The sequence below is a fragment of the Papilio machaon genome, chromosome 25 (assembly GCF_912999745.1).
Source record: "Papilio machaon chromosome 25, ilPapMach1.1, whole genome shotgun sequence".
Classification (NCBI taxonomy): Eukaryota; Metazoa; Arthropoda; class Insecta; order Lepidoptera; family Papilionidae; genus Papilio; species Papilio machaon.
In genome coordinates this window covers 5,425,734-5,486,681 of record NC_060010.1, presented here as the reverse complement: position 1 = coordinate 5,486,681, position 60,948 = coordinate 5,425,734, and the positions used below count along the sequence as shown (strand labels likewise).

Genomic DNA, 60,948 nt, shown 5'->3' with positions numbered 1-60,948 from the left:
AGTAGCCTATGTTTTCTTCCAGATTATGTTTAACATCAACAAACAAACATCCAACTATATAAAATTTCGCGTTTGTTATTAAGGTTATAAAAAGGAAAAATTTGATTGTTTGTGTGCATTGAATAGGCTCCGTAACTACTGAACCGATATGAAAATTTCACTGTTGAGATGTTCAAAGTTGATGTAGACGAGAAGTGCTATATTAAAAAAATAATCTCTAAATATATATTTTGTTCGAATTTCGAACAAATTGTTAGATCACTAGTTTAGATAAATAGTTTGTCCGAAAGACAATATTAATATCTAATTACATTACGAAAGAACAATCGTGACACAAAATTGTCGCGGAAGATGATAAAAAAAAGAAAAAATAACATTGTATTTTTGTTACGTAGATTTATTAACAGTACGTAGATGTATTTGTTAGTCGTAATACAATTCTTGACAACAATGAAAGTGGTCGTCGTTTTTGTAATTATTCTATTTTTTGGTGAGTTTATTGTAAAATTTTTTCCATATTTATTTATTGACTAAGGACACATCATTATTTTCTGCAACACTTAGTCCCTCAGATGAACAGTGATGAATGGTATAAATCAGTGTTTCCCAAAGTGGGCGATAACGCCCCCTTGGGGGGCTTTTGAAACCTAGGAGGAGGCGATAAATGGGGGGCATTGAAATTAATTAAAGTAATGAAATTGTGGTTTTTAAGTTTTAGGGCTGAATAAAAATTAGGGGGCTTTGAAATATAATTGATTTTCAAAGAGGGCGGTGAAAGGAATAAGTTTACAATCACTGGTATAAATAGTAATAAACATATTATTTCGATGTGTTCCGTAGAAACTCGAGATTACAATGATTTTTTTTTATATCATAAGGTGGCATTAGTCTGCCTAAATAACGAAGCAACCGCTGCCCATTTACATCCGCAATTGTTGCCTACCTTTAATCGACAGGAGGAAACGTTCAGAAAGAGATTATATCGACTTCCTATGCGTCGCCTTCTCCGTTAAATCCACTTACCGTTCTCATCCTTTCCAAGAAATGGGTGGGAAGGGAACGTGGACTAAAATTAGGCCTCCGACAAAGAGGATAACACTGAGAATTGGACAAGATTTTTATTCATTTTGAAGTTATCAATTATATTTAAATGTATTTTTTTAATATTTATATTTGATTATTTTATGCGGCCATACTGTAGAGGCATAAACTAACTCTTTTATGTGAGTAGTAGTGATAGTCCTAGATTGACATATATCATACAAATTGGTTAGATAGCTAAGAACAAAAACCGAAAAAGAAACCGATGCTCAACACTAGATGTAAGAATGTGGATGATGCTAAAGAGATGCTGGTAATGTGCCAGATAGAACGTAATTAAAAGTTTTTATATATATTCATAGATAACATTGTAGGTAACAATGGAAGTGCAAACGAAGAGGTTAAAACTACGACAGATTATGAGTCCTACATAGATATATTGAGGAAAGACTTATTAGCGTCCAGTTGGATAGAGGAGGAAAAGCCCTGTCTGAATGAAATATTGAAAATAATAGATAATGTTAAAAATACAACGATATGGGCAACTTGGAGTGAGTATTAAAGAATGTATAAATAGGAACAATACTAATTGATTTTGGTAAAGCTTTTGATATGGTTAATCAAAACATTTACAGAATACTATTTAACTATGAAACATATATAAGTTGTAATCGCTACTTGGATTTTTTATTAAATTTGATATTTTCTTTTAAGTTGAGATTTGAGAGGGATTATTAATTTATGATACATTATATCATGGTGTACCCAAAGGTATGCTTCTTGGTCCAATGTGCTATACTTGTTTAGAAATTAAAAATTTTAAAATCTATTTTGATGAAAATCATTGCTTAATGTTATGATAGAATCCTTTATTATTTTTTAATTTTTCTTAGTATGGGATAGTATACAATTACCAGTTGGACAACTGTATGGTTCCATAGAACATTTCGGTAACTACGATCAATGTTTGAGCGAGACAGTTGGTGATTCTTTATTGCCGTTCCGAACACAATACTGTAGGGCAAATATTACTTGGAGATCTCCTAAGGACAACGAAATATATGCTAATAAAATCGATCCTTACTCTTCAGTGGACGAATATATAAAAGTAAGTTAAATGATGATGTAATATTGATCATCTTCATCATCATCTCCCTACACTATCTAAGAGGGGTCGGCACAGTATGTACCTCGCTTCAACGCATCAGTTATTAGCAGCACTGACGGATAGTTGATAATGGATAGTTCATCATCATCAGCTTACTATACGTCCCCACTGAGGGTCTCAGAGCCTACCCCAAGTTAGGGGTGACGATAGTGACGGGGTAATGGATAGTTCATAGCTTGCAAATAACAGATTTTACTCTGTTCCGATTTAAATTCGTCTGTGATATACCTGATAGATAATTCTATCTCTATTATTAGTTTAATTCAATCAGCTCCAAAATGGCTAAAATCAAACAAGCACAAAATACCACCATAAAGCCTGTCCATATATAGAGAAGATCTAAATTCACTACCTTTGGATTGGTATCAATATACGAGTAGTATGCGAATTAACACCAATAAAATTTACGCCTTCAAGATTATGCCTTAAGAAGATCCTTAAATATTTCAATAACTTCTTTCATAGCTCTGATATTTACGTTTTGCTTTTAAGACAAGAACGTATCTGAATTTACGATTCAACGAGTTAAGCTGGGGTATTTGTGCACCAGAAATCTGTCAAAGAAAATCATTGAAGACTTTTGTATCTGCTCTATTCAAACAAAGTCATCTTTCAAAGTTGCAAACTGCAATGGAGGTGACAATATATAACTGTGAACCTGCAGGGGAAGTGAACAAGCACGTGAATGGACATTATTACTTGATGTAAGAATTACTTTATTTAAACAGATAATATAAGCAATAACATACATAAATTCGAGGACATTTTTTTGCTCACCCATTTTAGTGCAATGTTTTTGACCTTCAAAATGCAATTAGCATTTCTTACGACGACAGTTTGCTATACGACATTTGACTCTAAGTAAGAAGCAATTATTATTATTTCACTGTACATGCAATGATCTCTTCGTCATGATATTATCGTAATCTTTTATTATCTATGTTTTTTGTTTTTAGAATTTCTGCACTAATTATAGTAGGTGTCGTTTTAACTAGTACAATGTATTTATCCCAACAAAACGCAGAAGATTCTTCATATAGTAAGTAACAAATGTTTTAAATTAAACATTTAAAAATACTACGTACATAAAATTCAAATTATTGGATTTCATTTGATGTAGAATTAAGGAGTACTAATATAAGTAATTAAATTTACAGTAACGAAAATATTAAAATGCTTTTGCATCAAAAGGAATATTAAAGACTTCTTGAAAGAAAATAAAAACGACATAAAATGCTTGCACGGCATCAGATTTATATCTTGCTCTTTAATTGTACTCACGCATGTCTTCACTACTGTATTTGCTTTATCAGCAGCTTATGGATTGGATCATGAGGAGGTAGGTAATTTCAAAATACGTCCATCAAAATTTGAATTACATCACATTTAATGTGAGACTACAATTTATAATACTAAAACAAATAAAGTTACTAATAAAATATTTAACATAAATATTAGAGAACAATTACAACAGTTTATAAACCCTCGGACAATTTTCTAATTTTCTTCTTTTTATCTATTCAAAGGGGGAACGCTGCCAGTATCTTCGGAACCTTGCCTAAAGGGACTACTTTTAATGACATTTTTTAGTTTTTATATTATATACTAGCTGCCGCCCGCGACTCCATCCGCGCGCAGTTAAAAAAAACTGAATGGGGGGGGGAGTTATGAAAAATAGATGTTGGCCGATTCTCAGACCTACTGAATATGCTCACAAAATTTCATGAGAATCGGTCAAGCCGTTTCGGAGGAGTACGGTGACGAAAACTGTGACACGAGAATTTTATATATAAGATTTTAAGGTTTTTAGTTTTAACTATGAGCTTCTGTAATATTATATTTTCTTATAATAAGAATCATACGAGTATGACACCTAAGGTCATTCAAAGTATTTATAGCCAATTATTATGCTATATGAACTATATAATATTATTTTCTAACAATAAACCACAAACATTTTTTTTTTGGTAAAGATCCCATAGATTCCGTAAAGGCAGTTGATATGACGGGGCTTGGTGTTAGTAAATTAAATTTGAATATTTTCCTATTTCAGCTTTTCAATAGTTATGGATCTTATGTATCGGAATTCATAATTGTTGTGGACACGTTTTTTGTACTGTCAGGTTTGCTTTTGATAAGGAACAATACCCGAAAACGTTCCATACGAGACGTTGCAGAATTCATAATCAAGCGATATTTTAGGTAAGTTATAAGGAATTTAGGGTCTTTAATTTAGAATAGTACTATCTGTCATCCGCGACTCAGTCCGTGCGGGATTAAAAACTTAATAAGTAACCTATGTATTCTTCCAGATTATGTTCTATGCGAAATTTCATCAAGATCCGTTGAGCCATTCCGGAGATACCATTTAACAAACATCCATACATCCATCCATCGCATTCGTATTAATAGTATTAGTAATTAATCAAGTTTTATCCTTAATATTGGGGCCAATAAAATTATAAACATATTTTAAGCAAGCAATTTTGTTGTCCCGTTTTGGCTTTTTATTTCTCTGCTTTATATTTATCATAATTAAAAACAAGTTATCAAAGATTTCAGAATAACCTTCTTTATTTTTCTTTTTTTTTTAGACTCATATGGTGGTACACAGCAATAATGTTGATCATTGTCTTCGTCTTGCCTCGCTTCGGTTGTGGTCCAATGTGTGACAAATATATCCAGCGCGAGGGAGGGGCTTGCATCAAGACTTGGTGGTTGGGTTTGCTCATGATTGGCAATTATGTCGAATTAGCACAAATAGTAAGTATTTTTTACAATAACAATCAATTTTAAACACTGATAGAAAAATTTAATTATCCAATAACAGTTGAAAAGATTGGTCGTTCTTAGATTTTGTACGAATTTACAGAATACATAAGAAGTAAACTTTTTATACGTCCCCACTGAGCAGCTTGGAGCCTACCCTAAGTTAGGGGTCACCCACATATATCCTTGAATTTCTTCTCAGATTGTAGAAGAACGGGTCGTATAGTGAGCTGATGAAAATGATCAAAGTTTTTATACTTTTAGGTTAAATTTCAATGTACTTCAATAATGAGTTGCCTTATTGTCTTTCGTGTCTTTCATCCAGTCTTAATTTATATTCAATTACTTTGTCACTTTCCTTTAAATTGTTACAATATTTAACTCTTTCAATTGTTCCTTTATATCTTTGGCTTCTTTACCTTCTCCTACTATTATGTTTTAGTGTTATCCCATCACTTGGTACGTGTACTGCGACTTTCATATGTCTGTGATTGGTATTATTTTGCTCTGGATTTATCAAAGAAGCCGGCGCATAGCTATCACTTGCTTTATCATCCTCACCGTCCTGAGCGCGTTACTTCCTGCTATAGCTATTTACGATATGCCTGAACTTATGAAATTCAAGATCGATTTTGAGTAAGTCATCTTTTAAGCTAGCTCCACACGCTTGGTGTTTGCTACAAACAGCCACAATTACCGAACATGTGTCAAACACGTATCACAAACATTCAACACAAACAGGCGTGCTCACGCTTGGAGAACTTGCTAGTTTATACCGGATTGTTGAAATCATTATTTGTGTATAAATATTTCATTTGTATAAAAATTTATTACAGGACTTTTAATACCATAAGAAATTCCGATAATCTCTCAGTAATAGCGATGTACTCGCAGACACATAATAGAGCCATTCCTTATGTGATGGGAATAATGTTGGGATACATAATGTCTAATTATAAAGAAATACCTTTCGGAAGGATTATCACAAAGGTAATTTAGAATACAACTAGAAATAGTCTGCATTGAATAGGCTTTGAAACTACTGAACCGATTTCAATAATTCTTCTTCTTCTTTCACTGTTGGGAAGTTATACTGTCGTTGGGTGATATAGGCAATGTTTATTACTAGATTTTTTAATTCTACGCCGACGAAGTCTCAGGCAACGTTATAAATAAGTTGAATTATTCTGTAAGTTAATACCAAAAACTTTTATTAGTTTTTTTGATCTGATGTTTATTTAACTTAACCTAGGAAAGATACCAAAGATAAAAAAGAAAGAAGAATTTAATTAAGTCTTTAATACATTTTAACTATTTCTTAAGGTTTTATGTCATTTTTTTATAGAATTCATACGTTTTCTTGGCTGTAATTGTGACAGGAATACTTTCATATCCATTTATTTCTTTGAGTGATAATTTAAAAGCCGCTCTTGTGTTACTCATTGTGAGATTTGGATGGGCTCTTTTGATATGCGCATTAATAGCTTTATGTGAATATGGAAAATTGCGTAAGTATTCTGTTGTATTTTTGGTTTATTGAATACAGTCGAACCTGGATAAAGGAATGTCCAAGAGACTGTGATATTTTTGAGACTGCGAGGTTTCTTTCTAACCTGAGTTTCTCGGTTATGGAGGTTGTCCGTCTGGACTGGACAATAACTCTCGCTTTAAGAGGTTTCTAGCTTATCCTGGTTCGACTGTATTCATTTTTAAAGCTATCCTTATAATTATTACAATATATCTTGACGTTTTTATTTATTAACACGATTTTTGAAAACTTGAAGTTGAATTTTGAAGAGATCAGTTTTGAAATTTACATGTAGAACTAACAACAAACAAAAATAAAAAATAAAAATGTGTCCAGTGAAATTTTTAGTTTTTTGTGTTATTATAATTTGTTTTAGCTTCCATCAAAGGATTTCTGTCTTGGTCAATGTTTGCGCCTCTCAGTAAATTAACGTACGGAATTTATTTTATTCACTTTCTGATTCTAACCACGAATATGGTCTCAGTTAGAGGTCGTCTTCACTACAATGCTTATATTTTGGTAAGTACAAATTAATTACTAATTGAACGATATCCTTTATGTAAATCAAAGAACCTTTAACCCTATATGTGTCACCTTAGATTAAATGTACAGCAAATTGTTGTTATTATTATATACATTCGACGCATATGCAATGTGATAAAATACTACGGGCCATCGTATCCTTACAGATAACATTTTATTAAAATATGTGCAGTTCTTCTAACGGGCGTACCCTACACTACCTTAAAAAATCTTATTTATATTATAAATGCGAAAGTTGAGATGCATGAATGTTTATTAGAAGGTATTTACAGAACGGTTCAACGTTCTCGCTAAAATTTGGCACAGATTTAGAACATAGAAGAACACATAGGCTACTAATTATTATTTTTTAATTCTGAGCGGACGGAGTCGCAGGCGAAAGCTAGTTTTGACATAATGGATGATGAAGATACGAAGGCGATTGTCACAGATATTTGTAATTTGGCAACTGGTTCGATAAAATGGGGTGGAAAGTACGAAAATGTTTGCGGCTAACTACTAGCGCTATCTTTATATATTTTTTGCAATCGACTTATAAATGAGCGTCGGTGGCTCAGGGTTTAAGCACTTGACTTACAATCTGCAGGTCCTGGGTTCGAATCCCGCCATGTACGAATGTGTTTTTCGATTCTCAATTTATATATGTTCATTTATCAGACGTTCTTACGGTGAAGGAAAATATCGTGATGATGCACATCTTTGAGAAGAAATTCAAAGACATGTGTGAAGTCAACCCGCACTTAGTTATGGTTGACTATGACCTAGTCACCCCTAACTTAGGGTAGGCTCCGACTCCCTCAGTGGGGACGTATAGTGAGCTGATAATGATGGCTAATAAATATATTTATTAGGATAACTTTTCGATTTTTAATTTTATTGAAACAGTATCTCTAATTATTTGTTACGCTTTATTTTTCTTCTGGTAATTTAACAATAAATTTATATTATCTATGATACGTTACAGGCGGAGAGATTCTTTGGACAACTAACGATGTCTGCTTTTATAAGCTTATTCTTCTTGCTGTTTATTGAAGCGCCTCTGAACAATTTAGTTCAACTTTTTTTGAAGTCTGTGTGAGTATGTTATGTTAAAAACTAGAATAACCTATTCATGTAATGATAAAAAATTTAAGCCCTTTTTTAATGTACTTAATGTCGTATTAAATCATAACAAACCTGTCTAGATAATTTTACTTTTATATGGCTATAATCACAGACTTATTAAAAATCAGACATGTCTGTATCATTAATTGACAAATGAATCGTTTCAAAATAAATCCATAGACTTTAAAGACATTAGTAAACGTAATGTGTAAATATAATTTCTTATTTCCATTAATTTCGACTACATATATTTATGTTTTCAGTGGGAAAACACAAACAAAATTAAATGTACAATCAAATGAAGACAATAATGAAAATAAATCCAACGAATTAACGACAGAAGCGTCACAAACCGAGGAAAAAGAGAAATTACAATGAATTAATCAACACATTAGTTAACAAATTAATTATTAATTAATATTTAGACATATGTTAACAAATATTAAATAATAATTATAAAATTAAAATTTTAATTTTACAATAATTATGAAATTAAAAATTTAAATCAACTAATGTAAATTATATTTTTAACACATTAATAAATTCTTTAATTTGGTGGTGTATGTATTTTTTTTATTTTTACTTAGACTTTCCTGTAATAGGAAGGGTTTATATAATTTAGTACGTACGGCTTACGATAAAAACTGAGTGACAATTATTACAGCATTCATAGCATCGCTTTCAGTGTGTCGTGTTGCTATTTATTCTTCTACATGCAATTTAGTTGTATATCATGGTGATAGCATCGCTTACAGTGCGCACAAGCTTTATTTACAGAACAAGTTGCAAACTCGCACCATTTGGCGCATTAATGATACGCAATGAGTCCGCAGCGCCCCCTGCCGCATTGCAAATGTATTTCATATAATTTACGGCAAGCATAATGCTTACATAGCAAAATATATGAGTATTTGCCTATCAGATAGTTTTGTTCAGTGCTTTGACTTTTAAAAGACAGGACCCGGCAAACACACTTATTTCCCACTATCTCATTATTATTGTTTGTGTGCTCGTGTTGAGTATGTAAATGTTTGAGTTAGTATACACTCATAAAGAAGAAATTGTTAGAATGATGCGAAATGAAGCCGTATTTATGCGGCTTTTTGCCAAGTCCATTTTTTATAGTCAAAGGTTAGCTAGTTTCACACAAAGGTAGAGCAGTAGAACTGTGCAGTACTATTGGGTTAGTGAAAAATAAGTGTAATTGGAAGCAATTACATTGAATGTAGACTCAGAGTTGACTTAGATGTTACCTAAGTATGAATTTCTGTTATTAAATCTACACTGAAAGCCTCTCGTAGTATCAAATTAAGGGATTTGAGTGAGGATGTTTTAGGTATATATCTATAGGTTTTGAACGTTTACTATGAACTTTAACATAAAAAGGTAACCATGGCAACCTTAAACTTTCATTAGCAACATGACTCAGGGCTTTGCTACCGTTGGCTATAAGATGAGAACAGGGATGTATTCGAAAAATTTTTGTAAGAATAATTGCCAAATGAGCAATTTTACTGTATGTTATATGACTTCCTAGAACCAAAACATACAAGTTAATTTATTCATCCAATAGAAAATAGCATTGGTTAGAAAGCACAAAAGGAATAGGGTCTTCGAATTACCATACAAAAAAAGAATTACTTTTTAAATTATCTTTTTCTAAATGAAATTAAGTCTTGTTGATTAGCGTGTTTTTTTTTTAATATGCCACATTACTCTAGTGTATACCAGTGTTTCCCAAAGTGGGCGATTACGTCCCCTTGGAGGCGTTTGAAACCTAAGAGGGGGCGATAAGAGGCCCAAAAAATGGGGGCATTGAAATTAATTAAAGTAATGAAATTGTGGTTTTTAAGTTTTAAGGCGGAATAAAAATTAGTGGGGCTCTAAAATATAATTGATTTTCAAAGGGGGCGGTGAAAGAAATAAGTTTGACAATCACTGCTCTAGACTCCCCAGACTAGTAAGTAAAATATACAATGACTATATGATTTATTATTTTAATTTCATGGATGTTCCGTTATGTCGAGTTCTAAGTAAATTCTCTCACATACAATATTTTAAATAGATCTCAAATGATTCCGACCCTGTGAGAAGTGGGAACTTGAACCTTTCATTAATCATAGCGTTTTGACGTCAATTATAAAGGCTCTGCGACTGAAAGTACCTCACATAATGTACTGATACGATGATGGATACGGTATTGTGGAAAGTCGTAAGGTTTCGCGACTTTTTACCCCTCTGGATGGAGGATTTTTCGCTGGTTTAAATGTCTTTGTATGTATTATAATTTAACGAGTGAGGTGTTCCGGTTCTAATTCTTTCCAGGATTGTCTTAGGGGTACAATATAAAACTAGTTTTATTTATTATTTAATACATCAACGTTGCAATCAGAGTAAGGTTGGCGACAAGCAGGCGGCCGGCCTTTTAAACTTAAGCCACAATTTTAAAGGTTTATAAAACCTTGTATGCCAACCCTACGTGAGTAGGAAAAGGCCGGGAATATGATGATCAATGCTACAATGATAAACATGATACTTCGCTAAATTAATGCGGGTTTATTGACGGAATTTTAAATTAATAAACTTAACTGTATCTTGTACAATATATAGCCGTACACTTTGTACAATGTACTAATCCAAACCACAGATAAAATACAATTTACGACAAAAAAAACACCTTTCTCAAATAAATATAGTCGAATCTGAATAAGCGGGAACTAGGTAAGCAAGAAACCTTTATGTTAGTGAAAGTAATTGACTCTGGCTTTCGACCTACGGTCTTCATAAGCGAGGAACTTAATTGCGTTAAACTTGGTAGGGTTAAAGAGAAACATATCGCGGACTCCTGGACTATCGTTTATACTGTTTTGACTGTATAAAATATTAGGTATTATTATTATAAAATATATACTTTATCCTACAATTTTTATAAGATAACACAAGATATAAGATTAACGTATTGTCAAAAGATTCCGACAAGATAATACGTTACGAAATTAGCTGCCAGTCCCTGAGGGAATGCGACAGTGACGTATTCTCAGCTTACAGGTAAACGAGTGTACGGACTCGAAGACAATTGCCTTATATTTCAAATCTTCTTTATTCCACGATACAAATTGTATTTGTTTTTATCGAATCACAGGTGTATAATTTAACTATGTTGTTAATGTTGTACTGTACACTTGTAATATCTTTATCATCCGCAGCAGAACCAAAGTAACCGACATTGCCCGAAGAATTGTAAACCTTAAGTAGCGATGGGCCGGCCATATTGCCCGCAGAACGGACGGCCGATGTGGCCGAAAGTACTAGAATGGCGGCCACGTACAGGTCGACGCAGCGTGGGCAGGCCTCCCGCAAGATGGACCGATGATCTGGTCAAGGTTGCGGGAGTATCCTGGATGCGGGTTGCACAGGACCGATCATCATGGCGATCTTTGGGGGAGGCGTATGCCCAGCAGTGGGCGTAACGAGGCTGAATGGATGGAACATCTTTATCATTCTTCTTCTAAAACAGAGATAAAGTTCAAATAAAGTACTAGTTATAGAGCGGATATTACGAGTACTTAAAGAAAGAAAACGTTTTATTGTCTTGTGCCTTTTAATAAAAAGTAATGAAAGTCTCCGATTCAGAAGAATATTTAAAACTAGCTATTACCCGCGACTCCGTCCGCGCGGAATAAAAAAAATGCACACAAGAGAAAAAAAGGTCCTATGTCCGTCTCCTAGTTCTAAGCTACCTCCCCATCAATTTTCAGTTAAATCAGTTCGACCGATCTTGAGTTATAAATAGTGTAACTAACACGACTTTCTTTAATATACATAGTTATATAAGATTTATCTAACAATTTTCAAACCGTATTACCTAAATTAATTCTGAAGTATAATGAAATCTTTTTTTTTTTTTACGGTTTTTTTTCTAAGTACTGAACCATTTTCATCGTTTTGAATTCAGTTACCGGTCTCTGAGTTTTTAATTGGCTGGTACGATAGCATTTTTTTTGCGATAAAACTCAAGCGCAGTTTCGGCGAAAGATATCTTTTTTTTCGCAAATAGAAAAGAAAAAATACCGATACCAATTTGAAAATAGAATTTATTTCATGAGAAAATCTTTATCAAACGGTTTAAAATCATATTATGGACTGAAAATTAATATTAACTTTTCAAACGAAACCTTGATGATGCTAAATCTTAGGATTATTTTTCACTAGTGCGACTAGCTGCATAGTTTTATAGCATTTGATTTTATTTCTTACGCTGGCGCAGCCTTAATTAGTCTAGAAACAGCAATAGTGCAATTTTTTATTATTTTATATTATAAGGTGTTTCCACCACCAAGAGCAAGCTGCCACCTGAATTCGCCGAAACAATGAATCGACCGATGCCCATTGACATCTGCAATTGCATATGTGTTGCCTATCTTTAATCGCCAGAGAAAGTGACGAACGGAAACAGGAAATATCCCCTTCCTATGCGTCCCTTCCAGTGCCAAATACAATGTCCATCATTTCCTTATAAGAAAAGGATGAGAAGGGAACGTGGACTAAACTGTGTCGTCCGGCACGCACACTCATCATACGAAATGCGGAATTACTGTGTCTTCTGTGCGGTCGTGGTATTTCACCGGTCGATCCGGCTTATTCGTATCCGACAAATATTGTTGCGGGTTTATCCACAATCTAAAATGTCGCGCAGCTAACTGGTAGTGGAAAAGGAGTTTAATTTAGTAATAAACTTGATTGTACATATGATGTCATAAATTTTTCTTATTTTCTCTTTTCACTCGATTTGTGTACTCGTATTTATAATTGTAGTATAATATTATAATACAATAGTAGAATTAAGTCATATGTTTACACCAAACTAACAATAGATTTTGTTTTTTTAATGAACATCGTAATCCATTATATTAGTCAAGTTTAATAATATTGCTCTTGAATTTAAATTTTCAATAAAAACTTTTTAGAGTCGAGTCGAAGCAAACCGAAGTTTAGAATCGTCTTAACAATATTTGGCGCCTGGGTGCAAGCCAGTCTGGCGCTCCTAAACGAAATACACTCATTGGCCGGCGCATCTCAGGCCCGGGCGCCCTTAAGCAGGATGACGGATGACCCGCACCCCTTCCATTCCTTTATGAATTTACTAACTGTATAACTCAAAGCTGAATAAATTATCAAAGGAAAGAATTAACAGCAGTAGATGCCAGCAACAACATCTGTTGCACAAATTAACCGGCACGATCGGTACAATACCACAATTACACAGAAGCTAGGCGTGAAGTGGAAGTGATTGCGCATTTCGACTGATGAGTTTATGTGTAGGAGTCCTCGTTTTAGTCCTCTTTCTGTTCAATCCCTTTTCTGATAAGAATAGTATGGGAAAGGGAAGTGGATTTGATGGAGAAGGGGGTTGTCATAGTTTCCAAGTTAAAAAAATATTAAGGTTCACTTAACACTGTACAAGAATTGCCAAAATATATACATGCTTAAAGTATCACCGGAGATCTAAATTAATACACGATCTGAATTGTGTCGGTATTTTTCGACCTTCGATCGACTTATCAGGTCCATGTATACGCTACGTGACTCACGGCACGCTGTAATACGTTTCCTTTGATAACTTTATATTCAATCCTCGTAGCCGCCGGGCGTCAGCAGAGCATCTTCGGACCGAGTGCCGACTCACGGGATCTGCATACAAATTGTTGACGTTTGTGTGGTCACGTTATTCAGATAAACGAGCGGTTGAAACGCTAGTACTTTAACCGCCCGCTTTTAAATGATAATATATGATGTGATAAAAACTTTTTATTAATAAATGCAGTGTTTTCTACATCAGAAAAGTAATAATTTACTTAAGAAATATGCATCAAAGATTGAACAATGCAAAAAACCTTATTATTATTGGTTTAACGCATAAAGACCTAGTAATCAGAGCGTTTCTTTCTGATTTTCTACATTTTGACTACATTTTTACATACAATTATTTCAATATCATAAGCATTAGACACTTCGTTACAATTAAAAATTAATAACCATTTATTTAATGATAATTAGATCGCGTTTATACCCGTGCGTTTATTTATATTTATTTAAACGCTCGTTTGTAAATAACAATATAATATAATACACAATAACAATCAATACGAAAGTAAATAATTTTGATTTGTTTCTGTTTTTGATCATCAGTGTACAATTATCATTGGACAGTATAGGTCGCCTATAGCGATCCCTAGTTCCATATTTAAAATGTTACCTACAAAATGTGGTGGCGGTTTTTAGCATTTTGCGTTCTCGTATCTTTAGTATTATTTATACTTATAAGTTGTATATACGGTCGACCTGTGGTACATTTATCTTTAAATCGATGTTGTGATAATGATCAAATAGCGTTCGAAAACTTTGGTGATAATGTATTAAGTGAAAGGTATTTTAAATCTGATTCTTTGGCTGTGGAAAATTCGACGATTTCTTTGGAGAATATAGAGAAGATGATTGATAATATAAGACAAATGGTTAATGTACATAATCCAAGTACGAGAGATTTGTATGACGAATTAGTTGAGGAGTTAGTATCAAGCAATGGTGAAGACGGATTCTTAGATTCATCGACCGAAGTGACTTTACTGTGATTGTAGACTTTTATGACTTATTTAAAAATTGATTTATTAAAATGTAACATTTTGTAACTTGTTTTTTTTTTTTATTTTACTGAAAATAAAAGCAGTGTTAATATACAATATTATGAATGTGTAATTGTCAATTTTAAAAATATATTTTACAAGTTATAATACTCAATACTGTGTGTTTCCACTGCTGAAATATCTATACAAATACATATAATAATTAAGACTTTTTGTGTAAATGTGGGACATGTTTTTGTTTTCAACAGTGGAAATAGGGTTAATCCCAGTCCTGTTATTTTCTCCCATGAATTTTTCCTCCCGTTAATTATAATTCTTTGCTCTTTTTCTCTGATAATTCTTCTGTACTTTCTTGTGTATGTATGTGGGTCTTTCTATTCTTTAATTCTTGACTTTCTTTGGTATTGCCACTGTAAAAAATAAACAATGATGCGACCAAAAAAAAGGATAGACATAATAATCAAATTTGTATTCAGAAACTCCTCCTTTTTAATATTGGTTAAAAACAACATTTAATTTTGTATTTTTATTAAGAGCTGTTGTATCTAATGCTTGAAGATGTTCGTGTACAGCAGCCTTAATTGTTAATTTTTAATCCTAGCAAACTTTAGTAATACTTACATTGATTCCAGAAATAATTTGACTAGATTATTGAGAGGTGCTTCGATGAACAGCAAGAAAAACAAACTTATGAAGCAAGACAGTGTTAGAGTTCCCAAGAATTTTTCAGTCTGTAACGAATAAACTCAATTATAAACAAGCCTTTTGTCGTACAAACTACAGTCGAACCTGGATAAGCGAGAGTTCAAGGAACCGGGTAAAGGTTTCTCTTTTATTTACTTCTCGCTTATCTAGGTTGGACTGCATATTTGATAGGTATGAATTCGTAGAACATGTCCTTCGACTTTGCCCTAGTATAAGAGCCTAAGGGAAATCCTTGCATATACTAAGGGGGACTTGAAGTCTGCGTGCGATATTAAAAATTACCAGTAGATAACCGTTGAAGTGTAGAGGACTTCGTATTGAAATGGTATTATACATGACGATAATACAATGGACCATGTACATTCCGTATGTTAGTTTGCTTAGCGGCACGAAGATAGACCAGGAGAGAAATTCTTTGATATACGCTGAAAGAAATCAAAAGAAACAACTTTTTAGTGCATAAAATTGTGTAATTGTCCGTAAAATAATGTATTGTAGGTTGTTTTAAATGTTAAATGCAACAATCTGTTATCGCGTAATGTTTATAGTAAATTAAATTTACTTATAAGGGTTAATGAGATAGAACATAAAAACTATGACATTTTGCTAAAAAAATATGAAATCGTTTTTAAAGGCATAGGCCGTTTGCCAGGACTACATAAAATAACAATTGACAAATCAGTACCTCCCGTTGTTAACTGTTCTAGAAAAATTCCAATTAAATTAAGACAAAAATTGCAGGAGAAACTGAATTGTCTCGTAGCTATAAATATAATCGAAAGGGTGGACGAACCTACCGACTGGGTGTGGAATATTGTTTTAGTTGAAAAACCAGACGGAAAAATTAGATTATGCATTGATCCGAGACATTTAAATAAAGCAATTAAACGTAGTCATTTTCAATTACCAACAATGGAGGAAATTACGTCGAATTTAACAGATGTAAAATTTTATTCGCATTTAGACGCGAGCAAGGCATTTTTCATGATAGCTTTATACAAGGATAGTTCGAATCTTTGTTCATTCGCGACACCTTTTAGACGTTATAGATTTTTAAGATTGTCATTTGGCGTTTGCTTCGTTTGCCACCGAAGTATTTCACAATGCAATGTGCAATTCACGATAGAGGGTGTCGAAATATTCGTAGATGACCTGTTAGTGTATGGAAGTAGTAGGGAGGAGCACGACCGGCGGCTGGAGGCGGTTCTGCGGCGCGCGTATTGTAATACCGGAGAGTTTAAGAAAAGAAATGTTAGATCGCAGACATGAGGGACATCTGGGCATAGAAAAGTGTAAAATGCGAGCTAGAGTTATAATGTGGTGGCCGGGCATGTCAACGCAGATCGAACGTGCGGTCGTGGGTTGCGAGACGTGTTCGGAGCGCGCACCCGCACAGCCCCGAGTGCCCTCGTTCCGCACAAGGTGCCCGAAACACTGTGGCAGGTGGTCGCCACTGATATATTTCACATGGGTAATAAAAACTACTTATTAGTAACACTACTATTCAAAATTCGTCGAGGTCGTAACACTCCATGATTTAAGTAGTAACACGGTGATATGTCAATTAAAAAGCATTTTCGCTCGGCACGGCATACCAAAGAAGTTTATCTCTGACAACGCAAGACAATTTACCTCTAATGAATTCGTAAATTGTCAAACTGAATGGGAATTTCAACATATGACTAGCTCACCGTATTATGCACGCTCGAACGGCCTTGCGGAACGCAATGTTCAAACTGTCCAAATGTACACGTGTTTCAACTGTGGAAAGCCACTATTATTGTATCAACCGACAATTCTTACATCTAGATAAGTTATAAATAATACTTACGCAAACTTCCATATTCGGACATCAAAATAATTGCACAGATTATAAAGGCCCAGATAATTCTTTGCAAAACATTTAATAACATTACTTGCATGTTGTAATTCCACGTAGATAAATAAACAACTATAGCGAAAAATGCCAGAAAATAAATAAATAATTGTTTCTGAAACAAATATAATACAAAACCAATATAAAGGTGAATATACACTAGAGCATTTTCTCAAGCATTTCTATGTAATGTAACGTTTTAACGAATGATATGGTACAGGTAAAAGCATAGTTTCCAAAGCAAGTCTGGTTCGTGTAAGGGTGATACACAACAACATATAATAAAGCGGCTCGTTGTTTTGTTACAAGTAAATGTTCTAGTCTATACCCACCTTTACATATTTTTTTTAAAGTATAAGTTGGTAACTGAGGAAGCTGCTATCTGAATGTGTAAACATAACAAAATGGCAGCCTTCTAGACACCTCTAACCAGTTAAAAAGTTGCCTACGTTTTCGGCAGAAGAGAGCACGAATAGGAAGAAGATATTTCCCCATCCAATGCGTTTCACAATGCTAAATTCCCTTCCCGTATTCGTTAGAAGAAAAGGGTGGGAAGAGAAAGATGATTAAAATTATGATTCCGGTACGCACACCCATCAGACTATACGAGGAATTACTTCCTTTTGACGCCTATGTTATGTGTGGTCGTGGCACCGGACGCACTGGATATTCTTGCAGCAGCTTATAAAGCTACGTACTCTACAGTTGTTAAATTTAGATTAATTAATAAAATATAAAAATGTTAAAATACCTTTGTAAATGTATTTCTAAAAGCCTTGGCTCCGTACGTGTTCATAATATAGCCTACCATCAAACCCACGAAGTAAGGGCTCGCTCTGTGGTGTGTTTTTAAGTATGATACGAAAAATTTTGAATCTTTAACATGCCTCATTACTTTGTATAATCTGTTAATAATAAACATAAGGAAAGTAAATCTATATATATAAAAGAAAGTCGTGTTAGTTATACTATTTATAACTCAAGGTCGGTCGAACTGATTTAGCTGAAAATTGATGGGCAGGTAGCTTAGAACTAGGAGACGGACATAGGAACTTTTTTATCTTGTGTGCATTTTTTATATTCCGCGCGGACGGAGTCGTGGGTAAAAGCTAGTCTATATATATAAAAGAAAGTCGTGGTAGTTATACTATTTATAACTCAAGATCAGTTGAACTGATTTAGCTGAAAATTGATGGGGAGGTAGCTTAAAACTAGGAGACGGACATAGGAACTTTTTATCTTGTGTGCATTTTTTTATTCCGTGCGGACGGAGTCGCGGGTAAAAGCTAGTGTTTTATATTTATCGGACTTGTGATTTGAGATTAGTAATTTTGCAAATTTTTACGAGCGTTTTCTTACAACACAACTCATGCCCGTAACCAGACATCAAGGATATTTTGAGGTGTCTTTCACTACTACATTCACATATCTTCGTATGTTGGTTTCGCTGTTGTTCTAAAGCTCTTCTTGAGTGTTTCATAAGCGTGATACTCGAGTTAGAGACAAACCTCGATAAGCGATAAATATATCTTGATCCCGTGGACTCTCGCTTATTAAGGTTGTATTGTTTAGGTAATTTTTAAATGAATTTTAGTTTAACTTACTGGAAGTGGAATGGATTATCTCCCAATTCTGGCGTATTGTACGCTAATATACCTGGCAGTAGAATACTGAGAAATGCTAGAATACCGAAACAGATCTTCCCAAGGCGCGGTTGTTTTTGATGTATCCAAAATATTACTATTGCCAAAAAAGTTAGATGGAAATCGCTGAATATGTACCAGGATGGAGCGTGGCACTGGAAATAGAAAAAAGAAAAAAAAACAGGGCTGTGGTTATAAGATGTAAAGAGTAAAAATAAGTATAATAATTTAGGTTTTTTGTTATATAGTATTTTTCAAACATCTTGTCGGCTCGGAACATCAAACGAGTTGCGAAGAAGCATATATTGTTAGCTGCAGCGAGCGCTGCACAGCTCCGGTCAACTGCCAAGATATTTCAAAAGACTAAGGGTGTGACAGCAGTGGAAATTTATAGTTATACTTACAATATTGGTTCTATCGACATAATTAGCCATCATCAGTAGACCTAGCCACCAGGTCTTGATACAAGCTCCTTGTTCATAATCCATGAACCTCGCACAAAGCGGACCGCAGCCGAAGCGAGGCAGTATGAAGATTATGGTCACTTGGGCGGCTATATACCACCAGATAAGTCTGAGAAAAAGAAACATTAAGCATGGTCACCACTGATTTAAGTTTATTCTGATGTTTTTCAGCATAAAATCGACTTTCAGTTTCCAAATTGTAATTGTAAATTGTATTAGCCAAGTTGATTGTCAATAGATGTACCAAATGTTTAAAAATGTTTATTCTTCCAAGGTTATATAACTTCAAACTTTCGTGGTTTTTACTAAAATACTGTTCGTAAGAAACGGGATTCTTACCACGATTAGGCTGTTTGTCAACCCGTGAACATGGCGCATGCAACTGTGCCGAAATATCGGGAGCTCAAACAGCCTAATCGTGGTAAGAATCCCGTTTCTTACGAACAGTATCTTCCAAGATTAATTTAAAAACCATAAAAGAGACACTTACCTAAAATATCTTTTTATCAGCATTTTCACAAGATCCCACAGATTACTATTGGTTTTGATGTTCCTGACGAATAAAATACCTGACATTATGAAGAAGGTGTCCACAACGATGACCAGGTTTAATAAAAACATACCGTAGCTGTTGAGGTACTGTGAAACAATTTAAAGGTCATTTAGTTCAAGTCAAGGTCAATGAAAGGTCAATTACTTTATGCCAAGGTTAATCTAATGTTAATTACTATATGCCAAGGTTAATTTAATGTCAATTTTTATTTAAGACTTTTTAATGTACTATTTTTATTGTATCCATCCCTTTCTGAATGGTAAGGGCCTTATCATACTAGCGGTTTGCGAACGGCTTCGGGGCAGAGCGGCCACACAGCGAATACGTCGCGGATGCGCAGCGTCGCACATGCGCAGCGGATTCGATGCGCGTTGTTGGAACGAGATCGCCGCGAATAGCAGCGTGGGCGCCATTTTGTACACTCTCGTACAAACGCCAGCCCGTCCGTTTTTCTTTTTTTCTTCAGGTGACACTGATAATCTCAAATGTGTGTCTTCATGTCTTAAGTCTGTTTGTATTTTATTGTATTTTGTCTTAAATATTTTTTTTAGGATTATTTTTTATTCGTTTGCAAAACAACACAAAGTAGTCGCTCTCATCCAGTCGATTAATTGATAATGAATCCTCCCAAAATCGTCGATGGTTTCGTTTGCGTCTCCTGCGTTTTCGAAGTAACATAACCAACAGCAGTGTTTCGTCGTCGGAATTCATTTTGTTACAGACTGTACTATACGTCGTCGTAAACCCGCTGCGAACACGCGAGGAAAACGTTGCGCGTCCGTGACGTTATTGCTGCGCGGCCGCTCCGCCCCGAAGCCGTTCGCAAACCGCTAGTATGATAAGGCCCTAAGGATCTCTTAAGAGATGTAACTCTTTTCATCGCATATATCGATACATCTATAATACTATAGCCGTAATAATAATAATATTCAGAAAATTAGTCAATAGAATATATAGAAATTATTACCATTTCAAAATTCAACGCATTTCCAGCACTAACCAGCATACATACCATAATACAGTGAACGAGTATTATAGTACAAGATGATGTGAACCTTAAACCGTTCAATACTTTGATATCATTCTTTGGACTTGCCAACAAATCATTTGTGTTTCTTTTTAAACAGAAACATCTGATTATCTCGTAAGCTAAAAATGTAAAGGAAAGTAATCAATGATTTCAGAATTAAATAACAGGCTGTGAACGACTGTCGAAGTATTTGTTAAAAATATAATATTGTCCTACATTTTTTCAAGGTTATAATAATAAAAAAAAAATTGAGAGGTGTCAAGGGACACCCGGATGGAACGAAGTTCCTTTCAATTAATTAGTGAAGGAACCAATGTTTATCCTATGAATAAAAAACTTAAATCTTCACAAGAAGTACATTTTATTTCTATGAATTTTCGTTATATATTGTCACGTCGTTGCCATGGTGAAGTAGCGCTCATTCGTCTATAGCAAAAAGTGTCGTGACAACTTTTCGTAAGAATTTTTTCCGTCTAGCCCCCTTTCACAACGCGCGATAAGGAACTTCGTTCCAAAACTTCGTACTTACTTAGTCCAGACTTTATTCTCTGTTGTTTCGATATGTATTTTGTGCATAAAATAACAACTCCTATCAATATAAATGCCGCAAACCTGAAATTTGAAAAATGTAATAATATTTTTCTTTCAATTTCGTCAGTAAGAGTCGGACCGCATACGCAATCGCAGTCCCCTTGACACTTTATGACTGGGCTCAAAACTAGTCCGTGCCGACACCGAATAACTACGATAATGTTAGCCGCTTTTAAAGGCTTCAAAAAGAAGGAGGTTTTTGGATTTAGTTTACTAAATGTTGCTAAAGTTAAAAAACAAACATTGCTAATATATTACTGTAGGTGAAAGAATTAAATAATTAATATAACATGACTTTTTTTTTCGAATCGAATATTATTGGGCGATGATCGCTTTAAAATCACTCATGTGCCGTTCGCCTAGCGTTTAAAATGCTGCATTGCGCAGTAAAACGATGCGTTTTAAACGCGATGCTCTAATTCCAAACACTAAAACCGTTCAAATAAAACAAATGCATTTCCATGTTTCTGTTCATAGCGTTGCATCTGAGCTCTGGACGAAGGAAACAACATTTTAAGGCGTTCATTACTCAAGAGCCGCCAACGCCGAGTTTTAGCGCGGCGTTAAAATAGAGCCCGTGCGATGTGCTGTAACGTAGTAATTATGTGTAACTATTCTTTGATTTTATTCGTAATCGTTATCGTATTAGTCCGTTAATCGTTACATTCAGAGCTGGGCGTTAACTCGTTAATCCGCTAATCGTTAATTAACGAAGTTAACATTTTGCTTAACGGATTAACTTTTAAGTTAACTTCAAAAAGTGTTAACGCTTTTGTTAAATTCCGTTAAACTCCACTTCCGTTAATAAAAGTCCGTTAATCGTTAAATTAGAAACTTGGAGACGTGCTGTCATTTTGTTTAAATTACGCGGCACGCCACGCTCGTAAGTTCAGCTATGTTGAGCGACTGTCGGCGACTCGAATGGTGAACGAACGAGTTGATAATAGATATATGTGAAGTTATCGCGTGCAAGTGTGATGCATCAGAGCCTCCAGGAAAGACGTGACTCATAGGACAAAATCAAAAGAAGGTTCGAAAACACTTTACTGCATTCATACTTTTACACTTTGTCTAATACTCGAAATATAAATACCACTAACATACTCCAGGTTAAATTGCAATCATTGTAATCAAGTGTGAAAAGATCGAATTAATGTGTTAGAGAATGTATAGTGAAATTAATATAGTGAAACAAGTGTCGCCGCAATAAGTGTACAATTGTATATTTAATTCACAAAAGTGTGTGCAATTCGTGCATAGTGTCAAAAGTCATCAAAAGATCTTCCTTTCACTTGTTTCACCTATTTCCTATTCCTATATTTCCTTTCACTTGTTTCACCTATTTTAATTTTGGTATGGTTAACTTAAACTTGCGTAAAATTTTCGAGAATTTAACGCTTTAACGTTTAACAAAGTTAATTTTTTAATTAACGTATCAACGATTAACGAAGTTAACTTTTCGATTAACTGTGCCCACCTGTGAATTGATTCTTATTGAATTATTGATTAGCTCTCTCTCTCTCGCTCTCTATTGTGATAAATTATGAGATAAAATGACATGTTTTAACACAGTTTGTACTATTCGCTCTCTTCTTACACGTTAAATAAAAAAAATTACAACTTACATTATAATATAAAATCCATCAATATGCTTCTTCGCTTCGCCTGCAATTTCACAGTTCTCTATATTTATTTCTGGTTGTAATTTCAATTTACCTAAATAACTCTGTCCCATTAGAGTCTGTAAGATTTTTTTCACTGAATTTTTTCGACACTTTTGTGGCACGCAGACACCCCATATTATCACATTAAAACGTTGATTCCATTCTGTTTTCATCTGTTTTCATATAGTTATTTGGTTATTAAAAACTAAAAATTTTACTGATCATCCAAAAAATATGAAATGAATATCATGTCTATTTTAAAATTCTCTCAGTCGTTTAGTTTACAGTTCACAATTGGACCCCCCAGTTTAGCGTTCAGACCCCCTAAATGTATTTACGGCAGAACCGGTGTTAAGGTACGGTTAGGCGACAGTCCAGGGTGCTATACAAAAAGGTCGGAGAATTACACAGCCTTACATAACACCCCCAAAGGAATGGTAAAAATGAAGCCTTTGAAACCCAGGGCGTTATTTTAACTAAATATGGAAATACTTACGTTTATATGTTCTTCCGTATGTCCATAAGGGTCAATTTCCTGTGCCTTGAATTTCAGTTCCTTATTAGAATGCAGTACTATATCCGCTAAACAATATTTGGTACGGAACGGTGGAGAGGAGTTCCCAATTAAGTCACTTATGCATTGATCGTAGTTACCAAGATGGTGCTTCGAACCCATTAGTTGACCGACTGGTAATTGATTACTGTCCCAAACTGTTGAAGAAAATTTAATATTTCGTAGTGTTGTAAATAATAATTAGATAGGTTAAGATAATTTAGTATTGAACGGCAGGACCTGAAGCTAAAATTTCGAGAAAGTTGACATTAGAAAATAACTAGATGGCGTTGTTATTAAAATAAGCTTTAAGAATGTTTTATTATATACTAGCTTTTACCCGCGACTCCGTCCGCGCGGAATAAAAATAGAAAACGGGGTAAAAATTATCCTATGTCCGTTTCCTGGTTCTAAGCTACCTGCCCACCAATTTTCAGTCAAATCGATTCAGCCGTTCTTGAGTTATAAATGGTGTAACTAACACAACTTTCTTTTATATATATATAATATATATATATATATATATATATATATATATATATATATATATATATATATATATATAGATTCTTGGTTTCATGATGTATTTGAAATGTCATGTTTTACTTTTATTTCACACTTTAATTTAATTTAATATAAAAAATCTTGTACATTTGTGTATAATTCTTAGAAGATACTTACTCCATGTTGCCCAAAGTGTAGAATTTTTAATATTAATAATTGTTTTAATTATTTCATCCAAACAAGGTTTCTCATCTTCAGACCAATGATGGGACATTAAATCTTCTTTCAATATGTCAATACATTCTGTATGTTTTTTTGTGTTCTCAAGTTCTTTGTTAAAAGTTTGTTTAGACGCACCATGATCTGTTTAATTGTAAAATTACATTTAGTAACATATTTAAACTTTAAATATTAAATGAAGCTTAAATTAGTGAAAGCGTCTAAATCAATTAAGCCATTTCTGATATTAGCGCATATAAACAGTCAGATCGAGAAATTACGAAAAATTTAATAAAAATTTCTCTCACGTACAAATACTTACATTTAACGATACAAATATTTAATACAGATATTAATATAATTTCATAACTTCATATAAAAAAACTTACCTATGAATAACGTCGTTATTAACACAACAAAAAATAAATTCATAACTTTAAACACAGAACCAGTCTCAGCACAGAAAACGGCACAACGCAACTGGTACAGATGTCCTTTGTATTATACTTTTATTTACCTATTATATATATATATATATATATATATATATATATATATATGTGTAAATATGTAAATAACTATGTATTACATTGTAACTAATCACGCAGATATTGCTTTAAAATATGATCACTTTTAACGGTTATGCTTCTCCGGGTAACTATTTTATATCTATAGTAGCCTTTACCCGCGACTCCGTCCGCGCGAAATAAAAAAAAAAATAAAAAAATAGAAAACGGGGTAAAAAGTATCCTATGTCCTATTCCTGGTTCTAAGCTACCTGCCCAACAATTTTCAGTCAAATCGATTCAGCCGTTTTTGAGTTATAAATGGTGTAACTAACACAACTTTCTTTTATATATATACTAGCTTTTACCCGCGACTCCGTCCGCGCGGAATAAAAAAAAATAGAAAACGGGGTACTAATTATCCTATGTCCTATTCCTGGTTCTAAGCTATCTGCCCACCAATTTTCAGTCAAATCGATTCAGCCGTTCTTGAGTTATAAATGGTGTAACTAACACAACTTTCTTTTATATATATAGAAGATGTAAATCACTATGTATTACATTGTAACTAATCACGCAGATATTGCTTTAAAATATGATCACTTTTATAAGGGTTATGCTTCTCCGGGTAACTATTTTATATATACTTATATAGTTAAAATACTCCTCCGAAACGGATTGACTGTTTTTTATGGAATTTTAAGAAGAATCATACCCTTATTATTATTTTTTAACTCCGAGACGATTGAGTCGCGGGTAATAGCTAGTGTTTTTATAAGTGTCCTGTGTCATTCGATTTGTATTTTTACCTGGAGTGTCATGGAATCAGTCGGGTTTATTGATTTTATTTATTTACATGGTTTTATTTATTTATAGTTATATTCGTTTGAGCATACCTCTTAAAGTTTAAAGGGTTTTAAAGGTTTTAAAGGCAGACGGCTTTCGATTAGAATTTGTTGCTAGGAGTGTAATAAAGGCTTATTGGTTTGTAAAATAAATTATCGCCCCTTTACATATAGATTTATGGACAATTAATTAATTAAGGTAATAAACATCTAACTACCGCAATGTTAATGTTAACTATGGGTGACAATTATTGTGTTGATTTAATATGAGAAATCTTCAAAAGAGTTTATTTTTCAATTAGCAATTTTAACAGTGGTAGACCCCAGTAACAATATCTGTTACATGAAAGAGCCTCACCCGTTGCAATAGCACGACCACACAGAAGACAGGCTCGAAGTAGAAGTAATTCTGCGTTTGGTCTGATGAGTGTGGTGACGAAGACCTAATTCTAGTCCTCTTCCCCTTCTCAATCTTTTCTTATTAGGAAAGGATGAGAAGGGAAGTGGATTTAGCGGTAGAGGGGATGCATAGGAAGAGGAAATTTCCTCTCTCTGGACGTCCCCTTCTCCGTTGATTAAAGGTAGGCAACGAATCTGCATTTGCGGATGTCCATGGACAACGGTCGCGTCGCTATTTCGGCGAATTGTCACCTGTTTGCTCGTTTGCCAGCTTTTCATATAAAAAACCCTTTTCTTTTAAGGAAAAGATGGGAAGGGAAGTGGATTTGTTGGGGGACGCATAGGAAGGGAAAATGTTCTCTTTCTGTGCGTCTCCTCCTCTTTCTATTAAAGTTAGGCAACTCATCTACGATTGCTAAAAAAAAGCATGACTTAATTTACGAATGCAAACATCTAATTTTAAAGTAATGTCAGCATTTTTGTGTAAGTTCCGCTTATAATACCGGTTTATTAAAATCGTAACCTTTAAAAGACGCTTATATTAATATTAAAAATTATTATGATAAGTCCGCGGTTTTTGTGTATTTCGGGAGTAAAATGCATAAACGGTACGAATCATAAACACAGTATGAATATAGTTTTTTTTATAGGAGAAGGGAGCAAACGAGCAACGGACCGAAAGTTAAATGGATTTTTCATAATTAATAATTACGTTCAATACAAATGTAATAGGAATTTAAAAAGTACCACATTGCACAAAGAGTGTTGGCGACTTGCAATGGGCTGGCAAATACGTGAAGGTTTATAAAACCTTGTGTGCTAACCCCATTTAAATAGGATAACATCAGGGTGATGATGACTGCACGAAGAGTTGCATTTTATTCTTAAACAAATGAAAAACTTATAAATAAAACGTAAAATCTATTTCATTTATGTTCAACTTATAATGAAAACATTTCAACGAATTCAATGAAATACTCTGCTCCAATATTTTCGTTTCGGTTTTCAAAGAAAACGTGTAAAGGACGATTAGAGATATATGTTTCTAGTTTTTTTCCATAGAAATTTCATCTATACTAATACTAGCTTTTACCCGCGACTCCGTCCGCGCGGAATAAAAAATAGAAAACGGGGTAAAAATTATCCTATGTCCGTTTCCTGGTTCTAAGCTACCCGCCCACCAATTTTCAGTCAAATCGATTCAGCCGTTCTTGAGTTGTAAATAGTATAACTAACACGACTTTCTTTTATATATATAGATAGATTATAAATTTGAACTATTTGTTTATTTGTTTGTTTGAATTCCTATTCAATTTTTCGAAACTAATGAACTGATTTGAGAAATTCTTTCACTGTTGGGAAGCTACACTATCTCCGGGCGATATAGGCTATATTTATTACTAGATTTTTTCTACTTCGAACGAAGTCGCGGGCAACTGCTAGTCTATATTCAAACAGGTTACACTTTCGACGTTTTAGGTTATGAGCATAAAAGATGGTTTGTTCTACAACATTACATGATTTCCAGGCTTTAAAGTTTATTTTATTACTTGTGGTGCAGTTTTCGCACCGTGTGATGGTTCTGCGGTGAGCCACAGAAAAGCCCTTAAATTAAAAATCATTAAAAAGTATCTAAAGGGATCTCGAGAAGCGCTAGTAGGCTAATGGTTATTTACATTTGGACAGGTGGTCGTGGGATTTGAATCCTATCATTCGATTCGTAAACTATTTCTAGTAAAAACCTTGAGTTTAGTTGGAATACATTACAAGAAATATTAATAAATAAAAAAACTTTTTTCTGAAAAAAAAAATGGATCGAAATTTTTTATTTTTAAATAAAAAGAATAAATTACGAAGCAATTACAATAAAAAATAAAAATTACAAAATTAATTTTAAATTATTTGATAGTAATTATCTAATTTCCTCAACAAGAAAATAGCTACTACTAATGTATTTTTCTGATCATCTTGTCCTTGTCTCTAACTATGGCCTTTCATGGCCGAACACATGTACAAAAATATATTTTCAAAAAAGAACAGGGCTTTCTTTTAGGAACAAAAACAGAGATGTTAAGGCAACCTACTAACAGTGTCTGTTTACTGTCATTTTTGATTTTTAATATTGACATTGTCCATTTTTTATTTCTTTTCAAATTACATTTTTCTCATGTTCAGTTTCTTTTCTTGTATAAATTAAAAATAATCCGGATCCGGTACGAAAGACCATGTATTTGTACTGTGGTGAAGACTTCAATAGCTTTTAAAGATGAACTAAAGATGTTCTGAATTATATGTAAAATATATTTCAAGTGAAAAACAAAAAAAGTACAAAAATATAATGTCAAAAAGAAAAATCAAAATGACTGTAAATTGACAAGGGGCTGGACATTCCGCAGCCACGGTTACCCTTACAAGTGGCAGCGTGTTTTGTCAAAGGAAACCTACTAGAGGAGACTACTAGATAGAGGAAACAAAATTAATAGGAGAGAGGCAAACGAGTCCATGACTGAAATCCTACTTGTTAGTTCTAGAGTTATTATTGATTAAATTTGTACTCTGTTCATGTATTGTTTTTTAAATGTCCTAATTTATGTAATTTATATTCATTTAACTGTAACACAGATCTCTATACATAGGAAGGCTACAAGCTGCAATAATTTTGTGCATATTTATTTGTCACTATTTTGGCGCTGATGGTTACTATTGGTAGCGATGGTAGGGATTCTAATTAACAATAGAGATAGAATTAACTGTCAGGAACATTGACAGACGTGTTTAAGTCGGAGCATATCTTTCCATCTATAGAGATCAGTGAACTGTAATAATTTAAAACGGTAGCTAATTTAAATTTTGTCATTTTTATTATTTATAAATCTTGTCTCCATACATCTTTTTTCTTATTTTCTTCATTAGCTTCTTTTGTATAAGAATTATTATCAATGCCATTTGCTTTTACATTTCTATTATCTTTTGGAGATTCATCATTTATTGCGACAACTGCAGCATTGTCTTTGAACGAATCACCTTTAACAATTTTAGTATCACATTTTTCTACATTTTTCGAAGTAGTCGGTCTGAAATTAAAATAAATTTGTTACTTAGGTGAAAGTTAAAAGATATTCTGTGGGTTAATGATTTTGTTACAAGTAGGTTCTAAGTTTTCTATGAGGAAACTTGTATTTTTTTGGGATATGAGGTTCAAAGTTCACCTCCTTCGTCGTTTAAATTCATCATCTGACTGTCCTCATTCGACTTTACTTCGTATATCAGATATTCATCTTCCATATTGATCTATCTTCCGTCATTTCAGTAACCTTTCTGTACATCCTATATGTCTATACTCGTATATTATTGGAACATTTTACTTACTTGGTCTTTATTACAAGTCCGACCAAATTGTTTAGAGGTGATTCTATAAATAAGGTCATGTACAAACTGGCTATACTAGAAACTACCACGATACCACATGAATCTTGAAACTGAAATAAAATATCAAAAAGAATTGAATCAAAGTTGAACAACTACTCTAATGATAATAGTTATAATGTAATCACACAAGGTAGACTATACTAGAATACATATTGTAAAGATGTTTTTACTGAAACTTTAGGTGAGAAGTTAGTAGCAGCAATTGTACTGCTATTAAGTTAGCAGGAGAATGTAATTATAAATATCAGAAAAAAGATTTACATGATACTAGAAAGACAAAGGTTACTAGAAAGATATAGACAAAATAAAGACTTACAATTTTATAGAAGTCGTGCCAGGCTTGAGAACGCAGTGCGAGAGTTAATCTCATGACGAAAATGAAGTGGCACATGTAGATTCCGAAGGAAAGTTTACTTAAGGGCGTGAATACGCTGCAGCCTAGAAAGTCGGGGATGAGAGCTGAAAAAAACAAGCGATTGAGAACCTCCTTATTGAAAACGATCAGAAATAAAGGTTCAGTAAAAGTCTAGTATTACTCGTAGTATCGTCAATATGGTTTATTTTAGATTAATTAGCGAATCCAATACTCGATCACATTATATTAATTGTAGTGACGTTTTGTAGCGTAATGGACTGGACCCATTTTGACGTTTATGGTATCGTATAATTTGTCTTCTTCCCCTCATGTCATAAGGGTTACAATCTCGTGTATTGGTTTTTTAATTATACAAATAATATGATGTACTAACGCAATGTTCCATATTCACAAAGTAATATAAAAGCAGCATTAAGAGCTGCCCAGACGGATCTGTTAGTGGCTGCGAACACAGCTGACTCTAACGCGTTATATTCTCTAAATTTGTATGCTGGACCCATCACTAGCACTCCTAGACATAGCGCCATTATTGTTATGAAGCTGATTATTGAATATTTCTGAAAAAGAATTTGTTATATGGTAAATAATTTTATAGTGGGTCTGTTTGACGATTTTATACATATATGAAATTGAATAGATGGGCATAATAAATAAGAGATAAGAGTGGAGAGCCACAATGGAAGAACGAAGGGAGTATGGATGGATTGTGTGAATGAGAATATTGCGTAAGAAGGGAGTGAATAAAATGACGGCTAATAGAGATGTTTGGAAGAGTATATACTGTGCTGATTCTCCGCAAACGCTAAATTTTGTTCATATTTGAAATGTTTGATTAATAACTTTATAAAACAAATACATATATGTTAAACATGTTTGATCATTAAAAAAGAACTTTTAAGACGTGGCAGGTTATGTTAATGACTTTTAAACAAGGATGCAAAAGTAAAATTTTTAGGATTGCTATTTTATAACTTATGCAGAGTTATCTTCCCGACTTACTATTGATATAACGTTCCTGTAATTAGACGGTTTGTAAACTGACAGAATATATCCAGCAATCAGTCCCACAAAGTACGGTGCTGCACGGAAGTGACTTAAGCCGTATATTGGAAAACCGCTTATGTCTTTACGACTGTTTGTAATAGTCCTAAAAAAAACCGTGAATTAGTAGATGTCAACTTTGACCATACATACATAAATCAGAATTTCAAGTATACATTGTTCTATAGAATTTTATTTATGCTTTTGTGATATTACCATATAATACCTTCAAAGACATAAAAAAAAGTTTGGCGCGACCTTAGTCGCACGGTTAACCTTATCTAAAAGGTGAGTTAAGTCTAAAAAACTCTTAGAACATATTTCTACTTTTCGCCAATTCGAGCGATTCAGGCCGTACGCGGATTTCTTTTGTGCAGAATGCATAGGTCTGTTGCTACTGATGCAGGAAGCAACACAAACTGCAGCAAGAGTCGTTTCGTTAAAAAGTTTCTTCAACTATTAACAAATCAAGAATAAATAAAGGTTGTTACTTACTCAACATCAAATATAGTAATAGCATTCAGTTTATGGTAGTAAGTGTACACTCCGGGTAACAACAGGGAGGCGATGGTGACCAGGCCGAACAGACAGAGACCGCTGCGTTTGTTCTTCTGGTATAACCAGTACATCAACGTGCAGGCTACTGCCATGTGGTAGTCCGCTGGTATGTACCATGTTATTTGCATGCACTACAAATTAAGTTTAAAATTAACAGGAGGTAGAACAGACAAGGCAGCAGGGCAGTACTGCGTTTAGAGAAAGTACTGTTCTATGTCGTCATGTATCTGTTCTACTGCGTAGTGCACTGCACAGTATTGTATTAGTTTTTCGGCAAATCACTGCTTGGTGGCTCAGAGCTTAAGTACATGAATTGTAATCTGCAGGTCTTAGATTCGAATGCCCCCATGTGCTAATGTGTTTTTAGATGTTCGATTTACATATGTACATTTATCCGACGTTCTTACGGTGAAGGAATCTTGATGCCACCTGCATATATGTGCGAAGAAATTCAAAGATATGTGTGAAGTTAACCAACCAGCATTGGGTAAGCCTAGTTAATCAATTCTGACTTAAGGTAGGTAGGCTCCGAGACCCTCAGTGTGGTCGTATAGTGAGCTGATGATGAGCAGGACGTGATATTAAGCTTTCGTATTAGTGTTTTCTCAGTACAAATTCATAATGAGAATAATTTATTGCGTGACACATAGAACACACTAAAGTCTTTAGAATAGATATCAAAATTCGTTTTACCTAGTACGAAAGTACGTGTTTCAAGATTTGTACGTATACATTCAAATTGTAGTCTAGTGGACACTTACAATATGTTCCGGGTCGATGTAATTTCCCACCATGAGAAGACCTAACCACCAGTTCTTCTCGCACGCCTCCTGTTCGACTTGAGCATATTTAGACCAAAGCGGACCTCCATACAGGTAGGGTGTTGCAGTTACAACAACAAGGATCATTACTATAAATACCCAAATTAACCTGAAACAAAATATATACTTTTGGAACGAAGTTCCTTATCGCGCGTTGTGAAAGGGGGCTAGACGGAAAAAATTCTTACGAAAAGTTGTCACGACACTTTTTGCTATAGTAAGTATGTTAACGACGAATGAGTGCTACTTCACCATGGCAACGACGTGACAATATATAACGAAAATTCATAGAAATAAAATGTACTTCTTGTGAAGACTTAAGTTTTTTTATTCATAGAATAAACATTGGTTCCTTCACTAATTAATCGAAAGGAACTTCGTTCCATCCGGGTGTCCCTTGACACCTCTCAAGTTTTTTTTCATTACAGAAAGTCACAAGTTATTTTTTTATTAAGTAAAAAAGTAGTTAGTATTAAGTAAATAAATAAAGTTTATTAAGTAAGTTATTTGCTTATTTAATTCTTTTGCCGCCAATAGTTAACAACGTAGTTACACATGTTTAGTTTTGTTTTAAGGTAGTGTGAACAAATGACAGTCATTATAGGTTAGTTTAAAGTAAAATGCAATTTCCACTGAGCGGATGGCCGCTGATCTTATAGTGGATATGTGCTTTAATGATAGAATTTCGCAAGTAAAATTGACAAGAAAATTTAATACTACAACATTGATTTTGCAAAATAAGTATTTATAAAAGAACAAATTGAAGGTAAAAAAGGTTAAAATACTGATTGATTATTTAAGCAAATCCACGTTTACTTTGTAGTCGAAACGCTTGCAATCGGGTCAGTATTTATTGCCACAATAAACTGTGGAAGATTATTACTGATCTTTTAAGAGTTTTGACCTTATTTACATGTATACAATTTGTTTACTGATTTAACCTTGATATTTAATAGGTAAAATACGAGCAAGAGGCCACTTGAATTCGCTAAAAATAACGAAGATCTCCACGTTGACCATCACAGAGGAGGTGATGCACGGAAAGAAGATTGTAAGATCCCCTTCCTATGCGTCCTCTCCATCGCAAATTCCACTTATCTTCTTGAAATTGAACCACTATAGCAGTGTCAGGAAAGTCAGACTTATTAAAAAAAAAGGAATAAACATATACAAACTCCTTGTTTGCCATACCTGAAGTAACGTTTTATTATAAGTTTGATAGGACTGATCAATCTGCCAGTCTCAGGCTTGAAGCTCTTCATCAGCAGCAGGCCTGACATCATGAAGTACGTGTCTACCACAACACTCGCGTGTGACAAGAACCCAGCATACCGCTTGAAGTCCTGGAAGATTGGATTAGAAAACTAGTACTAAAGAATTAATTATAAAAAGCAGTAGTTGATCTTAATAGTAGACTATTTGAGTGCTATCTATTCAACCTCGGCATATAAGCGTCTACAGAAATTACTGCCACCCTCAAACTATCGTAAAGGTACTTTAAGACAAAAAAGATATATAAGTACTGAACATAGTATCAATGGTCTTAAAAAGACCGTAAAATTTTTTTAGAAGTACTTCTAATTGACATGTAGATGTGCGAATACTTAATACGTCCTGGTTTCTTATACTATGAATATACATAAATGTCATCGTAAAATTTCATTTAAATTCAATTCATGATGTGATGTTGGACATGGCTAACCAAAAGGATAACTTCAATATCAAATAGATGTAGTAAAACCATTGCTTTGTTTTTATACTCACGTCCATCATATCCAATCCATTGCCAGCTGTAGCCATGATGTTTATAAACATGACGTGAAGGGTCACCACCATAAACGCAGTGAGGAATCTGACGCCGTGCATCACTTTGATCTCATCTTTGCTCACTGACATAAGATCGCTTGCGTTTTTTCTAAGGTCGAAAGCGCTAACTATCTTCATAACTGTTAGATAGATTAATAAGAGTTGATTAGCAAACAATAAAGCGTCGGTGAGTCAGGGGTTTAGGTCTTGATTTGTTCCGCCATGTACCAATGAGTTTTCGTGATGCAACCTGCACATATCTGAGAAGAAATTCAATGATATGTGTGAAGTCAACCCGCACTTGGCTATGGTTGACTATGGGCTAGTCACCCCTAATTTACGGTAGGCTCCCAGCCCCTCAGTGGGGATGTATAGTGATCTGATGATGATGATGACTATGAAGGTTTTATTTGTTTTAAAGTATGCATTTTATTTGGATTGCTTACCGATGCGATTTGTTTTAGAGTCTTTATTCTTCATTGTTATAAACGTACAGGTCGACGCGATTACGATCAAAAGCACCGCAGACAATCTGAAAGCGTAGAATTTTATTTACATCTATGTATATTTTGTGTACGTATATTTTCTCCTTTTTGTCTGTCTACGTTTATTCCGGGTAATCTCCGGAACGGGTGAGTCTATTTTGAGGGGACTGACACTAGAAAGTAGCTGATGTATGCGGGCATATTATAGGCTACATTTTTTAAATTGTGTGCTGACGTACCAGGGTGAATCAAAAAGTTCTTAGAAGTGCATATATATGAAACCTTTTTGGATCAAGTTCGATATTCAAATTAAAGAGTGTCTATCACACTATATTTATGCAGACTGTCACTTGTTTTTGTCAGTTCGTTCGCATGTAATAAATTTTTTTGTGCAACGAGTTGCTAAAAAGTCAAAATTATGGATAAAAGTGAGTTACGTGTGGTGATAAAATATCTCAGTTTGAAAAAAATGTCTACGAAGGAAATTTTTTTGTACATTCAGCAGACATTAGGGGGTGATGCTGTACCCTATTCTACGGTTGCGTACTGGGTGGCTGAATTTAAAAGAGGTAGATCAAGCTGTAAAGATGACCCGCGTTCTGGGCGGCCTTCAACCTCCGTTACAGAAGAAAATGTCAAAAAGGTTGAGAATCTGGTTTTGGAAGACAGAAGAATGACTATAAAACATATAGCTGAGATCCTAAAGATATCTTTTGGTAGCGTTCAATCCATTTTAATTGATTCACTGGGGTTCAAAAAAGTGTCTGCAAGATGGGTGCCACGAATGTTAACCGACGAAAACAAAAAGCGACGTTTGGAAATTTCCAAGCGTAATCTCGAAATGTTCCAGCGTGATTCGGATAATTTTTGCCGTCGTCTTGTCACCATGGATGAAACGTGGGTCCACCATTTTGATCCTGAAACTAAAAGACAAAGCATGTCTTGGAAACGACCATCCTCTCCATCCATCAAGAAATTTCGAGTTGCTCCTACCGCTGGCAAAGTTATGGCCTCTGTGTTCTGGGATAGTGAAGGAATCCTTTTTATTGATTACATGCCAAAAGGCCAGACGATTACTGGACCCTATTATGCAAATTTAATCCCGAAAGTGCGTGAAGCGATTAAAGAAAAACGTCGTGGAAAACTGTCGTTGGGCGTGTTGTTCCTTCAAGATAACGCTCCTGCTCATCGATCGGAAGTTGCGCTCAACGCAATCCGCTGTGCTGGCTTCAATCTCCTTGACCACCCACCATAATCTCCGGACTTAGCCCCAAGTGATTTTCACTTATTTCCAAAATTAAAAGAGGAAATTCGTGGAACAAAATTTCACGATAATGACGCGGTTATAGCTGCCGTAGAGGACTTTTTCGAGAGTCAAGAAAATAAATTTTTTTCACAAGGAATAAGGAAGTTAGAAACGTGTTATTCTAAATGCATTGCATTGGAGGGAGATTATGTAGAAAAATAAAATATTATTATTTAAATCTTTGCATTTTTTAATATTGATTCCAAGAATTTTTTGATTCACCCTCGTAGTAAGGACGTAGCAAGGGCAACCGCTTATCTATATATATAAAAGAAAGTTGTGTTAGTTACACCATTTATAACTCAAGAACGGCTGAATCGATTTGACTGAAAATTGGTGAGCAGGTAGCTTAGAACCAGGAATAGGACATAGGATTATTTTTACCCCGTTTTCTTTTTTTTTTTTTATTCCGCGCGGACGGAGTCGCGGGTAAAAGCTAGTTTGTAATAAATTAAAGAATTAACTTTGAGTCTTTACAGATTTTCGATCAAAAATTGATTGATTTGGTCATTTTGTTTTTCAACCATGTACCATTTCCATTTTTAAATTTAATTAAATTTACTTCGTATTAACCTATCAAATTTAAATGTAATTTATGGGTTGAAAATAAGAAAACTATTTGTCAGACAATATTGTTTGTCATACATACAAACATAGAAACATGAAAACATACAAATTGAGAAGATCATTACCCTCGTGAGATACTTACAGCAAAGAATACAATCCGGTAGTATTCCCTTGTGGTGTCCGTGTAAACTGACAGTGTAGAGACTTGATATCAGGGTGGGGATTAATTGTACTGATGTGGCTGTACCGATATAAAGTACGTACGAACTTATGTATGGATTCAGTTTGGCACACCGCTGGCATACATATCCCCCATGACATGATGTTAAATGTTGAACTGTATTCATTTCTGAACTGGAATTAAAACGATAGTTATTAGATTAGCAAAACAAAAGACACTCAAATGACAATTTATAAAAAAAAAACAGATTTAAATTAATTATAGATTAGAAAAAAGTACCAATCAAGAAGTTCCGTTGCCTTTAGTCTTATAAAACTTCGAAGAAGAATAAAAATCAAATAACACTTCACACAGTACAAATACAATGGTCGCTCCCGACGCTTGGTGTTTGCTAAAAACAGCCACAGTCATCAAACACGTGCCAAACACCGAACAAAAACACCCAACAGGCATCCCCATGTTTGTCGAAAATCCTTTGATTTTTATAGAATAACTGCAGACGCTGATCACTGGCACAAATAGCGAACACTAAATAAAAACAGGTAAACACCAATCCACACGTGAACGCGATGGATGGATGTTTGTTTGAAGATATCTCCGGAACGGCTCAACGGATTTCGATGAAATTTGGCATAGATGTAGAACAAAGTCTGGAAGAACACATAGGCTACTTAATAAGTTTTTTAATTCCGTTCAGACTGAGTCGCGGGCAACAGCTAGTATTATCATAAAAGTTCTTTATATCGTGAATATCCACAAACAAAAGATCTAAAAAATATAACTGATTGTGACTTACGTGAAAGTAACCCTCTGATTTATCATATGGGTTTATTTCGCTCATTAATTTATCAGCTTCAGCTAGTTTGAGGTCGACGAGACAATACTGCGTAGGCATTGGATCGTCATTCCACAACCTGCGCAAGCACTGATCGAAGTTGCCGAAGTGATTGTGAGCGCCGTAGAACTGACCAGAAGGTAACTGAACACTGTCCCATACTGAAAAGAAATGTTAAAATGTTCATTGCCACAAGACTTGTATACTGTGAACTGGCCAGGCCATTGGTACTGCATGTGTTAGCGACTATCTTCTTCGAAAGAGTCTTTTAAATATTTATATGTCGGAAACTGAATGGCAAACTTTTCTGATTTATTTTTAATTTTAGGATTATCTTTAAAACTAGAATTATTAATTGAGCTTATAAAATACAATTCCATGACTAATGAGTTTCTATAATTCTTCCATTCAAACACATACATATTTTAAATTATATCGAATGATTTACTTACTCCAAGTAGCCCATAGCGTTGAATTCTGGACGTTTGTTAGAATTTTTAAAATCTGATCGTGACAAGATTTCTCGTTATCATCCCATTCTTGGATTAACAAATCTTCTTTCAAGACATCTAGGAAGGATGGATACTTCTTGATAGTTGGCAAAACACTTGTTTGACTTACATCGATGTTTTCAACATCACCACAATTGACAACGCCTGAAATAATATTAGACAACGATAGAAATATCGATTTTAATTAATTTGATTTTGGGCATTAAAAACGTTATTTATTTTTAAATTTAGCTGGATATTTTATACTTATATGTTAAAATCCAGTGTAAAGCAAATACGAATATATTTAAAACAGATAAGGCAAAAATATGAAATTTTAATTATAAAATACGACTAATTATTCTCCGAAAATTTCAGTTTGCAATATTGCTAATTAATTTCCACAGGTGCATGAAAATTTATTAAGCATAATTTATCGGTAAAAAGAAATGACAGTCGTTTGGCCTTTAATTAAGAATATTTGCTATGTCTAAGCTTTCGAAATTTGCTGTCTGTTAGCGAATAAGTATTCAAGATGTTGATTTTTATTTTATGGGTACTTTTTGCGAAACTAAAACTTACCTAGCAACAAAAATATGATAGCTCCGAATATTCTTTTCTTCATTTTCATCACAATGTCGGTTTTTCACTAATAATTTAAACAGTAGAATTTTTTAAATCATTTCACTTTTGTAGTCAGCAATTACAAAAATTTAATTTTATTTAATCTTTCGGTATAAATGAAAGTTTTGCTAAACACTACTGTGACTGAATTCGAAGAAACGACTAAGCAAAATTCGTAAAATATAATGTCTTTTAACGATCAAAACATGCTGACAGAGTTATTATCGACAAGTTGTCTGATTAATGTTTTTTTTTGCAAACTACACGTACCTTTAGCAAACATAATTTGTTTAATAAATAACATTAATTTATTTTACACGACGCAATGTATTTCCTGTTCTAAACGAATAGTGGAGACTTTTATAATTAAATAAACTTAGGTTATGTAATTGTGGAAGGTAAAGTGCAAGACCTTGACCTTGTCAGACAATAGAATATACGTTTTTTTAGCTAGTTACTTTTTTTTTCAGTGTCACCTTAAAACTGTAAACATAGTTATTTTAATTTCTGATTTGGATAATAGAAATAATTTTACCTACATATTAATACGTGAGTCGAAAACCTTGTACCTATTTTTTAAGGAAATCTCACGAACTGACGAACGTGAATTTTGAAAAATTAATGTGGAGAAGAAAAGCATAAAGATGTTTTAATTAATAAATAACAGATAATTTGGTCTCAGAAATCCACACGTAAGGGAGTTTTACAAAAAGTAATTATTAAGGGTAGACGTCAGCAACAATAACACCCGTTGCGAGAATTGGTGCAATATGATGAATGTGCTGGGGGCCTAATTTTAGTCCATCTTTCTCTTCCTACCTTTTTCCCATAAGAATAGGATGGGAAGGGAAGTGGATTTAACGGTCGAGTTGACGAATAGGATAAGGAATAAGCTCTTTGTATGCGGATCCTCCTGCGTTTGCTATTTCGGCGAAAGTTGGCTTGCTCGCTTGCTATTTATAATATGAAAAAATATACACTTAGGGCACCTTTTAATTCTGATAGTTGCCATTTGTAGTGATTAGTGATAACTAGTATATACTATTTTTTTATGTTTCTTTATTAATAATTAGGATACTAGTGCTAATTATTTATATAGTTGCTAAATGTAAAGTAATTAAATATTCAGACCTGTAAAAAGTAAAAAAAATATACTAGTCTTAATTGGAATGGTAGGATTTCAAGGAATTAAAGATAAATTCCTCGTCAGATAAGAATACGTTTACTCCGAGGGCCTCAGATTCTATTCAATTGAGGGGGTGCTTAGGCAATAGTCAACCACGCTGGCCCAGTGCTGGTTGGCTGACGCATATCTTTGAATTTCTTCGCAGATATAACATTTAAACGATAGTTCTTTAACAGTATGTTTTTAAATTTATCTTGGGTTCCAATGATTGTAAAATTACGACAAAATAATTAGATTTATTCTTTACAGTGGGTTTTCACTGACAAAATACTTATAAATACGTTAACATCATCGTAAAAAACAGAGACAATCATATATTTTAATACAAGTATTTTAAGGAACTGGAATTTTATGGTTACGTTGGAATAAATAAGACGCAGTGAAACATGGTAATTAGTAAATAGGCTGACAAGGATGTTATTATCAAGATCTGACATTAGATATGCCAGTATGAACTATAATAACAATAAATATTATATATTTAACAATATAATATAACAGAAGCTCATAATAAAAACTAATAACCTTAAAAAATCTATATATATAAAAGAAAGTCGTGTTAGTTACACTATTTAAAACTCAAGAACGGCTGAATCGATTTGACTGAAAATTGGTGGGCAGGTAGCTTAGAACCAGGAAACGGACATAGGATTTTTACCCCGTTTTCTATTTTTTATTCCGCGCGGACGGAGTCGCGGGTAAAAGCTAGTATAATATAAAAACTAAAACATAACAAAAGGAGTCCCTTTAGACATGGTTTCGAAGATACTGGCAGCGTTCCCCCTTTGAATAGCTAGACTAATTCTTTGTCCGAGGTAGCTGACAGTTCTTCGGTCTCCTGTGATATCGACAGTTGTTGCTAGTATTATAAATAGATGTAGTTTTCGGACCTTTACTTCTAAGACTATTGCATCATCTATTGTAATACTTTGCGAATTAATCACGCAATCTTACTTATATTATAAAAACGAACGTTTAGATGGATGGATGTTTGTTAGAAGGTATCTCCGGAACGGTTTAACGGATCTTGATGAAATTTGGCACAGATGTGGAACATAGTCTGGAAGAAAACATAAGTTACTTATTTTTTTTTTAATTTCGAGAGGACGGAGTCGCGGTCGACAGTTCCTTTGAATATTACAGAAGATAAAAAAAGGATTGGTACAAGTACTGTCAATGTTATGTTTGCACTGTTTTAAACCATTCATAGGAAAACATATTTTGTATATATTTCGGAAGATAATTAAGCGAAAAGTGTAGGTATTGAGTTAAATTAATGCATATAATAATTACATGAAATTCAGAGTAATATTGTTCGCCCATTGTTCGAAATTATATTATTCATAATCAATTTTTTTTTACTAGCCGCCTATAATATGCCAGCATGCATCTATCTATCTTCCTGTCAAAATCGGCCCATCGCGGTCTTGCAGTCAACCATACAGAAAGAAATTTTAAAAATTAATTTTTCGTTATCAGCAACATCATGTATACGGAATATGATTTATTTTTCGAAATAACATACAAAATTGTTACTAGTTCTTAATGTGTATTTTTCATGTTAGGTTACCTTATTTTTTTTTGTTTTCTTTTACGTGTCATCTGTATGTTCTTTTGTATGGTCATTGAAGTGGATGTTATATAATATAATAGACTGAGTTATCCCTCCATGTTATGTAATTATTCAGGTGGATGTAAAGGAGCCAACCGAAAACCAGCGCAGGGACTGTTTCGGCCGTCTCTGCATACGCTGAGTTGGCCCCTTTTACCATATTTCTCTAAATTACTTTCATAAATATGTGGTGTGAATTTTTTTCTTTTGTACTTGTGTGGTAATATACGATTTTCTTTCTTCTCTTTCTTTCTTTTCAAACACTGCAATTTTATTTATACATATAAATTAAAAGTGATTAAACACTTCCGTAAATATATTAGCAAAATAAACTAACAACGAGTTTCACGGCCGCAAAGATTTTATTGTCATATCTGTTTCTATGTTTAAAATGTAGATTCCTATATATTTTTAGCATAAGCATTTGACAATGAAGACTGACTGTAAAAAATATAAAGAATGGCTCATAAAAAAAATCTATCCATAAAATCAAACAATTGCATATTAAGATGTATTTGGCAAACATAATGTTTCTATACAAAACTCAAACTCTATTTGCAATACATGATTTAGTTACAATCTGATTTTATATATAACAACATCTAACATGAGATTGAATCAAAATTTAATGAAAATGATAATTCGAATTTTAATTTTAACAATTTTGTTAGTTTTGTTATTTTTAATAGCATCTGTGTTATACAGCGTAAGATATTGGCCTGATGTGTACAGATATATGAGTGCTAATATAACAATAACAAGAATACCGAAGATTTCTGAATTAAATCAAACTGATTTTGTAAGTGATATAACAACTGAAGATTTTACATCAACATATGTTTATGAATACACTTTATCGTCAATAGATGTCGTTGATAAAGATGAGTTTGATTACTTTGATTTTCCAAAAATAAATAAAAGGGACGTTCCAATAGTTGATGAATACAGTGAAGTATTGAATTCTTTGTTTGATTATACTTTTATAATAAATGAGACAAATACTATGAATAATTTGGTAGTTGAAAATGATGTGTTTGAAGACAAGATTCGATTCGACAAGAAAAATATAGAAATAATAAATGATGAATATAATTTCAAGCGAAGGACAAACCAATGTCAGGTAATGTTTTAAAGTAATTTTTATATATAAATAATTATATCCTAGTAGATTTGTTGAAAGGTTACTTTTATGACCTTCAATATATACATTATATAAAATTGGAAATTCAATTAGTTTAAATTCCGTCTCTCTCTCTATCTGTCCGTCTGTCCGTAAATATGCGTTTGTTCCGGGTTCAATTCAGAAATGGCTCGATGATTTTGATGGAATTTACACTAGAAGGTATCTGATGCATGCTGACTACTAAGTCATCATCATCAGCTTGTACGTCCCAACTGAGGGGCTCGGAGCCTATCCTAAGTCAGGCATGACTGGCCAAGTGCGGGTTGAAATCACACATATCTTTGAATTTCTTCTCAGATATGTGCAGGTTGCAACACTATGTTTTCCTTCACCGTAAGAACGTCGGATAAATTTACTTTAAATATGTAAATCGATAGTCACAAAAACACATCGGTACATGGCGGGATTCGAACCCAGGACCTGCACATTACAAGTCCAGAGCTTAACCCCTGAGCCAAAGACCTCTCGTATACGAGTTTAATATAAAATTGGTTGCTATTCTTAGAAATGATTGTCACAACACAGTATCCGATCTTAAAGAATAGTGACGTAGTAGTAATAATACAGCGATACTAACAACCAATACTAGATACGAGTCCTTCAAGAAGAGGGTTCTTCCTACTCCAGGCATTGCATCTGCACTTACTCTGGTGTTGTAGTCCTTCTTATTTTATTACATGCTTTTTGTTTATTCCATTCGCTTCTCTTCCATTACCATTATTACAAGCAGCCTGTTCATGTTTCTGTGCGTCCATTCCTCTGTCTACGAAAGTATCCATGAACATCGCATCTAAAAATGCGATTGTTCATGGATACAGTTACTTTGCTATTTCTGCGTATTCAGGTGAAAGCTTGCTCTATATCCATATGTACTATAAAAAAGGTTAGTTTTAATTATTTTAAATATAGAATTAAAATGTTCTATTTCTTTATTTTTAATTAATTTAATTGTAACACCAAGAAATATTTTACTATGAATTCAATATAAAAAAACTATAAAATTCTTTCAATAATCCATTAAAGAAAATGTTTAAATACATTGTTAATTTATAAGTATGCAGATTATATTGTTACTCTCAACAATATAACATATTTTTCTCTTATTGAATACATAAATGGTTTACATTCATATAAAACTTGTGAGCACGTTTTTTTTGTTGTGAATTATAGTTATACATCACGAACTTTCAAGGTAACGTCTAGAAGAACAATTATAATGATGTCATTATAATATGTACTTTATATTTGTACGAATGCAAAGCATTCAATGAACGTAATTATGTTTTTACTAAACATAAATGTGGTACTTGATTGTGATGGAAGTATCCAGTCAGTTAAATGTGTACATCGTACGTGATTCCACTTTAATTAAATTAGTTTTAAATTAATTAATATTTATAAAAGTGTTTTTTTTGATTGTGAATATGAAATTATTGAGCTTTTTTATTATTTCTTGTGTGTTCCTCAATTCAGAGGCAATGCAGAACGAATGTCGGGAACATTATAAGTGTTTGAGTGAATTTCTAAAAGAATTCATCGCTAGTTATCATAAATTTGATATCGTTGTTAAAGAAACAAAACACAACGACAATAAAGCACCGAAAACATTAACAAAAACAATAGAGATATCATCAAATAATATAAATAATTTTATAAGACAATTATTGACTTTATTTAATTTGGAAGTTGAAGATCATTTCGCTGCCAGTGCTGGTTATTTGAAGAAAGATGGCTCAAATAAGGTTACGATTCATGTTTCTGAAATAGCAACAGAAAGTTATGATTATAAAAAAGATATAGAACCAGTGACTAGTATTCAAAGTTTAGTGAAACATACAAATGAACATAAACCACATAAACAAAATAGACATAAACTAAAACAAGAAAGCAAGATTCGTACGAATACAACAGGTTCTGAAATTGACGATTATTACGACGATCGAACTAATTCAAGTGATTACCCAACTGTGGATTATATAGATATTTATAAAGATACGACTAATGAACCAATCAGAAAAGTTGAAATGCCAATTGAAAATGCTTATTTGAAAAAATCTAAAGACGCATATAAGAATTTGGGTTCCGAACTTTGTGTGAGTAGTGTACTTTTTTGTGACCCAAATCTCTGTTTTTAGCCGACTTCATAAAGAAATCTATATATATAAAAGAAAGTCGTGTTAGTTACACTATTTATAACTCAAGAACGGCTGAATCGATTTGACTGAAAATTGGTGGGCAGGTAGCTTAGAACCAGGAAACGGACATAGGATAATTTTTACCCCGTTTTCTATTTTTTTTATTCCGAGATAATAGAGATAAATTCCACTAATCTACCTTGGCCTACGCCATTTTATATTGGAGATGTCTTAGGTAAATCTAGTTACATTTATATTCTAAAGCCGAAATCGACTCTTTTTAGTGTATTTTGTTTGAGAATTTTTTTTGGTTAAGTCGGCTTTCTTTTTAACTTTTTAACCGAATTCAAAAAGAAGGAGGTTCTCAATTCGTCTGTGTGTTTTTTTTGTCAGAGATAATGGTATGTTTTATACCGAGATTTTAGTTAAGATAAAAACTTAGAAACAAACAGTTAATTACCTAAAAAAATTATGGGCTATTACAAATGTACTACTATTATCAATCTAATACATATCTTGTCAAAAGAGTAAGACAACTTATGTGAGAACTTTATATTACCCTTATGTAATAACTGACATGAAATATATTAGCTATCTCACGCGAATCCGTCCGCGTGGAATTAAAGAAAAACTTTATTAGTAGCCTATGTGTTCTTCCAGACTATGCTATCTATGTCAAATTTCATCAAGTTCCGTTGAGCCGTTCCGGAGATACCTTCAAAGAAACATCCATCCATTTTAACATTCGCATTTATAATATTATATTAGTAAGAAGTAAGATATCACCAATCTTCTAAAAAAGATCACAGTAAAAAAACCTCTACAGTTTAGATGCGGTATTATCAATTCTTGTTTATAGTTTTTTTTAACCAATAAATTATTTATTAGCAAAAGAATTTATTATAAAATGTAAAAAATCGTTAATAAATTATATGTAAAATTCTTAATTAATTGGATTTTTACTGAAAAATATTTGAAATTTTTAGATGGACTCTGAGAATTCAAGGTGATGCAATTAGTGTTTCATTCGTTTGGCATATTCTTTCCAAACGGAAACAAATATATTAACTTCTAGACTTAAAAAATATTAACCAATTAGTAAATTCTAAACGAATAGTACCTCTTTTTGCTACTTCTCCTAGAAGTAGTCATTGAAATTAAAAAAATATCTGTTGAAGGACGAATGTTTAGTAACATATAAAAAATTACAAACATTTTTTTTTCAAAACAAAATGACTAAACGTTTATTTGAATTATGTTATTCAAAACAATGCGTTTTTATTTGTGTATTATGAATGATAGTGCATTTTCTAGAAATGTTTTAGTAAATTTACTAGTTCAACAATCTATTGATTGCAATATATTAATTATAAATATATATATTGATTATTATTTGACCAATGTTTTCAAATATTTGACGCATTACTCGTTTTTATAGTTTACTAATAGTCGCCCGCGACTCTGTATTCGCGGATTAAAAAAAAACTTAATTAGTAGTCTGTGTGTTCTTCCAGACTATATTCTACAACGATGCCAAATTACATCGAGATCCAAGAAGCCGTTCTGGAGATACATTCTAACATTCTTCCATCCGTACCATTTAACTTCTTATTTATAATATTAGTAAGATAAGATACTAAACCAGTATAAAAATTTTACTTCAATGTTTATGAAGTGGAAAATATTTGCAAAAATTAATTGTTTTTAATGTTTTTATTCCATCAGCAAATTAAAAAAAAAATGTGGATTTTATACAAAGATTACAAATCCACTACGCGTCCTTAAAATTACATCATCATCATCAATAACCTTGTATTTATTGATAGTGTAGCAACACTAAAAAACCTCATTCTTTCTTTATTTTTCTAGCTTATAAAAGCTCAGTTGTAACAACTGTTTTTTCATTTTAAACCGCTGAATTATGTAAAAAAGACGTAGTGAGTTAGGTACTTTTGAAATAAATTGCTTGTAACTGAAAATAATCTGGTTGCAACATTTCCGTTTACATATAAAAATCCTGTAAAACTGCATTACTTTATTCCGCGTATCGATATTCATGGCTGTTAAATACTGAGATATACTATACTAATACTGTTTAAATATAATCTAAAGCAGCTGTTTTATAAACTGACCAGTTTGGACAGCTAGTTCTAGCGACTTTTCTAGAATTACTTGGCCAAATTGAACGATTGATCGACCAACTTCTGAACGAACTATTTGTCCAACTTGGCTAAACTGTTCAACTATTCTACCATAATGTTTATATATAATTTTTATAATTATTATTTATTAATGTTCTTATTTCATTTGAATTGATCGCTTTTACCTTTTTTCTCCTTTTTCATTATATTTATTATATATCTTTCTTTCTGTAATATTAATTATACAACATGTGAACTTTTTCACTTATTCCCACAAACACCAGAGTCACTACAGATGCGTTGAATTGTAAAAAATAGGCTTATCTTCTTACCTATTTTTACATTTTGTTAAAAACATTAAATCTTTTGACTTCAGCAAAACGACCAGTGCAACTTCAACTCCAGTAATGATATAGCGAGCACCGTGTTCCCCTGGATTGCAACAATCTTCTTGAAGAATGGAACAAGTGACCAGTTTGATTATTACTGCGATGGAGTATTGCTTAACGAAAAGGCTATACTTACATGTGGGTATTCAGCAATCCATAGCGATTTATAACTGAACAGACAAATACAAAAGCACTCTCTAATAAAACAGCTTTCTACTGATGAAAGATTTTTTGAAATCGGTTCAGTAGTTATTGAGTTAATCCAGGATATACTTATAGCTTAGAAAAGAACTTTGAAACAAATTTAATTATTACTTAAACTAGATGGCGCTGATCTCTATAATTAAATTCTTTTCTTTTCTTTTAAAGACAGAAAACGATCTGTAAATGTGAAAATTCTTGAGATAGCATTTTAATAAATATAATAAAGTAATGCCGTTGGTAAAGTTATTGTAGTACAAATGTCTTAATTAACATTTAAAATAAATATAATTTAATATTTCCAGCTGCTCAGTGTGTGAATATAAACGATACAACAGTAAATGCCGACCATGTGATTATTATATTAGGGAAAAGATCTTTACTGATGATGGGTGATAAAGAAAAAGTTCTTAAGGTAAGAGATCATCTTAAAGAGGGGGAAGGGGATTTGGCGGAGAAGAGATTCATGGGAAGGGAAATATCCTTTCTCTGTACGTCTCCTCGATCTACTAAAGGTAGTTCAGTTCAGTTCAGTTTCTTGATTATGGCTCTCCCTCAGCGGATTGGGCCAGTGTCGAGTGAAATGTACTAAAGGTAGGCAACGCATCTGCAATTGTAGATGTCTATGGGCAGGTTCAATATTAGGATAAAAAATAACCTCATAAATACAGTGAGGAACAGTTAATTTTTTTGTTATTGGTAGTTCTATGAAAGGTTCTTAAGAGAATTTTCTAAATTCTTCATTTGAGTAGATTTTTTATGTAACCGGTTTTAATACTAGGTTATTGACCAACAAGAATTGATTTCCAAATATACTATGTTAATAGTCATACTAAATTGTTATAGAAAGATTTCTTTTTACAGATAACTCAAATAAAAGTGCACCCAGAATTCAAAAAGAACGGCAAAGAAGCTGAAAACGATCTCGCTCTTTTAGAACTGGAACATCGTATTGAATATGACAACTCAGTGATGCCAGCTTGTTTACTGAATGAAGATAGATTAGAAGATTTTATTGAAGAAAATTTAGACATCGTTGTAAGTATTAAGTAGACGAAAGACTAAATTTTCACTGGTTCCACTACAACCATTTCATAATCAATTGCATCAGTTCCAATAGAAGATGCAAAGTACATTGCTCAATTTAAAAGAGATTTAAGAAGTAATAAGCAATAAGAGAAAAAATTGATAAATTCGAATGACTCCTGACCCATTATGTGAATATTCAAAATGCAAACTAGCAAGCGGCCACATGAATTCGCCGAAATGGCGAAGCGACCGCTGCCCATAGACATTCGCAATTGCAAATGCCTACCCTCAATCGACGAAGGAGGAGACGCACAAAAAGAGAATATTTAATCTTCTTATGCATCTCCTCCTCCATCAGATCCACCACCCGTTCCCATCCTTTCCTTATAAGAAAAGAGTGGGAACGAGAACTAAGATTAGGCCTCCGGCACCACACTCATCTGACGAAACGCGGAATTATTCCACTTCACGCCAGTCTTCTGTGTGGTCGTGGTATTTCACCGGGCGAGCCAGCCAATTCGTGCAACTGATGTTGTTGTTGCTGGCGTCTACCACTCTAAACTTACCAGAACATTCCCTCTAGTTTAAGTAGTTATATATATAAAGGTTGTATACAATAGTTCAGGGGTGGTGAACCAATGGCACACATCCCATTTTTGGTATGAGGCGCAATATTTTGGGCTCATCATTAATCACAAAATTCATTAGAGAGAAGTAGGTATTTTGAATCATAAGTTGGGAAACGAGCGTGCGGTCACCTGAATTCGCCGAAATAGCGAAGCGACCGTCGCCCATAGACATGCGCAATTGCAGATGCGTTGACTAACTTCTACAATACAAAATTATTTGTTCGCACGTTATTGTCTTCATTAAAATTTTATTTAGAAAAATGACGTTCAAGGTTCGCCATCTCTGTCATAGTTCATCATCAGGTGACGATTTAATAATGCTTTTATATTATTTTCAGACAACAGGCTGGGCTATAAGTGGAGAATTATCTGTTGTACCATTCGACAAACAGAAAAGCAAAGATTGTGACAGTGATGCACATTCTGAAAATATATTTTGCGCCAATTATAGTAACGGTAAGTAAACTACTAAATAAAATAAAAAAACAAATCACTTTTTTAAAATGTTTAGTAGAAAGCGTCTCATTAATTGTTGTTTGGACTGCTCAGCTGAAAATATAAATCAATGTAGGTTAAATATAGTGATGCAACGGAAGTGTCTTACCGGAACCAGAAACGGAAACAGATGTCAAAAATAAATTTTAGCAGAAACGGAAACGGATGCGGAAACAGAAGTGTAAATAATAAAAAAAAACATATTTACAAAAAAATTTTTTTTGGAAAATCGGTTTGTATTCGTTTTTAATTTATTAAGGCATTGGATATCGGTGTCCTTTAGCCTTCAATGTATGTATTTTTACTGTGTTTCAATAAGTTAAAATACGTGTTTTTTTTTAATTTATTTCAAGGAAACAAAATTACACTATTTAAAAATTAATGTTCGTCAAAACCACTCGTGTTGAAAAACAACAAATATATTTTTTTATTAATACATTCACTGTTGATCACTGTTAAATACCTCCTGAGACCCATTTTGCTCTCCCTTCATTGTCGCCTTCAGAGCTACGTTAGGGATGCGATCCATACCCAGCGCCTTCTTATTCTTTATTGCGTTGTATGCGCCTACGAATTCCTCGTTCGTGATTGCAGGGACTTCGGCGGCGTTTGCGGGTATTTCGTAGTCCAGCTCTTCTTGTTGTGGGAATAATGTAGTGACAATGCTATGACACATTTGTGTATGTGTGGGTGTGTATGAAATGTTACAAGATCTTGAACCGAAGAGATAAAAGCTGGTTTTGATTAGTATCCTTACATGTTTTACTCAATATTCTGGAATTTGATGAAAAACTTGATTTTGTCAAAATCTTGTAACATATTAGTACATAGAAATGCAATAGTGGAACAAATATCTACATATTAGTGAACTAAACCATTGCCATCCCTAGTGCTCAAAATGATGATCCCTAGTGCTCAAATGCAAAAAATGTGTTTTTTTTAAATAATTGTAATAACATTATTAATTTATCTATATGTTCAAACATTCCCAGATACTAAATAAAAATTCACCATAAAAATTTTTGGCTCCCAGCTGTTACCTTTTTTTATTTTGTAAACAGTGAATGTACTAAGTATCAAATACACCAAATCTAGATTAGAAAAAGATATAATTATTAGGCGTCGGTGGCTCGTGGCACTTGACTTGCAATCTGCAGGTCCTGGGTTCGAATCCCGCCATGTACCAATGTGTTTTTTCGATTTAGATATGTACATTTATCCGACTTTCTTACGATGAAGGAAAACATAGTGATGCTGCCTGCACATATCTGAGAAAAAATTCAATGATATGTGTGAAGTCAACCCGCTCTGGGCCTGTGTAGTTGACTATGGCCTAATCACCCCAAATTTGGGCGCCCCTCAGTGGGGATGTATATTGAGTTGATGATAATAATGATGATGATATATTGCATGATTATCACTTATTCAAAAGCACATTTAATAACTCGTAAGTATGAAATAGTCACATTTTGCCAGTTGTCAAATGTTATATGGACAACAACTAGACAGTCAACTCCAGCAAGAGAAGCTGATTGTTTTAAACAGCAGCAGAAAATATTACGCGCTTAATTTCACGAAAAAGTACGTAAACAAACAAATGCGACAAGTGCCGAAAGGCCGCGCGCGGACTGCGCGTCTCGCATTTGGATCTCTCAGGTGTCGTAAAGTTCCGTTTTATCTCCGTTATAAAAGTTGCGGAAACTGAAACAGAAACGGATGTTGAAAAGGGTGCGGAACTTCCGCACTTGCGGAAACGGAAACAGACATCCGTTGCATCACTAGTTAAATATAAGATAATGAGTGTCTATTGCCATCAAATTCCATTTTTTTGATTTTTTTAAATAACTAGAAGACTAGTAGATTTCGAATTTAGCTTCAAAATTTGTTGCGAAAATTAGGGACATTTTTGCTTTCAGCGCTCACGTAGGCTCAACTCTAGGACCTACATAAAAATGATGTATGGACGAATTGTAGCTCTTTAAATGTGCTAAATAAAAGTCCGCGAAAGCATATACCTGTATTTTATAGTTTTCTCACAATAACCATTTTTTTTTAATTTCAGATGTAACTGTATGTCCCAGCTACGGCAGTCTTTTCGTTACCAGATCACCAGAGGACATTTGGTGTGTTCGTGGCTTACGAACCGGTGATCCTAGTAAGAAAGGATTTTGTTATAACAATGGAGTTTTCTATACAGATCTGCTTCAATACATGAACTGGATTGAAACGCAACAATAGAGCGCTGTAAACATTATTACCTCATTGTAGAAAATATTAATAAGAATTAAACAAAGATAATCTTTGATTATTATTTGATTTTTGAACCTATCATGAATATTTCTGATATCTCATCTCATAAAAATCTCATATTAATTATGACATAATTGATGATGACGATACGAAGGTGATTGTCACAATTATTCGTGCTAGACCCACTGAATTTATATTATGTATTAATGTAAATAGTCGATACTATATACTATTATATACATTATATACAACTCTTGTTTATTTAGAATTAAGTCTAATTTTTTTAAGCAAATACATTTATAGTAAAGTGAATGTTTTATTTGAATTTGTCAACCTGTTTGCTTTTTATTTGCATTGGTAACCTAACCTAAATTCAACGTCCACTTGGCGTAGATTTACCAAACTAAATGTTTCAGTTGGCAGTTAATTATTTAAACTTCTTGGTCAATTGATTATTATTACATTGGCAATTCATAAAAAAAGATATCTTAGTCGTAATGTCCACAAGGAAAATACGCGTTTGTTGTGAAATTATCGAAAATTAATCCTTCAACAATAAAAAAACTACTGTCAATAGAGTAATAAAATAATCATAGAATAAATGAACTTAAAGCATTTTGATAATTTATTCGTTAGATCTCAAGGTCCCTTGAAGATCGAAACTCATTAGCCAGTTTCGTAGTCAATATAACGCCATCTATTGATAAATTATTACAACAAATTGAGAAGTGATTGCACAGCTTTTATTTAATATTTATTGTGAGTTTACAAGAGCGTTGGTGGGTCTGGGGTTAAGCACTTGACTTGCAATCTGCAGGGCCTGGGTTCAAATCCTGCCATGTACCATTTTGTTTTTCGAATTTCCATTTTCCAAAGGTACATTAATTTATTAATAAGAAATTCAATAATAAGTGTGAAGTCAACCAACCCGCACTTGGCTATGGTTGACTATGGGCTAGTCACCCCTTACTTGGGGTAGGCTCCGAGCCCCTCAGTGGGGACGATGATACAAGTCTGTATTGCATAATGTTTATTCATGGAAGTAAACAATAGTTATTTTTATTAAAAATTCGTGAGTTAGTAACATAGTCAAGTATTTAACTGTAAAATAAGTCACGAAATACTCACGTGTTGTTTTCAAGTTTATTATATTTGTTTATTATAGAAGTACACTTCCGAGTTGAGTTATAATTGAGTTAGGATATTAGGTACGTAATCTTATATAAGTGCATATTGTGATAGAGTTTTAACCAAGCATTTCTAATTTTCTATATAGACATGATGCACATAAAAGCCATGTAATAAATAAGCAAGTAAAATGAATACCAGACAGAATCTTTCATAATGTGTTACCACTAAAGATTATAGTTAGAAATTCCGAGTACTTTTTATTGGTCGCCGATTGGTAGAATTTCGACCATAATTGAAAATTAACACATTTATTTTTTTAATTTCTTTTTAGGAATGTTTTTTTTTTCATAATTTAAGTATGTTAAATTTAATATTTATCCCTTCCCTATCATTATAAAGGGTGTACAAAAGTTTTGTTTCACGTCTCTTGATATTTGAAATCGGAAAAGTTACATGAATTTCAATGAACAATGCTCATCAATCCATGGGTTTCTGAGCCCGAAATCTCCGTTTAAAATATATTGTCATTTCTGTTTTTTCAAAGATAATGACAATATGTTTTATACATAGATTTTAGTCTCAGAAAATCACGGTAAGTATGAGAATTAATTTTATTTAAATGTAATACAATAAATCGTTGGCGCAGTGCCTAAAAGCGGCCATTAGATGGCGTGTGAAGCATGCAAACTGCGCAGTTTGTGACTGACAAAGCTCAGTTCTATGATTCTGTCTCAAATCATTTAAGTTTTAACGTATTCAGTTTTAAAAACTCCTATGAACATAGAAATATTATTGAAAAAAAAAAACTAGAAGTTTTGTTGGAGATAATACTCAAGTGGATGAACACTCACTTATATATAATATATCCGGTGTCGTCACCGACTAGTTTCGAGCCCTTAGGGGGCCCTTCATCAGGGTGAGTGGGACTGGTATTTTTTGCGGACGCGGCCCATCGCTCACGTGAGTGTTTTAGCCGTTTCTATATAAGTTAATAATAATGTCTCACGAAAGTTTGAATAACTCAAGTGGATGCTTGGCTTTTACTCTATACTTATTCATTTGTACTATTTAATTAGGATATTTTTAACTTGTAAGAGACATTTCTTATCTTTTTAATGAACATTTTTGTAACGTTATAACTAGAAACATGATTTGAATAAATAAATGTAGGATAAAGGACATATTTCTCTTTGTTCCACTTCAAACGGCTTTTAGATTTATATCTGGGATCTGTAACACTCGTAATTTGCAGTAATCATCTTGATTTAGTGAGATCGCATTTAAATTTTGAGACAGGCGCGTATTTCATCTGAATTCACTGATCTTAATTTCTCTACATTTTGACCTTTTAAATGATAGGAATTTCATTGCTTCGCTATTTCTTGTTATAAAATCAATAACTTTTAACCTTATAAAAGTCCGGGAAAACAACTATGTTTAAGAGAAATTCAGTTTTAGTAGATGGCGCCACTAATAATAATTTACAGAACTGGCACATATTGGCGCCGCGCCTTTTTTATGAAAAAAATGTATCGAATACAGTTGTCTTTTGTTTTTATTTTTCATTATTCTTCTTTTCGTGTGTGTGTTTTTTCTTCACGTTGTAACGAGTTTGCTTTGTATAAAGTTTATTTAACGTTTCGTAGTGTATTGTTGTATATTAAATAGTTGTGTATCAGAAATAAACAGTCTCTGTTATCAAAAGTAAAGTGTCGTGTTTCATTGAACAACTACCACTAGACTTCTAGACCACTCATTCTTCTAACTTCTTTGAGTTTGTGAGATTGTCATAGACGGACTTTTTTACTAACTCAAGTATTATTCTAAAATACAAGATGTGGATTGCTTTTAGTGATCGTATCTAACGGAACAGAGTTTCAGAGTATCGTAAGATTGTAAAACCCCCTAGAGAATTGTCGTCCGGTAATTGCGTTTCAATGAACGCTTCAATCCGTTCCAGCGCGCTCCCAACGCCCTCTCTCAGCGGATAAGATAATGTCTGAATAAAATATACCCGCAACGTTCCGTTCTAAATTGATGCCATTTGTTACTTTCCTTAATAGTTTCTTAACACTTCACAAAAATTATTCTTAATTCTGTCGGTTTTTTTATTTACAAAACGAAAATGCCCGTGTTACTGTATACTAGGGATATAAAAGAAATGACACCTGACTCTTTAAAAACAAAAGGCTACGCTAACTAGCGCTACACAAGGGCATATTGAGACTCGTGAAAAACGTTGACTTTCTGTCAATCGGACAAAAGAAATCTGGCTCTTATTCCGATTCAGATACAAGACATTACTTCTTGTATCTGAACCGGAATTAGAGACATTACAGCAACACTTTTTGATACACGTTTTTAGTTTAATTTGCAGTTGCAATCGAAAAATTAAAAGATGAAAACGTTTTAAAAATATGTTTTTATTTTTATTTTGTTGTAGTCACGCAGAATTAAAAAGTGCGGAACGTATCTCTTTTGTTATTCGAGACTATGTCTTACTATGTTGTATATATGTATTCTATTCTATTCTGTATATATTATGTGGTAAAACCAGACTATGTTCTACATCTATACTAAATTTCATAAAGATCCATTAAGCCGTTCTGGAGATACCTTCCAACAAACATTCATCCATCATTCTAAACTTTACATTTATATTAATAATCGATATAACTAGTAAATAAAACGATTAGAGAAATACGTAAAAGTTTAATGACAACTATCCGTGGATTGAATACATCGATTCATAAGCATCTTTATTTAAAAATAACAAGAGAGAAGGCGATATGTTTTTATATACTGTTTTGGGAATAGAAACACGCACAAACTCTTAATAAATATAAGAACATTCTTACCAAAGTGAGATTTACTTTGAGCAAGTGAAGTAAATGAGTTTACATACTTGGAGCCAGCGGTTTGACTTGGAATGCGGAATACATTGCGTTTTAAGTTTATCACTTTGTGGAACTGGTAAATGATACGGAGCAATGTAATGTATACAATCTTGTAACAGAGTTCAATAAGGAAGGAAAGGATAGTATACTCCGACGAAGTTATCTGACCCGGTCATATGTGACATTGAATAACAATAGTTCAATAGAGTCCCTCTGTTACTATCAACGTGCCACAAGAAATTTGTCGAAGTGTAGGCTCGTTTTGTCTTGTTCTGTGTATTATTTTCTATACCTAAATAAATTTTGCATGAATCAAAAGCACTATAACAGCGATTTTTATCGGGTCAGATAATTTTGTCGCTCTCTATCGGTGACCACTATGTATCAACAAAATAAATTTTCACTTAATTCCGTTAGATGTCGCTAGTCATACTAATATTATAAATGCGAATGTTTAGATGGATGGATGGATGTTTGATTGTATCTCCGGAACGGATGAACAAATCTTGATGAAATTTGGCACAAATGTAGAATATAATCTGGAAGAATACATAGGCTACGTATTTTTTAGCCGACTTCAAAAAGAAGGAGGTTATCAATTCGACTGAATTTTTTTTTTTTTTTATGTGTGTTACCGCGAATCTCCGTCCCTGGTGGTCCGATTTTGATAAAAATTATTTTAATCGAAAGGAAGTGCTTGCAGGTGGGTCCCATTTTTTTGTTTTTTTTTTTAAATAACTAGAAGACTAGTAGATTTTGAATAAGCTTCAAAATTTGTTGCGAAAATTAGGGACATTTTTGCTTTCAGCGCTTACGTAGGCTAAACTATAAGACCTACATCAAAATGACGTATGGCGAATTGTAGCTCTTTAAATGTGCTAAATAAAAGTCCGCGATAGCATATATCTATCTTTTATAGTTTTCTCACAATAACCATTCTTTTCTTTACGAAACATTAATTAAATTCTTGCCCTATTTCCGACGCTATTATTCAAGTTCAGTATTAACCCTTATGTAAATAAATATGTTCATTGTCAAGAGAATTTAATGTAGATTATATTTGCAATTGAAACTATATCATTCTGTCTAATAGTTTAGGAGATATCGTAAGAATAAAATTACGCGGAAACGAAAAATGCTACATCGCGTTACAATGAATAGCACAAATTTGCTTTCTGGGCTTACGTAGGTCAAACTATATGACCTACATTAAAATGATGTATCGAGTAACTATAGATACTTAAATTTGCTAAATAAAAGTCTCAGGTGGCATATATCTATCATCTATGGATGTCTCACAAAAACCATGTTATTATGAACAAACTTCGATTAAATTGCACACAAAAAACAGCGTCGTAAGCTTACGGCGCTATTATATTATATTCGATATGAATCCTTATCCAAATAAATATGTTTGATGGCTAGAGTATTAAATGCAGATTACATTAGCCTTTAAACTATGTAATTCTGATCAATAGTTTGGAAGATATTAAATTATTAAAAACTACGCGCATTCGAAAAATGCTACTGCGGCGCGCGGCTGGACAAAATTAAAGGCACGCTACGATGTATTAGTTCGTTAATTTTCAATTTGTATACCGATTTTGATAATTATTTCATTGTTTAAAGGATAAGTGGTTATCTGGTGTATTCTAAATTAGTTTTTGAATTGAAGTAAACACATATTAAATAGGAAAGTCCTTTTCTTTATTTGTCTTATTTATGTCCTTATACGTATTAAGGAAATTTGTAATTAAACTTCAAATTCACTAAAAATTGAGAAATAAAACAAACATTTTAAGAAAAAAAAATAGCCGACTTCAAAACAAAAAAAACTATCTCAAACAAAATGCGCTCAAAAGTAACTTAAAAAAAAACAATTTCAAACAAAATGCACTCAAAAGTAACGTAAAAAAACAATTTCAAACAAAATGCACTCAAAAGTAACGTAAAAAAAACAATTTCAAACAAAATTCACTCAAAAGTAACATAAAAAAACAATTTCAAACAAAATGCATTCAAAAGTACCATAAAAAACAATCTCAAACAAAATACACTAAAAAGAAACAAAATAATGTCATGAAAACTTCTTCTCTCTTTCAAAAACCCTCTAATTTCTAAAGAAAGTTCTCTTCTTTCTTGTAACATGTCTATATTGTATAATTATTGTAATTTTGGAGTCGGTTTCGGCCTAAGTAGGGACATAAACGTAAGTATGTCTAATACATCTCAAATATAAAATGTCACCTATTTACTTCGGCCGACACCGACTGCGAAATAACAATAATTATACAATATAGACATGTTACAAGAAAGAAGAGAACTTTCTTTAGAAATTAGAGGGTTTTTGAAAGAGAGAAGAAGTTTTCATGACATTATTTTGTTTCTTTTTAGTGTATTTTGTTTGAGATTGTTTTTTATGGTACTTTTGAATGCATTTTGTTTGAAATTGTTTTTTTATGTTATTTTAAATCGAGTTGCGGGCAACAGCTAGTGACAATAAATTTTGAAAGGCTTATGTTAAGTTTTTCTGCCTTGCGACAATAACAAAGTTTTGTTAACGTATAACTTGAAATGAGATTAGCGATGGCTCTATTAGTTTAGGACCTCTGTCTCCTGATTGCTAATCTAGTCTGCTTCATTATGTTATGTTGTTTTAGGTCGGTGATTTGCAGAATTCTTATACAATAATTTTATTATTAGATTTTGTAATAATTTCTGCAACTGAAACATGGGATCATTAGTGAGGAAAATAGTTTACGGTTGCTATTCCATTTTATTTAATTATTACTTACAACTAGCTGTCGCCTGCGACTCTGTCTGCGCGGAATTGAAAAAAAAACTTAATAAATATCCTTAGTGTTATTCTAGACTATTCTATGACTGCCAAATTTCATCGAAATCCGTTGAGCCGTTCCGGAGATAACTTCAAACAAACATCCATCCATATAAACATTCACATTTATAATATTAGTAAGATTACAACGTACAAAAATAATTATTAATTTATGAAGTTTATTATTTTTATTTTATAGTATAAGGGGACAAATGAAAAGCGGATTTGAAACAACATCTATATATATATATATAAAAGAAAGTCGTGTTAGTTACACTATTTATAACTCAAGATAGGTCGAACTGATTTAGATGAAAATTGATGGGGAGGTAGCTTAGAACTAGGAGACGGACATAGGAACTTTTTTATCTTGTGTGCATTTTTTTGGAACGAAGTTCCTTATCGCGCGTTGTGAAAGGGGGCTAGACGGAAAAAATTCTTACGAAAAGTTGTCACGACACTTTTTGCTATATCACCATGGCAACGACGTGACAATATATAACGAAAATTCATAGAAATAAAATGTACTTCTTGTGAAGACTTAAGTTTTTTATGAATAGAATAAACATTGGTTCCTTCACTAATTAATTGAAAGGAACTTCGTTCCATCCGGGTGTCCCTTGACACCTCTCAAGTTTTTTTTATTCCGCGCGGACGAAGTCGCGGGTAAAAGCTAGTTTTTTATAAATGTAAATCTACAAAATATAAAAGAACTGAACATTCAATAAAAAATGATTACACTATTAAACACCCTTTAAGATTTACTTAGGGACGATTTGTTTATTTAGGGTGTCCCATTTCTGAAAACTGTTACAGTTCGCTGCACGTTTCGGAACATCCTGTGTAAAGTCCAATTAATAAGGTGTTTGAGTCGGAAAATTCAATAATGATTACAAAATTGTTAGAGCGAATAAAAATTCAGTAAACCATATTTAATTAAAAACTAGCTTTATTCCGTGTCTCCGTCCGTGCGGATTAAAAAAAAATATAATTTAGTAGCCTACTTGACTTTTCAGAAAGATTTATACATCTATCATCCATACAAACATCCATCAATCCATCCAAACTTTCGCATTTATTATATCTAATATCTAAAATTCTCGTGTCACAGTTTTCGTCACCGTACTCCTCCGAAACGGCTTGACCGATTCTCATGAAATTTTGTGAGCATATTCAGTAGGTCTGAGAATCGGCCAACATCTATTTTTCAATACCCCCCCTCCCATTTTTTAACTGCGCGCGGACGGAGTCGCGGGCGACAGATAGAATTGTATATAAAATTTTCGTGTCACAATGTTAGTAACCATACTCCTCTGAAACGGCTTGACCGATTTTATGAAATTTTATATGCATATTCAATAGGTTAAAGAATCGGCTACTATCTATTTTTCATACCCCATTAAGCTTAACTTTTAACTGTTAACTGCGCGCGGGCGAAGTCGCTTCCAACACCTAGTTTACAATTAAGAAAGCTTCACTAACCGTGGATTTGAACTATCAAAACACATAGAGAAAAACATAGTGACATAAATATATTATGTTCACGGATAAGGTAACTTTTTTATGGTGAAGTAATTTTTGAAATCCATCCATAATTATCTTCCATAATTATCCATCCATATATCCATAATTTTACGTCACAAACACGTTCACCTTTATCTTAGAGAAGATGACTCAATTTAAGAACGAAGTAATCAGCACTAATTTAAACTCATCGACTAGTCTGAAGAGTTTCATTTTGTTTCATCTCTCTTGTTTCATCTCTGAACAATATTATGTGTGTATACAACTTTAAAGGATATTCTACGTGGCTCAATATCCGTCGACTCGTCTTGACGGGAAATCGAACTCCACACAGGATGTCCCTTAATTCACAACCGGAACATCTAAGACACATTTCTTGTGTATTTCAGACAAACCAGGTCACCTACGACGTTATTTATATGTACCTAATTAACAAATATT

At 33.3% G+C, this 60,948-nt stretch overlaps 6 protein-coding genes across 6 annotated transcripts; 3 read left to right on the top strand and 3 right to left on the bottom strand.

Moving 5' to 3' along the window:
- The first annotated feature begins 421 nt into the window (after window positions 1–421).
- LOC106721713 lies at window positions 422–2,917 on the top strand. The gene is made up of 4 exons (XM_045684144.1): window positions 422–490; window positions 1,404–1,592; window positions 1,935–2,149; window positions 2,702–2,917. The coding sequence occupies exons 1-4, from the start codon at window positions 451–453 to the stop codon at window positions 2,915–2,917; spliced, it is 660 nt and encodes a 219-aa protein (XP_045540100.1). The 5' UTR covers window positions 422–450.
- Window positions 2,918–3,171: 254 nt separating this feature from the next.
- On the top strand, window positions 3,172–8,569 carry LOC106721732 (nose resistant to fluoxetine protein 6-like). The gene is made up of 10 exons (XM_045684280.1): window positions 3,172–3,248; window positions 3,367–3,548; window positions 4,263–4,411; window positions 4,804–4,972; window positions 5,421–5,614; window positions 5,815–5,968; window positions 6,324–6,486; window positions 6,883–7,025; window positions 8,014–8,123; window positions 8,417–8,569. Exons 1-10 carry the CDS (start codon window positions 3,209–3,211, stop codon window positions 8,529–8,531), a joined length of 1,419 nt encoding a protein of 472 aa, XP_045540236.1. The 5' UTR covers window positions 3,172–3,208; the 3' UTR covers window positions 8,532–8,569.
- A 6,418-nt stretch (window positions 8,570–14,987) lies between these two features.
- On the bottom strand, window positions 14,988–21,173 carry LOC106721730 (O-acyltransferase like protein-like). Its single transcript, XM_045684282.1, has 9 exons — window positions 21,006–21,173; window positions 19,976–20,124; window positions 19,426–19,594; window positions 18,983–19,176; window positions 18,130–18,283; window positions 17,334–17,493; window positions 15,785–15,927; window positions 15,419–15,528; window positions 14,988–15,207 (listed from the first exon to the last, which is right to left on the bottom strand). Exons 1-9 carry the CDS (start codon window positions 21,051–21,053, stop codon window positions 15,105–15,107), a joined length of 1,230 nt encoding a protein of 409 aa, XP_045540238.1. The 5' UTR covers window positions 21,054–21,173; the 3' UTR covers window positions 14,988–15,104.
- Window positions 21,174–21,224: 51 nt separating this feature from the next.
- On the bottom strand, window positions 21,225–25,069 carry LOC123722423. Its single transcript, XM_045684143.1, has 6 exons — window positions 24,989–25,069; window positions 24,558–24,743; window positions 23,820–24,034; window positions 23,285–23,496; window positions 21,564–21,680; window positions 21,225–21,246 (listed from the first exon to the last, which is right to left on the bottom strand). The coding sequence occupies exons 1-6, from the start codon at window positions 25,029–25,031 to the stop codon at window positions 21,225–21,227; spliced, it is 795 nt and encodes a 264-aa protein (XP_045540099.1). The 5' UTR covers window positions 25,032–25,069.
- Window positions 25,070–28,670: 3,601 nt separating this feature from the next.
- Window positions 28,671–38,942, bottom strand: LOC106721712 (nose resistant to fluoxetine protein 6-like). Its single transcript, XM_045684230.1, has 14 exons — window positions 38,828–38,942; window positions 38,207–38,410; window positions 37,716–37,915; window positions 36,881–37,092; window positions 34,827–34,912; window positions 34,339–34,520; window positions 33,766–33,917; window positions 32,515–32,683; window positions 31,691–31,884; window positions 31,154–31,301; window positions 30,528–30,711; window positions 30,095–30,237; window positions 29,719–29,828; window positions 28,671–29,423 (listed from the first exon to the last, which is right to left on the bottom strand). Exons 1-14 carry the CDS (start codon window positions 38,874–38,876, stop codon window positions 29,216–29,218), a joined length of 2,241 nt encoding a protein of 746 aa, XP_045540186.1. The 5' UTR covers window positions 38,877–38,942; the 3' UTR covers window positions 28,671–29,215.
- Window positions 38,943–42,357: 3,415 nt separating this feature from the next.
- On the top strand, window positions 42,358–52,300 carry LOC106721711 (brain-specific serine protease 4). Its single transcript, XM_045684271.1, has 6 exons — window positions 42,358–42,787; window positions 47,503–47,653; window positions 48,022–48,131; window positions 48,581–48,754; window positions 49,713–49,830; window positions 51,932–52,300. The coding sequence occupies exons 1-6, from the start codon at window positions 42,404–42,406 to the stop codon at window positions 52,105–52,107; spliced, it is 1,113 nt and encodes a 370-aa protein (XP_045540227.1). The 5' UTR covers window positions 42,358–42,403; the 3' UTR covers window positions 52,108–52,300.
- Window positions 52,301–60,948: the final 8,648 nt, after the last annotated feature.

What these genes read in the sequence shown, in the direction of transcription:
- LOC106721713 (XM_045684144.1), top strand. Translation starts at nt 451, where the DNA reads ATGAAAGTGGTCGTCGTTTTTGTAATTATTCTATTTTTTG. An exon ending in TGTAATTATTCTATTTTTTG is followed by an intron (nt 491 to 1,403) that starts GTGAGTTTATTG and finishes ATATATTCATAG; the next exon opens with ATAACATTGTAGGTAACAAT. An exon ending in AACGATATGGGCAACTTGGA is followed by an intron (nt 1,593 to 1,934) that starts GTGAGTATTAAA and finishes AATTTTTCTTAG; the next exon opens with TATGGGATAGTATACAATTA.
- LOC106721732 (XM_045684280.1), top strand. Translation starts at nt 3,209, where the DNA reads ATGTATTTATCCCAACAAAACGCAGAAGATTCTTCATATA. An exon ending in ATAATCAAGCGATATTTTAG is followed by an intron (nt 4,412 to 4,803) that starts GTAAGTTATAAG and finishes TTTTTTTTTTAG; the next exon opens with ACTCATATGGTGGTACACAG. An exon ending in ATGTCGAATTAGCACAAATA is followed by an intron (nt 4,973 to 5,420) that starts GTAAGTATTTTT and finishes ATTATGTTTTAG; the next exon opens with TGTTATCCCATCACTTGGTA.
- LOC106721730 (XM_045684282.1), bottom strand. Translation starts at nt 21,053, where the DNA reads ATGGTATGTATGCTGGTTAGTGCTGGAAATGCGTTGAATTTTGAAATG. An exon ending in ATGTCGATAGAACCAATATT is followed by an intron (nt 19,177 to 19,425) that starts GTAAGTATAACT and finishes TTCTATTTCCAG; the next exon opens with TGCCACGCTCCATCCTGGTA. An exon ending in TTAGAAATACATTTACAAAG is followed by an intron (nt 17,494 to 18,129) that starts GTATTTTAACAT and finishes TATTTGTTTCAG; the next exon opens with AAACAATTATTTATTTATTT.
- LOC123722423 (XM_045684143.1), bottom strand. Translation starts at nt 25,031, where the DNA reads ATGAATTTATTTTTTGTTGTGTTAATAACGACGTTATTCATAG. An exon ending in ATACGGAAGAACATATAAAC is followed by an intron (nt 23,497 to 23,819) that starts GTAAGTATTTCC and finishes ATATGAAAACAG; the next exon opens with ATGAAAACAGAATGGAATCA. An exon ending in TTGGAACGAAGTTCCTTATC is followed by an intron (nt 21,247 to 21,563) that starts GCGCGTTGTGAA and finishes ATACTTCGACAG; the next exon opens with TCGTTCACAGCCTGTTATTT.
- LOC106721712 (XM_045684230.1), bottom strand. Translation starts at nt 38,876, where the DNA reads ATGAAAATGAAGAAAAGAATATTCGGAGCTATCATATTTTTGTTGCTA. An exon ending in CTCTAAAACAAATCGCATCG is followed by an intron (nt 34,521 to 34,826) that starts GTAAGCAATCCA and finishes TCTATCTAACAG; the next exon opens with TTATGAAGATAGTTAGCGCT. An exon ending in ACATCGACCCGGAACATATT is followed by an intron (nt 31,885 to 32,514) that starts GTAAGTGTCCAC and finishes CTTAATTTGTAG; the next exon opens with TGCATGCAAATAACATGGTA.
- LOC106721711 (XM_045684271.1), top strand. Translation starts at nt 42,404, where the DNA reads ATGAGTGCTAATATAACAATAACAAGAATACCGAAGATTTCTGAATTA. An exon ending in ATAAAGAAAAAGTTCTTAAG is followed by an intron (nt 48,132 to 48,580) that starts GTAAGAGATCAT and finishes TTCTTTTTACAG; the next exon opens with ATAACTCAAATAAAAGTGCA. An exon ending in AAGAAAATTTAGACATCGTT is followed by an intron (nt 48,755 to 49,712) that starts GTAAGTATTAAG and finishes TATTATTTTCAG; the next exon opens with ACAACAGGCTGGGCTATAAG.